We start from the raw sequence: 72,089 nt of genomic DNA, 5'->3' as shown, positions 1-72,089 counted from the left end.
AAAATAGTCAAATTGGAAGCTTATTGGTCCATTGGGCCCAATAAGGAAATCCTAGTCCATAGTGGACTTCAACTGAGATTTATAGGGTTTCCAATTCTTTGTTGACTATATGAAGTGTTTGTATAGAGTGTTTGATGGAAATTTTGTTGGTATTGAATAAGCATCATACATGCTTTCACATTTTTGGTTCACAAATGTTATCATTGTTGTTGTTACATGGTATAGAATTCCTAGTTGTGACATCTTCCACCAAAATAGATTAGTTGTAACATATAAAACTCATCAGTGGTATCAGAGTCATTGCTCTTATTGATCTTGTATAAAGTTAGGAGGTATTTTCGAAAACTCCATAGGGTTTATATAAATCAAAATCAGGGTTTATAGAATCTAAACCTTAAGGAGGTATAAATCAAAATTAAGGTTTATAGAATCATAGTGAGAACGCTCCACTAACGACATATAAATCAAAATTAGGGTTTATAGAATCTAAACCCTAAGGAGGTATTTTCAAAAATTCGATCGGGTTCTTGAAACCCTAGCCTCCACCCTATATTTCTTAATTTTACAGGGGTTTTAGAAACCCTAGCTCTTTTGCCTAATTTTCAAAAGGTTTGCCTTGTTTCCTTATTTGTTATTTTAAGAGCCTTAAAATTTGAACAATTAAAACCTAGTAAACCCTAGCTTTTTTCGAAAATTAGAAGGCTCAAGATTAGGATTAAATTTGAATTATTTTATTAGTTGATTGATTGTAAATAATTATTTAATCCATAATGATTTAATTAATTTAATTAATTGTTTAATTAAAAGATAAATATTAAATCAAAATTGGTTTGTTTTTAAATTAAATAAATTCCTTACTAAATTTGAAAATTTAAACTTAAACCTAGTATTTTTGAAAAATATTAAAATACATCTTATACTATAATTAAAATATTAATGTATCTCTAAATATTACTAAAACAGAACCCTTAATTCACCAATAAAGCAATCAGGACCCTTGATTGCATTTCAATCCTATGTTTTACACCATTAGATTAGATTGATGACATCATCTTCTTCAAATAAAATTCAAACACAATTATATTTAATTATAGAATCTTTAATAATTATAGAATATTTAAATTCAATAATTACATTATCAATTATACCATAGCATTCTATTTATATATGAGATATTAGTTTCTCTAATTAATATTGTTCCTAATTTAACTCTCTTATTTATAACTCTTGGCTTCAAAATTCAAACTCGTTTAAATTTTATTTTTTATTTTTTTTGAAAAAACTTATTAAATAAGCATATCAGTAATTTGGTCATTAACCTATAAAATCTAGTCTAATCCTATTAAATTAGCGAAATATTTAAGATTCAAAAATAAATTCAATATTATTTATAGTTTATCTCCCAGTATATCCCACGTAAAATAAATCAATTTGAGATAATCGTTTTGAATTTAAAACTCATCAATTAAGCAAGTCAATTAATTTGAAATTTTGATTCAATATAAATAATATCATTTTTTTCTAGATGAATAACCGAAAATCTCCAAGATAATATTTTAGGATCCCATTTTTTTTAAAGATAATGATTTCCTTATTGAAAAACAACCTATATATACGATTACATTGAAGTTGTTCTTCTTACGATTTTGAATTGAATTGTATGATTTACAATGCTCTTCTTTAACGGTCTTAATCTATAATTTTTTTATAGGTTCTTTCTTTACTCTTTTCTCCTTCTTCTACAATTTCTTATATTTACTTTGTTCTTATTACTTGTTATTACTATATTTCTGTTGAGAGGTCATGAAAAAATTAATCAATATACTTTTAGTATATTAGTTTCATTCATTTAGTTATAGAAACAAAATTATATCCTTTATATTAATTTTTTTTAATATGCTGACCCATGTTTGTCAAGAGAAAGCCATAAAAGTCGTTTTAACGTATGATGGCAAAACTCGTGGAACGGACCAAAAGCAAGATGAATAAGTTTTTTGTTGTTACACTTCAACTTGCATAAACAAATACATATATCTTGTTCTAAGTTCTTCAATAATTCTTTTATACATATTATTATACTCTTTAGTTAAATTTTCTAATTTTATATTACTGTATTTGTTTATATCAATGGCTTTAGTTTCAAAATCGACATTCAAGTACAAGACGTTACTGGTGTGGTGTCACTTATATTATTTGATCGTGAAACAAAGAAACTTCTAGAAAAACTGCACAAGAGTTGCTTCAAAAGTTTAATGAGGTTATCGATATTAACTTCATTTATATAAAACTAATTTTTTACCTTTTGTCTATCTATTTCTATAACTATTTTTTAGGAGGGTAATATGGAGATTTATCCATTTGCTTTGAATGTACTTTTCGATAAAAAGTTGGTGTTTAAATTCAAATTTCACATTATAATTTGAAGAACAAAGTTGATGATTATACGATCTCAAACTTCATTGTTGATAATACAATCATTGTTGAATTGGAAAAAAAATTAACATCGAACAGGAAACATTATTTTATGAAGAATACTACAAACATTACACTTATTGAATTTTGTTTTTTATACTTCAGTTGACCAACTAACATATTTCTATGTACTACAAATGTAGGCGCCAAAATCCAATTTGTTTAATGTTTTATTGGCAAAAGTCGGATCTCAATACACATTAAATTCGAAGGTTTCAAAATATAATATAACTAAATCTAATATTTTAAAAACCTTAAAATATTATTAACTTTTAGATTGACATATGAATTTATTTTCTACATTTAGGATGTTGTTTCGTTTACTGGTGATAACACCACACCCGCTTCGAATCTTGATAAAAAACACTACAACAAGTCCATTAACTAAGTGGACATCCTTTAAAAAAAATGTATGGACATGAAGAATTAAAACGCAACTGGTAAGATGTTTACGATGTTGATAATCTGACAACCATGTCCTCAAACAAACGACCATCAACATCAATGACAAATCGTACTTCTAGAGAAAGCAAGCCAAAACTGTTAATTCCAAAGCAAGATAAATAATATCTTATTTTCATGATTTTGTTTGAGTAGTTGAGTGATTTGAATATTATTCATTTCATATTTTGTTTACATACTATTTGGTTCTGGGGTTTGATTTTTGATGACTTTATTTCATACTATTCGTTTTTGGGTTAGAATTTTGATCAGTTGAATATATTTTGGGTTTTATGAAATGTTGAATTATTCATCTATTTTCTTTTTAGGTTTAAATTCAGATGAATTGAGAAATTTAATCATATTTTACTCTATTATTTCGTTTGAATGTGAATATTTCAGCATTGTTACAATGTTATTCATTACAACCTTAATATAAATATTAGAAAACTACCACTTTTTAGAAAATTGTAAACTTTTATAAATCTTTTAACCGTTATAAAACAATTATTTATATTTCTTGTGAAATTATTTATAAATTTATTAGTAATATTTACCATTGAAATATAATTATTTTTAGATATTAATGATATCATACAATTTTATAGAATTAAATAATAAAACTCATTACAATGATGCTAGAGAGAGACGAACACTAAGACATTTACATTACTAAATAGAAGATTGACATCTATGTTTAAAAGAGAAATTTTATTCCATCATCTAAAACAATAAAGACTTTTGATTGTGTTTTACTTATACATTTTCCACCCTTAGATCAAATTGCTTATGTCATATTGACCAATGTTTGGTCAAACACGTTGTCTATTATCGTTTCCGCTCAAACCTTCACCAATTTCCTCTATCCCTAAAATAAAATTCAAAATTCAAATCCTCTCCAAATTTAAAGTCGTAATTTATGCACTGACCATCCTATATGTTTGCAAATCAACATGATATATCTTCATAATTATTCTATTTCATTTTCAATGTAGATCTATGGTACCAAAATTTATCAAGGGAAAAACAGTCATTTTGAATTTAAATCTTATTAATATAGTAAATACCTCAAGTTTTGAAAGTAATAATCGGTTTGATATATGTTAAATTACAATTGCTCGATTTCCAACTATCTAACTCAATAATTGTATGTATTTATTCTTAAACTTACCCTTTTTTATAATGTTATAGATTATATTTACTATATTTAAGTTTAAATTGCAGAGAATTTTACTTGAAAATGATGAGCATTAGTTGATGTTTGTATTGAAGCTTGAGGAGGATGCAAAACTCTAAATACCTTAGTGATAATATCCTACATACTTAATAATTGAGTATTTTGAAAAAAATATATTTTCCATTAACTTTGATAACAAATTTGTTGAATTAAGCATATTTTTATGCTTATAAATTTGTTTTCTCTACTCACTTGTACTTATCATCTTGAAGATGAGAAAACATTAACCATGACTATATTGAAAAGTGCCAAAAAGATCATATTGGTCATACCTTTCTGACATGATCTTCAAATGTTCTTTGCTCAATTCTTTGTTTTTTATTTATATCGTTTTTGTGTATTTGATTTGTTTCTTCAAGAAACTCGGTTTTCTACTAATTTTGATAAAAAAAATTGTTGAATTAAGCATACTTTTATGACTATAAATTTGTCAATTTTCTATTAATAAATCAAGTGTAAATGAATTTGAACAATTGTTAAATTTCATATTCTATAATGTAATTAATGCACTAATTAATCAAATAATAATACATGTCCAAGTGGTTGGGTACCTCCAGGACAATAAGCAAACATGCAAATTATAAGCAATTTCACAATATTGTATTTTTCACTAGCTTTAAATTAACAATTACTTCTTTCACTTGCTTAAGATTATTGATTACTCATGTAGGTTTGTAATAAAATAAAATTTTGATAAATTGAAAAAGTTGTTCAACAAAACCTAATTGGTTATATATCAATTTAGGCTTCTTTTTGTGTTGTCATGTTTGTTGATTTGACTATGTATGATTAATTTGAAGTTCTATTTCTCTACAGGAATGTTAATGTTCACATTCAAGTAGAAACAATCACAATTGGTAAGTATTCCAAATGATTTTTCACTTACATTAATCAAATCTGTTACTTTAAATGGTGCGTTCTCATAGAAGTCATACCGGTTGTCACTATATAGATCTTCTAGCGGTCTATAGAAGAATCCTAGCGGCTCTATGAATAATTCTGCTACGTTTTCAATGAATGATCACTCTATCAACATTCGTTCTCTAAAGTTATTTCTCTTATTTTTGATATACATGTGTGTCACAACAATAAGAATATTATATAAAGTATAAATTGTGGATTTGTGATATTTATTTGTATGAAAAATATGTTGTTTGATTGCTAGGTTATATTTCAGTTTTTTTTTTCTTTTGTAATTTGATTTTGACAAGTTTGATCTAAATTTAATAATTGAAGCAGGTATTAAAAATATATGCTAACGATTTTGAATTTGTATTGCCCTCCAGAAACCATTTGTAGCCTCATAGACCATTCCTTCATATCTTGGTAGATCTTAGCATTTCCCCAAATTTGGCTACAAAAAGTCATGGATGCACTTCTTGAATCAATCCTCTAAACTGAATTTCATTTGTTAGTTGGATGCAGTGATCAAAATGCAAAATTTGTGAAAAGTCATTATTATTTATTAGTGTTAACATTTGGTAAATTATGAAATTAATATTATATTTTTGTTCATAACATGTTTTTTTTCTTGTAATAATTTCTTTGATTAGAAGATATGTATATGTGATCGGGTGTAGCCTGAAAAATCATATTTTAATTCTTATAAGGAAAAAGTAGTTTATAAATTTACCAAATTAAAATATCTGAATTTGATGTTTATGGTTATGACAATGCACTTAAACTGTAATCTTTATCGAATTTTTTTGCAGAATTTAATATTGCTGGTACATATAATAACTTATTGTTGCTTTTGGTTTTACAGGGACAATATGAAAAGAGTCATGTAAGCCTCCATGGAGGTTGGTATACCTGACAAAGTCAATTCATAACGCTACTACACAATATGTTTTAATCAAGAAGTCGCATCATGTTGTGATAAAACAAAGATCACATGGATCATTTATGTTAAAAATTATTGTATTAAAAAACTAAATTACTCTAATATAAATATTAAATATTTTTATTTAATAAGTTTGGTTCAAAAAGTTTAAAAATAATCTAACTAACATTTTTTATTAAAATTTCACCTAAGACAATATCACCTATTAATGTAATATGTATTTAATTTATGTTCTCCGCGTTTAACGCGTGTCATAATCTAGTTATATGTATAAGACAAGTCAGTCAAATCGCTAGTATGTCTCATTCACGAAGTCATACTATAAGGTGAGTTTAAGGAAGCGGCCCATAAAATGACCGACATTGGGTATTCACTCTTACCCACCGCTCTCTTGTATAGTGGAGGGCCGTTAGCCGAACGGATTTGATAGGACATAATCTCATTAATAAGTATAATGATATAAAGTAACTAAACTATCTTTATAAAATCTCACTCTAGTTACTTTAGGAAAAATGTGAAAAGTATGGAAATCCATGAAAATGCATATCATGCTTTATATATCGTTAGTGGAGCGTGTGTGGTTAATCGACACACTAATAACGACTATAAAGAGATATGATGAGCATCTCGAAAATTATCATTGTTGATGGAGTGTGTGTGGTTAACCGACACATCAATGTGAGATGATAAATGACATCGAGATTGTCAAGCGGGTTTGCATTGTCATTCATATCTCGTTTGTGATCATCGACATCACAGACACAAAAAGTGAGAGCATAATCTGAGATTAAACATGTGATTGATAAGATTCAATGAATGTCAAAAGATCTAGGAGTTTCATAAAATTGGAATTGGTAAAAGCCTTACCTACCTAAAATATATTTGAATTTGATTACGACATCTCTCTTCAAAGTTCAAATTGAAAATATGGATCCTAGCCTTAATTTAAACTTATGGGTTAATAATTAAGGATTAATATCAACTAATTTGAATTCTCTTTTCTCCTAATTTTAGATGTCTTATGAAGATAGAAATGGTCTTCCTCGTTATTTTGGAAATGGTTTTCCTCTTCGTTCTGAAGATGATTTTCCACATTCTGATCAATGTGAAAATGTTTTCTCTTCTTCGAGAATTGGTGGAACTGGACATCATGCTTCTTCAACTCTTCCACCCCTCTTCATGTGACACTCCCAATGTTACGTTTTCGTCAAGTTGAAAGATGTGAAACAAATCAAGCCCTATTGGCATGTAGACATCAAGATGGAAATTTTTTGTGTGTGCATGTTCTACAAATGAAATCATACAGTGACAAGTTGGATAAAATGTGTGTTATTTTACCAAGGGAGCAAGCCATTGATTTGGTTCTACTCTCACTTCCTAAGTCATATGGTCAGTTTGTTGAAAACTTCCATATGAGGAATATCGATGTGACCCTAATTGATCTAACCCAAATGTTGATATTTGTTGAAGCATAAATGCTTAAGAGCACATCTGAAGTAGAGTTGCTTATAGGGTCTAATTCCAAGGTTTCCATGGACAGTGGTGATGGTGACATTGATGGTTCAGAAAAGATTTATCTTCCCAATAGAAAGGGATCAGCCAAGGTCAAACAATTTAATCATATTGTAAAGAGAAAGGGTCGTTCTGAGATCATCCCATGTTTTAAGCCCAAAGAATCCATTTGTTTTTACTTCCAATTGAGGGGGCATTGGTTGCGAAGCTGTAACACCCAAAGTCAGGAAGGCCAAGAAAGGAAAGAAAACCCTAATTATAAGGAACGACTCGACGAGTCCAAGGAAGAACTCGGCGAGTCCGAGCGGGATCCGGGTCAAGGAGTAAGTGACCGACTCGGCAAGTCGGCCAAGGAGACTCGGCAAGTCTGGTCTGTGCGAGGAAAACCCTAAATTCGGGACTTAGAGCCTATTTAAACGTCTCATTCTCTCCCCTAGGGTTCATTTACTGCCTCTTTCACCCAGAACATCGAACCCTAAGCCCCATTGTTGCTCATTCAAGCTTCCAAGCCATTTTTAAGTGATTTGAAGGAAGAAGAAGAAGGGGAATCATTGAAGCTTCAAGGAATGGCCTTAGATCTGAAGATTGGGGAAACTTTCTGAGTTATTGAAGGTATTAATTCGTTTCCCTCCTTTAGATCTATTTTGGTTGTGAGTTTTGGGGACTTTTTAGCCATGATTAACTACCCTTTTTGAGTTAGAAACCAGATCTGAAGTTGCTACTTCGGATCTAAGCATATTATGGTCTGGAGAAGCATAAAGTATCTGCCCTTGGGTTGATTATGGAGCTTCCTTGCCTTAAACTCTATTTTATGGTGTATTTTGCCTAGATCTCCTTCTCTACACGTAAAGTTTGCAACTTTACGTGAGGAATAGGCTTGGGAAGGGTAGATCTACAGTTTGGAGTCCATGCATGACTCAAAAGTCCTCTGCATGTATGAAGACCTAAATGGACTCGGCGAGTCCTTGGAGTGGACTCGGCGGGTAGCATGGAAGATTTAGAGGAACTCGACGAGTGGGATGAACAGCTCATCGAGTCGGATGAAGTTGGGCATGAACTTGACGAGTTGGAAGAACAACTCGGCGAGTTTGTTGAAGGTTGTCTTGGACTCAACGAGTCTGTTCTGGGACTCGGCGAGTCAGGTCGCCAAACCCCAAACCCTTCGAGTTGAGACTCGAATCAGTGAGTCGAGTGGAGACTCGGTGAGTTGGACAGGTCAGGACTCAGAAATCGGTAGACTCAGCGAGTCATGGACTGACTCGACGAGTCGAGTCACGAATGGAAGGACTCTGAACATATGAACTCGGCGAGTCCGTAGGGTGACTCGGTGAGTAGGGTTGACCTGGAAGGTTGACTTTGACCAGGACTTTGACTTTGACCAGAGTTGACTTGGTTGTCTTTCGGGGGTCAGTTAGACTCAGCGTTGCTTTGATATTGGTAGCTCGGGGAGCGATTGGAGCAGGAGTTCAGAGAGTTGTCGGGCAGCAGCTAGTGGGATCATCATCAAGTTCAGCCAGTGCAGGTAAGTTTTCCTTTGTGTGAATGGGTCTAAGGCCATAATGCCGACCCATGTAGTTATGAGTAGAAGACCCGGGGGTTAGCCCTAGGCACAATATGCTAAATGATATTCAGGACGAGGTCCAGTGGTAGCGGGCGGGTGCCCAAGGAATGTTTTATGTGATAGTTTATACTTTTTGTCAGTGTGATGCTTGTATGTGCCTGGTAGGGAAGTGAGTGTGGGCGAGGTCCCGTAACTCACCAATAGCAGAGTGTGGATGGCGTTCCACATCTCATTAGCAGCAGATCAGGGGCGAGGCCCGAGTTAGGAAAATAGTGAGTGTGGGCTAGGCCCGTATCTCACGATCAGTAGGAGCATGGACGGGTTTCCATGACTCATCAGTAGTAGGACAAGGGCGAGGCCCAGTGACATGCGAGGTCTTAGGACATGATCCGTTAGTATGTGATTAGCTTATGTGATGTGATATGTTTATGTGCTATTATATGTTAGTGGGTGAGGCCCTATGACAGGCGAGGCCTAAGTGAAACAGATCTGTATCCGAGTGGGGCTCGAAGCCAGGCGGGGCCTGGAGCGGCGGGGTCGTTGTATCGGGCGAGGCCCAGGATACCGGGCATGGCCCAGTATGTGCAGTATGTGGTTATGCATGGTATGTGGTAGGGTGGGGAACTCACTAAGCTTCGTGATTACGATTTTCAGTTTTGGTTTCAGGTACTTCCGGTAGCGGAGGAAAGAGCTCGGGGTGATCGCATGGCACATACCATAGATTTGACAGCCTGAGAATGTTTTACTCTGATAACGAACATGTGTTTTGGAAATTAATACTCTGATTGTGTTTGGATTGATGATTTTTCTTTAAGTAATGTTTTATTAAAAGAAATTTTTTAGTCTTGAATTTTGGGATGTTACAGAAGCTGCCCAAAGTACCCGAAAGATCTCAGAGATGGTAAAGTCATTTCGAATGAATCTACTTCAGATACATTATTTTTCCAAGTTCCTATTCATAGACTTTTAATACATTATGTGATGATCACATTTGATGTTATTGCAGGATCTAAGAGAAAGAAAAAAGCTTAAGCATAGTGAGCTAAATCTGATTGTGGGAAATGGACTTCGGTCACATAGTTCGATGATCGGAATTTGGAGCTACTACTAAAGAGTTAGAATAATTTAATAGATTGTTATTACTAGAAACATAGTTTTTCATTCTATGCGTTTGTAAGGACAAGTTCCAAATTTTCATTTATTTTCAATAAAAGTGAAATTATGGTTTATCTAGTTGCCTTATTTATATTTCCTATCTACTTTTATTTTCTCATTTTTTTTCAAACATTGCATCACCTCACACCCACCCTCAAAAACCTAACTTGTTACTGATCGGGAGGGAAAAGATCAAAGAAGCACAAAATAATCACACCTCATTTGTGTGTGTTGGTGCGATATCAAGAGAGAGTGAGAGGGTAAAATGAAATAGTTGGTAAGAAAGCTGCAACAGTCACTAGAAAGCTGCATTTGTTTGCTCCATCGCCACCATCCTTCAACTGTGCTTTTGCCTTCTCCAACAGCGCCTCTTGACAAAAAGATTTGGAACTTCGATAAACACAAACCCGATGAATAGAAAATCTTGAGGAGCCCCGACGAATAGAACATATCTGGTGAAATCCTTGTCTTTGGAGTTGTAGGTTTAGAAAGGGAGAAGAAAACAGTCAGAGTTGCAGGTTTCAATAACATGGAGTCCTTTTACGATGATATGCGACGGGGGTTTTCTGGTGGCGAACGGAGAAAACAAAAGACATGAAGAGATGGAGCGGTGGTGGTTGGAGTTGAATAGATCGTAGATGGTTGGCCTGAAAATGGTTTTCAGGGAGGCAGACGGAAAAGGGGAAATGGAGGGGGAAGGAGGAGGGGTGGGTTGGGGACGTGGGAGTGGACTATGGACGTGTGATTGAGGTTATTTATTTTATTTTCTTTTTATTTATTCTAAAAAATGATAAAAAAATAATAAAAATATAAAAAAGAAATTATTAAAAGCAAAATAGTCATTTGATGTTTTTAGGGACGATCTAAGTGGAAAAAACATAACACATGGTATGTCCGAGTTAACTTTTGAAAATAAAGATGAAACACATAATTTGACACGTGGATCAAGACGAATCGTGTAATTTACTCATACAAATATATACAGCTAACAGTCACCGACACCATATTTCTTCGTTGGCATAGAAAGAGACTATCTTCTTCGGCATGACCACGGCGTAAAGGAGTTACACACAACTTCTCCATTGCATTGATGACCCATACCACAGTATGACTGACCTTCCGAGTTTTGTAGAATCATTAGACATTTCTGGCCATTTTTGTATTCTAATTTTAATCAAAATAAAATAATGTGAGTGATTATTAATTTATTTTGATAACTACTAATGCTTTTAAAGTTTGGATAAAAAGGAAAAGTCAATGGTCGATTCGCACATTCTCGGCGTTCTTTCAACGCTAATATCTATCCAAATCGACGGTTCACCCATTCCCCGTCCCTACACAAACTAAACCCTACATATAACAACCACCACCGCCATACTCACCCCCACTACTATCTCTCCTCTCGCTTTGATTTTGCATCTGCTCTTCCTTTCAATTCGACCTTCTTTCTATCCAATTCAATCCGCAGATATGTCTGACGAAGAGCATCAGTTTGAGTCAAAGGCCGACGCCGGAGCTTCCAAGACCTACCCTCAGCAAGCTGGTACCATCCGCAAGAGCGGTTACATTGTCATCAAAAATCGAGCTTGCAAGGTTCGCATCTCTCTAGATTCTAATCTTATTTATCGCTTTCTGTGTACGCGTTATTGATTTTGACTAATCCTGTTACGATTTCCGATCTTGATTGGTTTCAAACATCTCTTTATTCAGGATTTGATGCCTGTTTCTACAATTAGGTTACTGAAAAGTTGTATTAGATGTGGTAGGAAGGGGATAAATCCTCGGTTATGACCAATTATTAGACGTAAATTTGATAATCCAGGTTTTGTTTATCAGATGCACATCATAGGTTGCTTGTACATATATTATATATACCTGTCAAAATCGTACTATTCATGATTTGAAACAAATTGATGCTGAGTTTGATTGTAGATCACAATCCAATTTGATGATTCTTGAGACAAGTGAAAAACTGTTGTATTGTATTTCTATTATGATAAATTGATTTACATGGTGTAGGTTGTGGAAGTTTCTACCTCCAAGACAGGCAAGCATGGTCATGCGAAGTGTCACTTTGTTGCAATCGACATCTTCAATGGAAAAAAGCTTGAAGATATCGTCCCATCTTCCCATAACTGTGATGTAAATTGTCAAATCACCATTTTCATCAACTAAACACCCATCATTTCTTCTTTTTTAAAACCTTTTTTGCATCAATTTTTCAGGTCCCTCATGTCAACCGCACTGACTACCAGCTAATTGACATCTCTGAAGATGGATTTGTACGCTTCTTTCTAATCTTTTATATCATCGATTTGATTTCATTGTTTTAACAAATGATGAAATGATCTCAGGTGAGTTTGTTGACTGAAAATGGCAACACCAAGGATGACCTGAAACTGCCAACCGATGATGCTCTTTTGACTCAGATCAAGGAGGGATTTGGAGAGGGGAAGGATTTGGTTGTGAGTGTGATGTCTGCCATGGGAGAGGAGCAGATATGTGCTGTTAAGGACATTTCTGGTCCAAAGTAGACTGATGTTTTTATATCAGCAGAAAGGTATGCTGTTGTTGTTGTTGTTATTGTAATAGTAGCAGCATTTTACTTTGTGCACTACTATGACTAGCTCATTTGGGCTACGAACAGTGTATTTTACTGGTTTTGTGTACTTTGAAATTTGAATTTCTCCATGTTGTCAAGTGTCAGATTATAATTTTCTTTTGGATTGGTTACATTTTCATCATGAAAGTTGATATTTCATTCATACTGTTGTTTTTAATTTTACTATGCAAAATTAATTGAAATGTAGAACATGCTATTTGATCGTTTAAAATCCTTTCTAAGATTCAAGTCTGATTTTTCTGAAAGATAAAACTGCAAACAGTTTTTTGATGTTGGGGTTTCTCAAAAGAACATACAATTTTGAAAATCAAATCCCAGTGACATTATCAAATATAGCTATTTTTCACACATTTAGGAAGTCGGGACATTATTATCAAATATAACTATTTACCAAGCACGTTTAGGAAGTCGTGTTTATGTTTGACAAAATTATAGAAATGGTCCTTGTATAAAGTTATGTTTTTGTCTATTGGTCCCTATGTTTGAGATATTTTCAAAATTGTCTTTTTAATCTTATGGTGCTTATGCTTAGAAAAATTATTGAAATGGTACTTGCAAAATTTTATTTTGTTTGGCAAAGTTACAGAATGGACATGTATGAAGTTATGTTTTGTATTGGTTTTGATGTTTGAGAAAGTAACGGAAATGATCCATCGAGATTTATCCAGTGGTCCTATGTTTGAGAATATTTGATGGTCCTTATGTTTGACAAAAATTGAAAAATGGTTTCTGTGTAAAAAAGATGTTTTATCTAGTGGTCCTTATGTTTGAAAAAAAAACTCAAAAATTGGTTCCTCTGTGAGAAAAGATATTTTATCTAGTGGTCTTTATATTTAAGAAAATTACATACATGTCTTGCTATATTTAAACCCAAAACCAATGAAATCATGGGTTGAACCCAGAAATCGAGAAACCGAACCTGGTCTGAACTGAGTGCGTTGGGTTCTAAAATCCAAAAACCGAAATACACGGGTTTGGGTTCGGTTTTAACTCAAATCCGACCCGGTTATGTTCACTCCTACTTTGTTACAACAAATTTAAATAATTGGTCCCATGTATGAACCCTAAGGTAAATGTTCTTATGTAAGGCAAAGTTACATAAATGGTCAATGTGTAATAGTGATATTGAATAAACGTTCCTTGTAATAGCGGAAGCACTTAAATAGTGCTCATCTAACACCAAATTTATAGAAATGGTTATCATATAATTGCGAAATTATAGAAGTTGTCTTTGTTTAAGAGTAGGGATGTGCGAAATTAACCAAAGAACCCAATAGGAACCGGGGTGTTTGGTTCGATTCTCTGTTCCTTAAATGTTCATTTTGCAGTTTTGGTTTTTCGGTTCCGGATTTGTTTGGTTCGGTTCTAGAATTAATCTCATTCCAATGCAAAGGAAATTAAAAATATAACCTAACCTGAAGCGGATTATGCTAATCGGTTTGGTACTGGGTTCATTGAATTTTTATTATTCGGTTTCGTTCTTTTTGCTTCTGAGTCAATTTGGTATGGTTTCAGATGCGATCTCACCTTTATATACGAGAACATTACATAAATTGTGTGAAAAATATAAGATTAATAAACTCGCTGCAATGTGAATGCCTGTTCACTAGTTTATATTACCGGAGGCTTATTATTAGGGGTGAAAGTCAGGTTCGGTTTATGGTTTTTTTTGGTTTCCTTGGATTGAGATTTTTTTTTTGTCCAAACCGAATTCAAGGTTGCGTAGATCAGACCAAAAACCGAATTACAAATGGTTTGAAAATCAAGAAAACCAAATTTGAAGATTAAAAATAAAACCCAAATTTACAATTTTTTCAAAAATAAAATGCGAAGTTCCAAACATAGAAATAAAAAATTTCAACATAAAATATAAAGTTCCCAACAAAAAATTAAACTCTCAAACATTAAATGCATAGTTCCAAACTTGTTTGCCTTGCCAAAATTTCCTCTATTTTAACATTAATATTTGTTATTTCCATCATTGATTGTCGGATATCTACAACAGAAAATTTAACAGTCCATACATAAAATAAAAGTGCATCAAACACAAGTAAACAAACAATGTATAAAAACATTTATAGAACTACTAAATTCATCAAGTACCATTCTCTTTAAATTTCTCAAAATATTCCACGTTTTCTTCCATATTTGTCGCATGACTTGAGGCGATTCAATCTTTACAACATATTAATGCTTGCATAATTTTAGGAGTTGAAGAACTCCTAAATTGATCAAGTACCCTTCCTCCATTACTAAAGGTAGATTTAGATGCCACAAGATATATGAATAACTAACACATCACAAGCAACAATCAATAGGATGGGAAACAAATCACTTCTCTTCTTCCACCATCCTATTAACCCAAAACAATGAAATCGTCACTTACAGTTAGAAAATATACATTAGCTTCTGTGATATCCTCAGTCAATTATGTATCTAACTTTGACTTAGAATCGTTCACTACAACATAGTGCATTGTATAAGTCAAAATACAAAGCATGAAGCATAGATCAAAGCTAAAAACATTTTGCAGATCAAGAACCATAACAAAATTAAGTGTACTCTTTATTAGTTCTATAATCACAAAACATGTTCGTTGAGTAAAGAAAACTTGATCAACTAAAAAGTACACTTAGAGTGGTTCCCTAGACATTTACGTATGATACATGTTTTACTTGAGAGTTATAGTAGAAATTATAGTTAAATCTCTTACGCACTAATTACCTAAAGCGAAAACAAAAAGTTTAACAGAGTGAAGACTTTTGATATGTGGGTCGTGGGAGAAGGGATAACAACAAACCCCCGTTGTAGTTGGCAACTGAACTTCAGTTCCTTAGACTTTTGCTTGATTGAAACTTCAGAAGACGAAATGAGAACGAAAGAAAATAGCAAAACATATGGAAAATTTGTTTTTTTGGGATTTCTTTTGTCTTTGGCCTTTGGGATTTTCAAATTGGAGATATATTTTAATATTTTAACATCTTAATTCAGTCTTTAAAATGCATATATATATATATATATATATATATATATATATATATATATATATATATATATATATATATATATATATATATATTAGTTTGGTTTGGTTTGGTCTAAACATCATTAGATTAAAACCCAAACCATAAACAAAATTCGCAATTCGGTTTGGTCTGAAAAGAAACAAGAAACAGAGTTTGAAATTTGGTTTGGTCTAAAATCGCTTTCAATATGGTTTGTTTTTTTGGTTTATTGGTTCCGAACCAACCCAAACCTACTTATTATATATAAAAATATATTTCTTTAAGTAAATTATTGAATTGGGTAAGAGTATATTAATGATATTCCAAAGATGATGCTTGATCCATATATTAAAAGTATTAGGGATTATGAAACAAAATATAAAGATTTTTTGTTGCATGATATCGTTTGATATAAAAAATATTTGAGAACATATATATTTGTAATCACCACATGTATGAACATACACATGCATTTCACCTGTGTAAGAATGATTAAAACATATGTAACATCCAAAATTCTAGGTATAATATATTATAAGTTTATTATAATTTTTTTAAAGATTTTATTGGCCACGACGTGGGAAAGGTGTCCCCACGACGTGGCATGGCCAAGAACGTTCGTGGATCAATCTTTGTGCCCCACGACATGGAAAGTATGAGGCCATGACATGGCAACCATATGAAAACAAAACCCTAATTTTTTTGGGCTTTGGGCCTATTTAAAGGAAGTGATGGCTAAGGTTTCCTCCGCCCTCAGCCTCTATCACCTCCAAACGACCCTTTGGCTAAACCCTAGCCCTTTTGGAGATTTTGAGCTCATTTTTCCAAGTTTTTTTGTGGTTTTAAAGGAAGACGAATAAGTTTTGGTGGTTAGCTTCTCCAAGAAATCCCTCATCATCCTTGTGTGCAACTTTTGGACTTCTTGTAAGTCCTCAAACTCTTACCTTTTTGTTGTATGCTTCTTGAATCTAGATTGTATGCCATATTTTGCCTCATTTGTGAAGACATAATGAGTCCCAAGAACATTATATCTCATAGATCTGGGATGTGGTTGTGGTTTGGGGACATTGTGACTCTTGCATTGGTATGTTGGTCTGGGCCCATTTGTACGTTGGGTTGGATCCATTTGTATATTGGTTGGGCCCGTTGGTATGTTGCTTTAGGCCCGTTTGTATGTTGGGATGGGCCCGTTGTATGTTGGGCTGAGCCCATTTATATGCTGGGATCGACCCATTGTATGGTATATAGTATTTTGTGGAACTCACTAAGCTTTGTGTGCTTACAGTTTTATGGTTCAACATTTTCAGGAGTTCTAAAAGGGAAGGATCCTGCTTGACTGCACAACATTCCCCTATGATTTTTCCGCATTGATGACCATTGTTGTACTGTGATGTTGAGATGCATTTTTCTCATGATTGGTTTTTGGAACACTTGATGTATGAATTGGATGATTTATAAATGAAAAATTTTATCCGTATTTTTGGGATGTTACAATACATGTCTCATGTTTAATGATATAATTACAAACAAAGATCAAGCCAAAAAGTTAATGGAGGTGTTGTGAAAATAAACACTCATATATACGATTGTTGGTAGTGACGTGTTGGTAGACGTTTATCCATGTATTTATATTATAGTTATTTTTTTTCCTTTGAACAAATGAAAGTCTGTTGGATATAATGTGTAAAATACAAACAACTTTCTATATTGCTGTTCACATCAAGAGCTAAAGAAAAGATGTGGAAACATATAATATATTTATTCGATAAATTATTATTTACCAACTAAATAAATAAATATACAAATTGGTTATTTACTATTTATTAAATCAAATCAAATTAAATAAGAGAGTATTAAATAATTAAATAAATGGTTTTATTTAATACAAGAGTTCCTTGCCTAAGTGGTTGTCTGTAAGATCTAGTGTTCAAGAAACAAGGAATTTGGAATTTTCCAATGTGCTTGATTCTTAAACTGGTTTTGGATCATCTAATTCCCATCAATCTTACCTTAAAATGGACCTTCATACGAGTAGAAAATCTCTATATGAACATACGAAAGACTTTCCAAGTCACCCAAAAAAAACTCTCGACAAGGTCATGCATAAATCAACATTCCCTATTATATAGGTTTCGTACGGCTTGACAAAACATGCATGTAAAAGGGTTGTAAAACTTTCAAGAAGCTTTTCGGTATCATATTAAATACTAATATAGTTACATATCCTTCCCTAAAGTAATCTACCTCAAGGATAATAAGGATAATAGGTATTTCACTCGTTGTTTGATTGTCAATGATATCCATGTATCTTCTCAAACACATCCTAGGTGGACATGTTCTAAATATAGCCCTCATATTTTTTATTAAAAAACTTATAAAAAGTATCACCAACTCCTCATTTCGATGATGAATCTAGTTCCCTTAAGACTCTTTCGTATCCATGAAAGTTTAATTTTCTTAACCACTCCCAAAGGTGTGCTAGAAACACTATATTCCTTAATGTCCATACCTATTTAGGAACCATAACAACCTAAATATACCAATTGAAACGACCTTTATATGAACTAGTATAAAATAGTCTTAAAAATAGTTTGACAACCATTTAAAAGTAAAATTTTAACGAAAATTATCCGAAATCATCAAAGTATTTCAGTAACAAAAAATGTGTGCCAAAAGAATATATGACGGTAAAACAATCAATACAAGAGACAATATGATAATGTAAAACTATTTTAAACATAACATCTAATAATCTATTAAATATCCTCAAACCTCCTTGATCTTCAGTAAACCACTAAACAACCGCTACTAACATGAGCACGTAGTGTTTTAGGCTTAAGAAAACTAGTGACTAAATCTCAAGATTAGACAAAAATGGAAGTATATTAAACAACACAAGTTATATATAGTAAGTCTTAATCCCCTTTTTCTTCAAAATAGTTCAATGAAGTTCAAACCTTTCCACCTGGGGAAAGTATTGTACGTTGTAAAGTATATTGTTACTAACTTCAAAATTCATATTCAACGAGAAAGATAAATATTTAATATAATATGCAATGCATGAATTAGAATAAACTCTCAAAATAGAATTCTTCTATAGCTCACAAAGCATATCCCTCACTCTTAAGAGACCTACATGGATCATCAAAGGATGATGCTTATGAAACACCCATCGCTAGACTAGTTTAAAATAACCTTTTAAAAAATATTTGTTTTTTAAATAACAAACTTTTAGAGTTTTAATTGCTAAAAAACATATGTCTCATAGTTCAAAACAAGTTTAAAAGTTCACACATGATGATTTTGTGACAATACAATATTATAACATAATTCAAGATAACAACACAAGCTGTGGAATTCAAACTTTCATTGTTATCTTGTATTCTTACCTCTAGAGCCTTCGATATGAGTATATGTCATAATAAGTTGGGTAGTTGAATGCTTAGTGAGAATACTTATTGTTGAATCATTTTCAAAAAGCAATGATGACAATCATTACACTCGACTCAAACCCCTAAAATTAATGAAACAATACCAATGATTATTAATCTCAATTAAACGTTCAAAGAACCAAAAATAAAGTCAACATCAAAATCAAGTCAAAGTAAAAAGAGTTTAGTAACCCATAAATTCAAGTCAATGGTTTAATAACTCATAATCCAAATCCAATGTTCATCATAATCAAATAAGTTAATAGATTCGAATTAAGCTAACAATGGTTAGCTAACATTACAAACGAGCCTTTATAGATTCAACAAAATCAAATAGAATAAATTAATCAAGATATTAATAATAATGCACGATGGGTCTATCATAATCCCAAGTTAATCTCATCAATTCCAATCTCTCAATGATTGTTCGGCATGGGTTTAGTGTAGAGTACTCTTATACATCATGTAGCCTCCTCATAAGTAGGGATCTTGTGAACCATCCCACGAGAGTCGCACATGGGTAGTATTAAGCACGTATTTACGCTTAAAAAAGTAAAAATCACTGCTTGAATGCACTAAATGATAGTATAGGGAAGCAGGTCGATCCATATAGACACAATCTAAAATTCAATGACTCTTTGCGCTAGACACTTACTAGTCAAGTACATAAAATATATAAAAAAGAGGATTTTTGTTTAATATTAAAAACTAAAATTTGTAGTGAAGCAAACTTTAAAAAAAGAATTAATAATAGAACGTATTTCAGTTCTAATGTGACTCTTCTAATTATGCAATTAATCTAGAACCTTTATTTAAAATGCATTTAAGCTGGTAATAAAACTACTAAAAAGTTCGAACAAGTTCCCTTTTACCGAATTAATTAAAAAAACAAACTCTTCAATTAATCCTAACTTTTTACTAACTTAAGTCAATAAGCTCTTAATTAAGTCATAAAAACAACATTATGATATGTGTGAAAATTCTAGCAATATTCAATACTACTCACAAGTTTGGAAGTGTAAATTTTTTCCAATGTATATTAGAATTAAATCCCAACATGGAACTAATCTAATACTTGTTATTTAATACTAGTTGATTAAAAAGGTTACAAATTTTAACAACCAATTAACTAAATTGACTTAATAATAAATTAGGTGATCAGTCTAAAAAGAATTATAAATCAAACATTTATGAGCCATAAAACTGAAACCACTAGATAGAAACACAAACTAGAAACTAAATATGATGATTAATCACATAAAATTATGAGTCTTTACAAAATAAAAAATTAGGGATTTTAGCTAGATATGGTTAAAAGTAGTCTAAAACGCTAAAAATAAGTCTAAAAAATAAAATATTACTAAACTAATTGAAGCAGTCGATCTACAATCTTTAAATCTTCGTAAATCACCATAAAAGGGCATACATAAAAAAAATTGTTTGAAAAGGTCCTCTGCAAGTCTCTAGTTAATCTAGAAGTGATGGGCATATTTATAAGCAAGATAATAGCATCTGATAAGGATTTTGGGAAAATACATGCTTCATGCGCCACATCAAGGTTTGGCACGCGTCCCTCACAAAAATTTCACATGGCTTAGTTTAATGAAGTACAAATCTATTTTCTGCATTTTTCAGAACACGGGAACCAAACATGGGCCGTGTTTGGTGGACGAAGTATGAAAATCCCCCCCAAAAAGTTCGAATATCAGAAAACACACCTTAAGACCGAAACATGGGTAGGTAACATGGGACGACCCCTAACACATGTCGTGTTTGGTGGATGTAGATTTTAGGCATCTGAGAACAATTTAGGAATCCTTTAGATGTGGAACACGGTCCGCGTTTGGTCTTTACAACGTTTTGGCTCCCGTTAAGCTCCATATATGCTCAAAGGTGTTCAAAATACCGATCCACTTTAAATTACTTGAAATAGACATCAAAACATGAGCAATATGATATTTTGGTGAAATACATGAGCTGACCATTATTCAAAACTAATATAGGCACATATACATAAAATATGATGCAAACCAATACTAAAAATTAATATAATATATGCATAAAATGACAACTAACGGGTAGCAAACCTTGACATGTCTATAGTGATGATTATCTGGAAATATACTCATTTCAACATTGTTAAATCATGCATGGCTATCATGTGTGACAACCACGATCTCTCACGCTAAATGCACACACAAATAGGATGCAAAATAGTTTTTAAATCAACAAGTTTCTCAAATGAGTAACATGCTTTCCAAAACAAGTTTTCATACTAACACAAATAATATATAATATCACACATTTCACACAAGGTGTATCATATTTGTTATTATATCAAGTCAAAACACATATGGACACATACTCTCGATAAACTTACCTTAAAAGGTTTAGGAATGACACCTTATATTCTTCAAAAGGAATAAAAATCAATAGCCACCTAATGAATTCAAACAAATGTTAATAAAATATCAAAATACCCCTACAAGGTCACACCATATCCTAGGTTAAATACATCATTTTCTAGCTAGTATTCATCATATAAGGATGAATGGAGGTGACGGGAAGCAAATCTGACCTCAAACACAAATGTTATGAAAATGTGGCATTGAGTAGATAAAATAACGAATGACCTATGTGTTTTTGTGAAGAAATTTTCCCACAGGCCGTAAGTCCGCTGCACACACCCAAAATATGCAAAAAAATTACTATCAAGCCATTGTACTTTGCCTACTTGCATTAGGTCTTTTGTATATAAACTTGTACTAACTTTAAAGGACTACTCGCTTGTCTAACATGTAATAAGGACTTTATCATACTCATGAACTGATACATTGAGTCCTTTAAAACACCCCCAAAGCCTATAAAATGCTCAAAATCTCACTAAGAGGGGTTATAACATCAATTTCAGTAATGTCCATCATAAACCAATATGAGCAATCCAATATTTAAATAAAAGTCATATAACTTATTAGGAAACTCAATCAATGATTTTACATCATTCCAACTAAGTGTATTTCTTTATTTTCATTACTGGAATGACCCATTCCCATTCCTTAATTCAGAGTACACTCAAATTTCAACTATGCTCCTTAGAATCACCTTGGATTTATGGAGTCCCATATTTTATAGACCAAAACCATAATTCAAATAGATTTATATGAGTTCCATAGGATCAACTTACTCCATCATAGTTACTTGAACTCAAATCCATAACCATCCACTTTGGAATGTCCAATTCCAAATAATAACCCTAATTCACCATAGATCATGATTTTGAGTTCCACATTGGGATATGAGCATAAAATTTCCATATAATATATTAAATATGATCAAAATCATGTCTAGAACACAAGGTACACATCATAAATTCAATGGTACTACGTTTTCATGACGTTAGGGCATGAATGAACCCAAATCCATCATTGGAGGAGAGATTCAACCATCTATTGAGCAAATGATAACCTCATGGTGTTATAGATCATGCATTAAGCACTTGAATCAACTAAAAAAACATCCATGTGTTAGGAAAATCAAATTTGGTGAAAACACCAATCCCTGATTCAAAATTTGAGTAAGAAATGAAAAGTTTAAACATGAATGGGCATAGTAAAGAACTCTATCTTCAATCTTCTTATCAATCTTCAAACCTCATCTCTAGATTGCTCCTAAATTGCTTGAGATCACCATTTCCTCCTCCCCGAGCCCTTAAGATTGATTGTTAGAGAATGCGGTGAGGGGGGAGATAAGAGCTAGTGGGATTTACCCAAGTTTTTTTTATCTAAATTGTTTTAATTTGGCAAAATAAACACCATGTGCCAAGTATTTTGTTGAAAGTTCCATATTTAAGAATTTTTCCCCACTTCATCAATATTATAACATTTAAGTTGAGGCTAAGTCAACAAGTTATTACAAGATTCTCATAGTTTTCACTTCTAGTCCTTTTATAATTTCTATTTACTTTTATTCTAGATGAATTTTCAAACTTAAATATTCGATATGGTTATTATTTTAACTCATATTTTTTAGTTTATCTTTATTTTGTATTATTTTATTCATTTACTGATTTCTTTAATTATTATTCGATGGAAATTTTATTTTAACCCAAATCAAGATATTACAAGTTAACTGAAGCATGCATATGAAATAGAAAATAACACATTCACAAATAAAGGCTTCCACTTCAAGACTTACATAAAAAATGCGAAGTTACATCCGTTGACCCATCACAACCGGTGAGGATACCCGAGAGTTTTCCCCCTTTGGGGTTTCTTCCAGGATTGTTGAGGGTTGGAGTCTCTCTCGAACCAAAGTTGGCGAATAAGAGGAAAGACGAGGTGTGTGGGTTTGCCCAATCCACATCACTAAAGCTCGGTACGCTTGAGGAGTTACCTTGCCGGACAAAAAAAGTTGAAGCAAACCTTGTTGCCCAACACATCTTAAGGACTACCATTCACAATTACGGCTGGCATTCTATAATGTCATTCATTCGTAATTACGGTCTATTTTTGGGCTTGCAACACAGTTACAAACAAAAACTTAAAAAAAATCTAATTAGTTTAACCAACTTCAATTTAAGCTCTCTAATTAGAATTATAATGACTAATATATATATATATATATATATATATATATATATATATATATATATATATATATATATATATATATATATATAAGAGTGTATGATCATCTAATTCCATACTAGTTAGCATCATTAAGAAGAATGCCCCATCAATTAGAAAGATAAACATCATCTTCAAAATCATAAACTTTAAAAATCAAAAAATTACCATAGTAATGGGTTTCAGACTTTCATCAATGAATTCGACATAAAACACTTAGCAATAACAAATCCATATGAAACCAATCATTACACCATCAGTTTCAATTTTATATGGATCAAAGTGCGATCCACCATTGTAGAAACTCAAAACTTCATTAAAAGCTCATAACTTCATAATTAACCAAATTCTATGGATTTACTTTAATTGAATGGATATGAAACAATATAATACATACCCAAACCACATGAATTGCTAATTACTTCTACAAAATTAAATTAGATGGAACAGTTACATGATCCACCATAGCTAGAACACAAATCAAATATTTAAGGAGCAAATAGATTACATTAAGTGTTTCACGAAATGAATAAATGAATTGGAAGCTGGAACTTGAATGAAATCATCATAAATATTTTAATATGGATTTGTCCATTTAAATTGAAGTGCTCTCCTATTTTCTATCATCTAGATCGCCCAAATGAATAAGAGCATAAATATGAGCATAAATATATAAGTCTTCGAAAGTTTCATTTGTAAAAGACTAATCTCTAACCTAAGTCTATTTCCAAATTGTACCCTAGATATGATTTTCTTAACATTTGTGGTCCATAATAGAATAGGTTAATGAACCTTTATATCTCAAATCACCCATTTGACCTAATCAAACAAGTTAGCCCAAAACTCAAGATAACCCATGAAACCAACTTATTTGCTATTGGAATTACACTACATACCAACACATCATAATCAATATGTACTAAAGGATATTTAACTATCCTAATTAATACAAATCCTTAAATTTTATCACCAGATACATCTTTTATCTATTTTTTTTTGGAAGTTTATTCTTTGATATCTCATTTATTAATTTAATATCTAATTCAATCTTATTTGCTGAAATTTTCACATATAAAGGTAAAACAACTTAGCTCCAAATTGCAGATGTTACACCTTCTAAAATAGTTCAAGATTCGGTTTATAACCTAGTTATTTTAAGTTCGAGGGCTTATCCAAGACAAATCATTTGGGGAGGTTAAAGTAGTCCCTTTTTTAAAAGTAGATGTTATTGATTTGTAAACATTATTGATAAAGTATAGCATCATGATTTATAAAAAATGAAAAATTACATTACTAATTCATAAAAATTGTCCCTTACAAAAAAAATAAAGTAATGCCCTGTTTAAGTTTATTACTATAAATTTACAACGAAATACCTAAAAACTATAAACAAACAAACAAAATAGATAGTTATATATAAAAAATCTGTTATATGCTATCTATAATAAATTAGTAGTTACAATGAAAATAGAGTTAGAGAAAAAAAAATACTCAAAACACAATACAAATAGAATAAAAAGAAATATGCAAATAAAAACGAGATTAAACAAAGACAAATGGGTCTGTCCGCTTCTAAAACATTTGACAGGTCATTACGGACCAAACCACTTATGTCAAGGCCTGATCCAAGCCTCCCTCGGCCCAGTCCAAAAAAGCCTGAAACAACCGGATCTCGTTGGATGCAAGGATAACGACATTTGCATCATAAAAGACAAAAAACTTTTGCATAATAGTACATATTTGTTTACTTATGACAGAATGGAGGTTTCTATGTATCCCATAAAAGAAAACCCATTAAACCAATAAATACAAAAATAACCCAATATATATAATATTTGTTTTTTTTGCCATTCGTGTTATGATACCCTAGGTATGGTGGTACCTCTATTTATGGTTACTTATGAGAGAATGGAGAAGAAAGTAAGTACAAGTCCTTATGGTAGAACTTGTTTTAGATGTTTGTTTTAAAAAAAAAAACACTTCTGATCATTTATTGATGCACCGCATAGCACAAGCGCAGTACTTGTCATTCGTAGCTGTTTGTTTTTCAGAAGACTTTTAACTTAAAAACTGTTGCGCGTGTACTGTGTGGCGTAACATTAGACCATCTGTTTTAAACATTTTCACATATTACTTTAACTTATTGTAACAGTATGCAGATGTTAAAAAAACAAATTTTTTTATTACATGTTGCAGTCGTTTGGTCCACCTCTTCTGCTATAGAGGGTTGCAGAGATGGTCTGCAGACTTCAGATATTTTCGTTTCGAAAAAACAAACAACACCTTAGTGTTTTACAGTACAAGTCCAATTAAAACTCATTTCAAGGAATGGAGAATTAAGTTACTATCCTTGATTTTTATGATGAGTAAGTTTGACCTTTTTTTGGAGGAAGTGAATGCATTGAACTATTTAATTAAGTTGTTTGTATTTATTAATATTTAAAAACCACAATAGTTTGCACTTACACATTAGTATTATTATTTTTATCAAACATGCCGGTTAAAGAACATATATAAGTTTATGGATTTGCTTTCTATAAAAAACAATCAAGAAAAAAAAAATTATTGGTGAGGTGATAGAAGGTGGTACCGCCGGAATGTAAGGATATGTTGAACGGGCATGTGAAATCCAAGAACTACCAATGATTGTAGTGGAGTAGGGTTCGAATGGGCCACTCTTCTATCTCTATGCAACCTAAAAGTTTTACCTTTATATCAATTTTGTTTTTAGAAGGAAAAAAGTAATTATAATAGGTGACATCTTATGATTACAATTTTTTCATAGATATATTGAATGTGAAAATTGTTATAGAGATAAACTGTTAAATGAGATATTTGATATGAGTAGTGTTTGTTACAAGAAGGAAAGACAAGAAGGACATGAAAAAAAGCTCCATCATGCTTATAGTGAAACAATTAATTAGGTGAATTGAATGATCTCTTTATGGTTTGCATGTTCTTAATTAATATCACGACACATGGTTAATTGCTTATTATATTCATATATCAAGCGTAGAACATAACAATACAAACAAACATAATAGGAAAGCTTGGGAAGATTTGCCCATACATGAAACATAATGATGCAATATCACCATATCTAGGTTTGTGGTTGGCCCAAGAGTTCACATGAATACATATGATGTGAAGAAGCACATGTCAATCGTTTTGAGACCAATGGAGCCATCAAATTGACCATAAACGATACATCAATACTTTAATAAAACCATAAAGTAATCTTTTATGCATGTTAGTTATATCAAATTGACCATATACAGTACACATGTATTATATACGCTAGCGCTTGTCGCAGCTAATACTATTAGTAGGGACGCGTTGTTGCTAAAAGTCCGCAGCTAATGCTTTGTCGCCAATACTCCAAATGTCACCACTAATGCGAGCTCTCGCCGCTAAAGATCTGTCACCACTAATAACCATTTGTCGCCATTAAAGGCGTCGCCGGTATTGAGGTTTTTTTTTTCACATTAAAATTGAAAAAAACTGTATAAAAAGTATTAAAACTGCTATGATATTAATTAATCTAATCCTACATCATTCTATTCCAAAATATTAATCCAACATCCGTTCAAAATAATCATCCAATTTAGCATAATGCAAATATCCAAAATACTAGTCTAAAATACTTACACAAACAAAACATAACAAAAATCTTACAATTAGCTACTCGTCGTCATCACTCTCATCGTTTCCTCCGGTTTCATTTCGCTGTGGCAACGAACAAAACCAATCTTCAAGTGCGGCACTACATACTAAATCTTTTAACATTGTTTGAAGCATGTCCAACTACAAAGAAAACAACATAGTCTTATAAGTTAAACCAACATTATTACATTCTATATGCAAAATATACATTCCACATACAAGCAAAGTACAAAATATAACATTGTACTATAACTAACAATTATCAAATTACAAAATATCAATATAGCATTATACTTTCATAAACTAACAATTACCAAATTACACATATTGCATATAACACATTATATTAGTATACTATAACTAGCAATTACCAAACTACAAAATACCATTATAGCATTGTACTTTCATACACTAACAATTACTAACTACACATATTGCATATAACACATTATAACATTGTACTATAACTAACAATTACCAAACTACACATATTGCATATAACACATTATAGCATTGTAAATTTTTTTTTTTCCATTTTTCCATTATAGCATTTTACTTTCATAAACTAACAATTACCAAACTATAAAATACCAATATATCAAACTATAACCAAACTAACAATTACGAACATATAAACTATTACCAAACTAGCAATTATAAGCATTTGAAACTATTACTAAACTAACAATTACCAACATTTGAAACAATTACCAAAATTAAATAGCCTTGTTACCTGCGATTGTGGCGGTGGTTATGTCAGTGGTTGTTCCTGATCGTACATCGACACAACCATAAAAGGTTTGCATCTGATCTCTCTGATATGGCATCATCGAACACCCAATATTCTTTCAAAACAATTTTGTGTATCCTTTGGTGTTAAACCGTTGGCTTTAGAAGAAGTTTAAGTTTGTTGACTGAATTCATGGAGTAAAGCATTGCATATAACACATTATAGCATTGTAATTTTTTTTTCCATTTTTCCATTATAGCATTTTACTTTCATAAACTAACAATTACCAAACTACAAAATACAAATATATCAAACTATAACCAAACTAACAATTACGAACATATAAACTATTACCAAACTAGCAATTACAAACATTTGAAACTATTACTAAACTAACAATTATCAATATTTGAAACAATTACCAAAATTAAATAGCCTTGTTACCTGCGATTGTGGCGGTGGTTATGTCAGTGGTTGTTCCTGATCGTACATCGACACAACCATAGAAGGTTTGCATCTAATCTCTCTGATATGGCATCATCGAACACCCAATATTCTTTCAAAACAATTTTGTGTATCCTTTGGTGTTAAACCGTTGGCTTTAGAAGAAGTTTAAGTTTGTTGACTGAATTCATGGAGTAAAGCATTCTGTATTTTCAAAAAATGATAAACATCATAAAAATTAGGTTACTAAATACCCCTTGACGATATAAACACTTATATGAAAATACAAATTAAGCATTTACGTATTGTTGCTCGACTGCAAGACTACTAAATACTCCTTGACGATCAGTATTAGCCTTACGAAATGCTTCGATTCGAGTGATGTCCTATTTAACATTAAAAATTAGATTAATCATAATTTAAATAAATAGTTAAATATATCATAACTTACTTCTTTGAAACAAACATTGCTATACAAGCACGATCCCCTTATATTTACAACTTGTTGTTGTGCACATACTCATTTGTTTGATGCAGAACGTTTTAAAAATTCGGGTATTTGAAAATGTTCAACTACTTGCGCCTAATATTCACGTGGCATACCCTTCAGGGGGAGGGGGGTTGGCTAGTGCCCTTGGGATATTTGTAAGCCCCCGACATTCTAAAAATAAGTATGTGTTTTATTTTTCCGGCATTTATAAATTCTTTGTAAAGCCGCATCAATGTTCTGCAACAACTGAGCACGCTCGGGATCTAGGTTAACCTTATCCAAATCAAACTTGCTCTACAAATACAAAAAAACTTAGTTAATTAAATACCTATCACAACTAAAATTAAAATATTATCCAACTTACCTTTAGATGCACGATTAGGGGTGAGCATAAACGGGTACCCCTTATTTGTCTGGACCCGGAACCGGAACCGAAACCGGAACTGGCGGTTCTTGGAATGTAGGAACCGAAATTGGAACCGGTTACACCAGTTTTTCATATTTTAGAACCAGTCCCGGTTCCGATTCCAGTACCGGATACTCGGTTGTTTTTTTTACTTTTTATAAATTGACGATTACGAAGTAAATAAGTAAACTATTAAATGTTATAAACGTTGACGATGAAAACTTTAATTTACAAAGAAAGTTAAGCAAAAGTTTGAGGTAATTTAAGCAAACAGAGAAAACAACAATGATTTGAATTTGATAGCAAATAAAACATTTAAAAGTTTTGTGATTCAATCTTCAAATTTAAAGGACAGGATATTAAATATCCGAATTTCCATTCCAATTGGTTCGTAACTTATCATATGTTATAAAGGCTTAACATGCTAATGGGTTTTATGCAATTTCGATTTTAGCTAATTGTAGTCAAGAATGAACAATTCATCCTTTATATATATATATATATATATATATATATATATATATATATATATATATATAGACACACACACACACACACTAGGTTTAAACCCGTAAAACTCCACGGTTTAAAAATTGAAATATAATTATACTTTTGATCGTGTAAATAAAAAGATACCAAATTTTAGAAATAATGAAGAATTATGATGTTGTAATGTAATTAACATGAATAAATCAAATACAATAAAATATTATAAATTAATTAATTAATATGATGGATGAAGTGTGATACACGAAAACAAAATAAAAGATGGTAGAAAAACGGTTCTTATAAATTCTCAAAAACTTCCTTATAAACGATATTAGAAGTTTTATTTGTGAGACTACCATCTTTATCTAAAATTAACAATTTTAATCATTCCTTGCTTTGAACTCTAGATAAGACAACATACAATTGGGCATGCAAAAAGATATGATGTTTGAGAAACAAACCAATCTTCGATAACGACTGTCCCTGACTCTTATTAATGGTCATTGCAAAACATACAACCAATGGAAACTGTCTTCTTCGAAATTTGAAGAGAATTTTCTTTTCTGATGGAGTTAATGATATTCTTGGAATAAAAATTTGGTTTCCAACATTAGTTCCAGATATGATACGTGCCTCAATAATACGTTTTCCCAATGATATCACCTGGAGTCTTGTCCCATTACACAATCCATTTTTCTGATCAATATTTCTCAACAAGATAACGGGAACACTAGTTTTTAAAACTAACTTATGGTTTGGTAAACCTGATACTTTCACACCATTTAAAACATCAGGTGAATATAAATTTGCATCAAACTGATCATGGAAAAATTCAGATTGGCATATACTATCTGAACTTAAATATTCAACCTCATCTCCTGGAAAGTTCGATAGCAAACGATCGTTTATTTCCTGAACCACTTAATTTTTTGAAGCAAGTATTAGTCTTTCTTGAAAATAGCTTGTATTGTTGTACTTTTCCAAAATTGATGGATATACGAAGTCGATTAATGAACCTATGGGATCATGTGGATCATTAATAAGAATATCATCGGGAATATCAATAACCGTTTCTCCATCATTGATACCACCAAGTTTGCCTTCTCCTATATCCAACATCCATTTTGCAAAATCTTTGATTTTTTCTATATCAGATTGATCCTTTCAAACAGTTAGTCTCATGTTTTTAGTTAATTTATGGATCTTTATGTGTTGCCATAAATATGAAGAACTTAAAGAAGCATTAACAATGTTTTGTCTACTTCCACCTGGAATAACAGGTAGCATCTGTCTGAAATCTCCTCCAAAAACAATAACTTTCCCTCCAAACGGAATATCTGAGTTGGTAGAATTTTCAGATCTGAATACATCTTTCAAACTTCGATCTAAAGCTTCAAATGCATGCTTATGCACCATAGGAGCTTCATCCCAAATTATCAATGAGGTTTTTCTCAATAATGTAGCAAGGTCACTATCTCAATTTATTCTACAAACAGAATCCTCTGTTAGTTCAAATGGAATTATAAATCAAGAGTGTGATGTTCTGCCTTCGGGCAATAATAATGAATTTAAAACAATATGACCATCTTTTCTAATAGCTGCTGATATTGTCTTCCATAAGAAAGTTCTACCAGTTTCACCATAACCATAAACAAAGAAAACACCTCATTTATTTTGTTTAACTGTAGTCATGATATCAAGGAAAATGTGATGTTGCTCATTTGTCAATGCAAGAAACATACGATCAAACTCAATCATCATAACGGGAATGTCATAATCTAGCTCCTCGGTGATAAGTCGATTGTTTGAAGAAGAAACATTATCAACATCCGGGATAGGCATGTTTTTATAACTTTTTAGAATCAAGTTGTTCCGAAGTAAAACTTGTTCTATCTCGAACAAAGTTAAGTTCTTAAGTTGATCTTCATTGAGTGATAAGTCTGTAGGAGAAAGAGCAAATTAATTTGAAATATTATTAACAATATTTGTATTATATTTAAAATATTAATTAATGTATGTTTAAAAATAAATAATTCACAATTTAATAAATAATAATAATAATAAACTTTAATACCTGGAGATTTGAATCTCTGTCGTTGGTTATAAAGAATTCCATCTGCCAAATATTCCCAAGTGTTTTCCCAAACAACCTCCGGTTTAGACATACTGTTACACATCAACAATGTAGCAAATAAGAATCGTAGGTAAAAACCAGATCCATAATTACTCGCTTCTTTGATTTCATCGATGTATTCTTTGTCATCATCCAATAGACCAAGAGCATAACAAGCATCTCTAAAAGAAGAATATTCTTCACCATTTACTGTGCGAATTTCTTCAAATGATTTGGGAGCTTTCACCTTATTTAATAGTATCCTTAAAAAATAAGCTTCACCTAGATTAGGTGAAACCGAATGAATTCTACCAATGCACTTTCCTACTTTTCGTGGCTTCCAAATCTTATCACCACGTTGCCAAACAAACTTTGTAGGAAATTCAACATACGTAAGTTTCCGTGCATCAACATTAACTGCATTACACTCCATCCAAGCTGTGAACATTGAAGAAGCAACAGAAGGTTTGTCCCGAACATCGTCTTCCCCATATATAATTTGTTGTTGACCAGGAATATGAAAAGGCAGTCTAACAACAGAAGGATATCTGTAATGAATATCATATTTAAAAATTCGCCATGATGCTTCACATGCAAATAAATATCTACAGTCGTAGTACTCATTTATTTCATCAACCGCATCAATAGTATCACAATCGTTATTGCTTCGTACAATGCCAACTGTAGCTCTATCAGGTCCCTTGTTTATGTATTTAAATAAATACTTTATAGAAGAACCCTGATTGTACCATTCAACATTAATATGTGCTTGATATCTTTTCAATAGATATTTGTTGTAAGGGACAACATTTCTATTATCCAACTTCACACCTGATTTTTCAACAAAATGACCATCATTTCTTCTCCTATATAATGGAAAACCATTCTGATCAACAGACGTATGATTACAGAATTGCTTTGGAAAGTTTTTCGAGCACTTTTTGTCGACCATACAAGGACAATTGATATTTCCAGCACCATATGTACCATGAATCATGAATTCACTCACAAGAGAATACAGTTCTGGATCTTCATCTATGTTTGGTATCTTAGCTGAAATTATCGAATCGATAAATTCAACAGTGGGTAGGTTGTAGTCAGAATGCATAAATATACATATATGACTATGAGGCAAACTTCTTTTTTGAAATTCAAACGATTGCAAAATATTTTGCACAAAAATTAAATATAATTATACCGCAATTAAAAATATAATAAAAATATAATAAATAGAATAAATTTTTATCAGTTATGAAGAAACATAATTTCAAATACTTGCTTGAACTATGCCAAAAATGTGATTCTCCCTTAAGTCTTTAATAAATGCATCAAGCTTGATCTTGAACAACCTGAATAGTATATCAGGTCTGTCTTCTGGCTGAAGTGAAGTATCTTTACGAAACCTTTTAACCTCTGGCCATTTGGTATTACACATAAAGGTTATGAAGAAATAAGGATATACAAACTATTTACATAATGACACGGTATCCAAATAGTTCTGTAACATATAACGCGCACCACCAGTAAAAGATGAAGGTAATATCACATGCTGACCGATGTTGGAGATATCTGTAGTTCCTTGAGCTTTTTGGTTACGTAAATTCTCATAAGACTCGCATCTAAGAACATTTTGTTGCCTACGTATGTAATGCAATCTCTCAGTTTCAATCATGGTATAAGCATCTACCAAAAAAAATTTGAAACAACCTTTTTGAATTAAGAATAAGTGAGAACGAATGATCCCTGTTTTGAATTCTAAAAGCGAAAAATTCTCTCATTGTACATTTTGCGCGCTTGCTGGTTGTTGTAGATGTAACACCTCTATGATGAATATCAACGATGTAACCATCATCTCCATATGGAAATAGTAGTGTATATTGGAGAGGAAGGTAAGAAGGATGCAATTCACTGATACGTTGTAGAAATCCCGACTTAGTTTCAACAACGATATCTCTATTTTCAAGTGAATAAAAATGTCACCTACAATTAAAGCGGAAACCTCAGAAGCAGTTGGTAGGTTATATGGCCTTCCATCTCGATCTCTTATGCCGATGATTTTTAACTTCATATCAACTTGAGGATATTTTTTAAAAGTATCTCTTACCATCCTATAACACCCAACCAAGACATTATTTGAATCTAACATCAACTTCAAATCTTCAATAATATCATTATCGATCGATGTAGATTGATGTTTTTCCCCACTACAAAATTGAAAATATACTTAATATTAGTATAAAAAAGATCGAAATTAAATATGAATAAGAAGGTTGAAGATATACCCAAAACATCTCTATTTATTTGAATTTTCGTTGTCCATATCATAAATGTATAACTGAGAGAATTTTGGTTGCGATCCATCTGGTGGTAAAAGACTTCCAATATTATGATAATTTTAACCACCAAGTCTGAAAATGTATGGAGCATTTCCTCTATTGATTGAAGAATCAATTTTACCACCCATCGACGTAAAAGAAAACATTGAATTGTAACGTCGAATGTTTTTCATAAAGTATTTGCTTTTAGAATCCGTTCCTCGAAAGATTCCTTCTTAATTTGGTGGTGCGCTCTTTAAATATGGAAGTTGAACCTTGCCATAGCTACAACATAATGAATAATCTGTGTTTCCTCTAATGGATTCATTTTTCCATAATTTTGCATGACATGTTTGACATACCACAATTTGATCACTATGATCCAAATATTCTGTAATAAAATAAAGATGTATAAGTAAAATATTGAATTTCATAAACAATTATAATACATTATTTGAGTTGTAAAAGAAATAGAAAATGGGTATATATATGGATTACCTTTGGAAATACCAATTATTTGGTTTTCAGTAATGACTTCATGCATATTTTCTACATCTGCTGTCAAGTCAATAAATGGAATAAGAGATAAATTTTCCAACTTTCTTTTTAATTTATGACATCATGGATTTAACTTGATTGACGATGAAGAAACAGTTATTGTAGATGCGTTTCTCGAGGTCATACCATTACAAAGTCCAGAGTAATGTGTATTAGTTTGTAACGTTGAAGTTGTGTAGTTATTGAAACTACTATTGCCCGGAAAAAATAGTAAGATTATTACCATTTGAAATGTTTGAAAGTGGTTGAAAGATATTTTTGAAAAGGAAAATTATTATCATTTGAAATGTTAGATAACAGAATTGTAACATTTATATATGAAGAAGATGATTGTAGGGGTGTATTTTGGTTTACACGGGATTTATACGAAGGACCATTTTCTTTTTCATGAACAACTTTTTTTGATTGATCTGTAAAAAAACAAATTGTTAAAAAAATGAAGACATTTATTATACTTTTAAATTATCATGTAACTTTTATATTAGTACTTTGAAATAATAAAAAATGATGATAATGTATGTAATTTTTATATAGATATATGAATGGTGAAAATTAAAAAATAGAATAACAAAATTACAAACATCTGTGTGTGTTAAGACATGTGTTCCACATCGATTTTGAACACTGGATTTTGTATTCTTTTTCTTGGATCTCTTGTTATCCAAATATAATTTTCTCTGTATTCTTTTCACTTTTGCTTGCAAGTAGTACATAAAATTATTTCTTCCTATATAACGAATAAAAAACATATGATATAAAAAGTACATGAGTGTAAATAATTGTGTTTGAAATCAAACTGAATATAATAAATGATTGAAATTTGGTTAAAATTAAATTTTTCATATTAATATGTAATAAATAATAATAACAGTGAAGAAATAAATTTACCTTTGTAACTGTTGTTAAGAAATATTGCATATGATGAATCTTCCGTGATCGATGAAGTAGACAATTTTTTTTCTTATTATGTTAATAAAGATTATTATTAGAATAATACATGTTATTGTTTGCTTATGAAATTGTTTCAGGAAGATAATATATTTATTTAAATATGGATTTAACAATATATTTTGAAAATATATAGAAATTATAAAACTTTGTAATTTTATAATATGAAAATAATTTATGTGATATTTTTGTGTTATTAAAAAATATATTTAGAGCTTAAAAAATGTGTAACAAAAATATAAAAGAAAATGTTAAAGAACAAACATATTGTTGTAAGATGTATCAAGTGTATTTGTAGCTGTTGAAGTTTGTCGGCCTGATGTAGTAGACAAATTAATGTTATTTTTATTATTTAAATAAAAACTATTTAATTTTATACTATTTTTAGAATTAAACGACTTCACGATATATCTGAAGAAATAACAACAATTAATTTATAAGATAGGTTTATAAACAGTAAAGAGTATGATTAAATTAAAGCAAAATAAAGTATAAACTAATGTGATGAAAATATTTGACATAGAATTGCAATTTGTTTTATCATATTCTTTAAGTGGATCAATTTTTTTAAATATGATTGCATTTATATATTTTATATTTTTTTTATGTACCTTAATATAATAAGTATATGAGTAAATTACACGAATGGTCCCTATGGTTTAGGGTAATTTGCACGTTTAGTCCCTAATTTATTTTTTAACTCGGAAGGTCCCTACTATTTGTTATTGCTACATGCTTGGTCCCTATTGTTTGTTTTTATTATGCGTTTGGTCCCTATCTTAAATAAAAAGACAATTATTTAAATAGAAAAAATGGTAGGGTAGGTAAGGTAAGGAGAGGGGGTGGGGTTGGGGTGTGTTTATTTAAATAAATTAAAAAATCAAGAGAAAAATAGACTTTTTATGTAAGATATGGACCAAGCGTGTAACAAAAACAAACAGTAGGGACCTTCCGAGTTAGAAAAATAAGTTAGAGACTAAACGCACAAGTTACCCTAAACCGTAGGGACCATTCGTGTAATGTACCCTAAGTATATTTATTGTATATTTGTATAACATTTATAAAATAAAATGTGAACAAAGACTATTTATATTAAAAAACATACGACTAAACAAAATGTACATAAATTTTTGTTAATGATTGACAAGTTAATATACAAGTTAGTTGTCATTTATTATTAAACAGGGACCATTTGCGCATATTTACTTAAACATGGAGCATAAACAGGAACTTTCTTTAGTAAAAAGATGAAACAAATGTTTATGTTAGTGTAAAACTTGTTCTACACATTACAATCAGAGTTGTATGTATAGATAGAAACGAAGAACGAAAACAAATAGTTGAGTTAAGGCTTATTCGTTTGTTGTGTCGATCTTTTAAACCTAGAAGGTCAAAGTTGTGTTAAGGTAAAAGTTAACCAAATCCTTCTAACTTCTACATAGACTTGAGGGCATTAAAGCCCAAAATTTCCTTTTTCCTTCAAAATTCTCGGCCCAAGGCCCAAATCCAAGAAGAAATGAAGAAGAGTTGACTTAATGCATGCCACCTCACTTATATCCAACATATCTCCATGCAACATCTCATACTTCTAGGAACACATCACCTCAAAGTTCATTTCTTCTCTCCCTCTCTCACTCTCGGCCGAAACACACACACACACAAATCTCTCACAAACTCTCTCTATATTACTCAAGAAACCATCCTCCCTCTTCATCTAAAATCTCGAAATTTGGCTTGTGTTTCAAGAGGATTTTACAAGATAATCATCATCCTTTGGTAATTTTTTCCATGTCTAAGCTACAAAACTCTCCTCTCATATGAGATCACTTATTCTAAACAAGTTTCTTTGGTGATCATACTCCTAGAAAACTCCATAATCTCGAGATCTTCATCAAGGGGTGCTAGGGCCAAAAATCACCAAACTTTCTTCCATCTTTTCTTCAAGAACCGAAACTACACCCTAAGGTGAGCTTCATACTCCCTATTTTCTGTTTTATAAGTTTTATGGGGGGGGGGGGGGGGGGATACAAGTGAAAGTGTAGATCTATATGTGTTTTGTATGCCTTATATGATTTCTATGCTTATATGTGTGTTTTTGTGTGATTATGATGTTGGATCTAGCCATATACTCCTAAAAATCGAGATGTAATTTATGTTAAATGATACTAGCATAAATTATATCACAACATACAAAGTATACCAAGAAAAATAGCTAAGTGGCTTATTAACATCTTCTTTGGGCTAAAAACTCATTTTTTGGACACAAAATGCTAAAAAAAATAAAGTTAAAGGGCCTAAATTGACATATTGCGAATTCTGATGGATGAGAGTAGTCAAAACAGTTTCAATAAAGTGTTTTCTGGAAATATATGCTTTTGGAGGATTAAAAATATAAATTTCAATCTTAATGGGCTAAAATTGACATTTTTGGCCCAATAGGGCCCATTATGCGAAATTTTCTGTTCTGAGGGGCTAAAACTGCATTTTTCTGTTAACCAATGGACTATTAGTGTTCCAGATCCTTTCCAAAGGTTAAAAATGCTTTCCATAATTTAAAAGGACCAAAGTAGCAAAAATTTTCCAATTTGGGCCAAAAATGTAAAAATTGCGAAAAAGAGGGGTTACAACCGATAAAACTGTATTTTCAGGGATTAAAACTGTTTTCAACTAAGTATATGCTAAAAAATGTCAAATGTAATAAGTTTTGGTGTTAAATGACAAGAAAAATTTGTTTAAGGACTAAACCGGAAACTTATTTATTCCAAGGGTTGAAAAAGTAAATTTACCAAACAAAGAGGGGCTGATAACATAAAATTTTCAATGTTAATTCAATACATCCATTGCGATTAAATAATGGTACTATGGCTACCGACAAATTTCAATACACAACAATACCAAAAATCATTGTTAAACGAATTGATTCGGTCTCGAATCAATAACAACCCGAAACTACTAACACGACGATAACTCGATTCATACAAGTAACATTTGGGAATTCAATATACACGTGAGAGTGCACAGACATCGACGCACCATCTTTGGGCCCCAAAGTGTAAAATCTTGTTTGTTGGGCCTAGCTAGCCCAATGACCTGATCTTTAGGCCCGAAGACTTCAACCTTACGAGTTGTTGGGTCTTACATGATCCAACACAACGTAAAAGGACTTTCAATGGCTTTTTACTATTGGTCCCCAAGGGTCCTTTGGTACTGTTAGTAAAGTCGGTTATTCACATGCGAGTTGGGCCAAGGGCCCTTCGCACTCATTTTATCCCCAACGACTAATGGAGTTATCGAGGTCTTCGTGCCCTCTTTCTCTTCGGATGCGAGACTACAAGAAGTCAGGGCGGTTGGATTACGTGAATAGTACAGACGACGCCTACGGGATCGTTTGTATAATTGTAAACTGGTCATTTGCGTAACGTGTGTTTATAATAATTCACAATGCGCAATAATCCGACGTCGCTTGGAATCAATGACTTCACTTGCCGCGATGGTACACAACTACATGGAATTCAAAGTGTTAGGAAAACATCGGGTTTTCCTAGGGTTTCTCAATACATACAGTTTCGAAATGTACACAAGTTTTATGAACACTTTTTACGACTATAGAAACAAACAAGCATACTTATGGATCTTCACAACCTTTTTCAGAAACTCTTTTAAGAAAATATCGGATTTTCTGGTGGTTTTCAAAATGATACAAAACGTGCTTTTCAATTACCGCTTATGAACTCACCAACATTTCATATGTTGACGTTTTTCAAAATACTTGTATTCTCAGGTAACAAGTAAACCGAAGAAAATTGTATTCAGTGATGGCTTGTAGTTTGTTATCTACGACTGAACAATTTATTTTTGGGAATGTAATGTTAAACAATGTACTCAGTGTAAACTTTATCGGTTGTACTATATTAATGCATGGTGATGAACGATGTTATGTTTCATATATATTCAATGTTGTGGTATTCAATTAAGTCACGACAGCCCTCGGACGTTTCCGCCGTCTGGTTCGGGGGTGTGACAGGTTGGTATCAGAACTTTGTTTATAGTGAACTAGCATATCTAGCCACACATTGATATGCAACTATAAACCAAAAAGAGGAACTAACATAACTCTGAACAAAACATGTAAATAAAACACCCTTGTTTGCTTTAGGAAATAGAACATAACGCCGAACCAAACATGATAATACTAGTATCCCGGTTGAATCCGGACTTTTCTTAGTGGCATCAAGGGGTGAATGTAGCCTGATCAACTACATTCCCTCCAAGGTATAACTAATGCATGTCCCGATGAAATCGTGAGATCTAGGGAACCTAAAACTATACCCCTATAGCACCAAAAAGAGAACGCCTGTTTAGCTTATGCAATAGTCGTGGCACCCTAGGAATAATGTCAGCGTATTTACACACTCTCGCAGACAGCATGGCTGGTTTTCATCATCCCGGGGATCCCTACTTCCCTAACCAGGGAAACAATGGATGGCTAGAGGAGGAGGAGCCTGAGGAAGAGCCTGAGGAGGAGCCTGAGGAAGACCCCGAAGAGGAATACGACGGGGAACCGGAGGCAGAAGTCGAGGGCGAGCCTGCCGAATCAGAGGAAGATAAAGGACGCCTCGAGGAGGATACTGATGACAGTGAAGGGGGTGATTCGGACGCGGAGTCCGAAGTCATCGACCCCCTTACCCGGTCAGGGTGCCTGCCTATCGTGTAGGCCCCACTGGTCCTACACCTCCCTGGGGTATTGATCTTTGGAGGTGGAGCAGACAGCAAGGACAACGACCCCGTACGACATGTCACGCGATTTCTTTGACCTAAGAGACGGAGGACCGGCTGATCGAGCCCTTCCAGTTATGGTGAGACGGTTACGGAACACGGGCGACCTTGCCCAGGACACTGCTGATCATGTACGTCAGTTGAGGACTAGGGTCGAGCGTGCGGAGCAGGAGACGCGTGATGTCCTTCGGGAGTTTCACATGAGGCAGGTTCGGTGGGAGTCTCGACTTCAGGACGCAGAGCTCTTAGTGGCTCGCCTTCAGGGAGCATCCACATCCTCGGCACCACCTCCGGACGCAGATCATCGCAGTTAGGGATAGACTTATCTTAGTAGATCTCTAGGAACTATGCTATGTACCCCGACTCTATGTTTAAGTGACTACACTACTCATAGAGCCTTTATGCTGTCGAATTAAGTATCACTCATGTATGCTCTTACGAGTAAAATTTTCTTGTATCAAACACGGATAATATTAATAAACTTTTACGTGCTTTGTTATGATATTACAAATTGCTATGTGTTGAGAAATTATGATTGAATGTCTAGTGGTAGTAATGTTTAAGTTCGTACCATGCACCTAGTCAGTAGGATCACAAGCTCACAGAAACCACATACCCTCAACATCTTTCCATTTCGTGACAGAAAGATGCCTCTCCGATCTACTCGCGGAAACCCTGGACCAACTCCACCCGAAGTTGACTCAGCCGCGTTCCAGGCAGCTGTATCTACTGCGGTCACTGCAGCGATTACGCAAATTCATCAAGGGAACAATGGAGGAGTCAATGGGCAAGGAGCCGGAAGTTCGAACAACGGAATGAATCAAGGACCCACCAAGACATGTACCTACAAGGACTTCACAAACGCCAAACCACGAACTTTTAACAGCACTGGAGGGGTGATCACTCTGAAGCGATGGATCGAAAAGGTGGAGTCGGTATTCGAGATATGCGATTGCCCTGAGCAGATGAAAGTGAAGTTCGCAGCCTGCACTTTTGCGGATCAAGCACTCACCTGGTGGAACGGGCATGTAGAAGCCATGACGCTCCCTGTCGCCAACTCTATGCCGTGGGCAGAGATGAAGGAAATGTTAATGGCTGAGTACTGCCCACGAGTCGAAATACAGAAGTTGGAGCAAGAGCTATGGAAACCTCACTGTGCAGAATGCGAATATCGATGCGTACACATCGAGATTTAGTGAACTATCTCTGCTGTGCCCGGGTATGATCACCTCAGAAGGAAAGAAGATTAAGCGATTCATCTGGGGACTAACATCACCAATTCAAGGGAATGTGATAGCTGCGAACCCTGAAACATTTGACAGTGCAAAAAGATTGGCAAAGAAGCTGTATGACCATAACAATAGGAAGGGCGAGAAGCCAATGGAGGCTGAGAAAAAGAAAGAAGGTGATGGCAAGAAGGGAAAGAAAAATAAGAGGAAGGGGCGCTAGGGCCCCGAGACATCTAAAAAGTAGCAGAAAGTGGCAGTTAACGCTATCACCACACTGGTTCCAGCCGCACCACATGCTCCAGCCTCAGCTGCTTCAAATGCTTGAAGTCCTTATTCCGGTAATCTTCCCAAGTGCAATAAGTGCGCTCTCCATCATAATGGAGATTGCAAGGATTTTCAGTGCACCAGTTGCAACCGAAGGGGACACACTGCAAGGTACTGCAGGACTTACCCTCCCCAGAACCAAAATCAGGGGAACAACAATAACAACCATCGCAACAACAACAACGTCATCACTGGCAGCAGCGGTGCAGGGCCTAGCTACACCTGCTATGGGTGTGGAAGGACGGTCATCTCCGCCGAGACTGCCCTAACAACAACAATTCAAGAAACGTAGGAACAGGAAGGATGCTGACCATGGGTCAGGGTGAGGCTATTCAGGTCCCCTCTGTTGTTACCGGTACGTTTCCCCTAAACCACACTTATGCATGCATCTTATTTGACACCGGAGCAGAGCGAAGTTTCGTAAGCAATAAGTTTAAGCATTTATTAAAACAACTGCCCCAAAGGCTAAATGAAACCTATACGGTGGAAATGGCCAATGGTAAAACCGAATCCACTAGGGAAATCTACACCGGATGTACCCTAACCCTTAATCAACACGTCTTTCGAATAGATCTAATGCCAGTATCAATTAGGAGTTTCGATGTGATCATCGGCATGGACTGGTTAAGCCCCCACCATGCTAAAATTATGTGCCACGAGAAGGCCGTTCGTCTTCGTCTCCCAAATCACGAAACCCTAGTAATTTACGGAGACAAACCTAGCATGAACCTTCGCCTCATCTCGTGCATCAAGGCACAAAAGTACCTACGAAAGAAGAATTTGGCATTTCTGGCTCACATAGTGGATAAAACCAAGGAAGAGACTAACATTCAAGATATTCCAGTAGCGTGTGAATTTCCAGACATGTTTCCTAAAGATCTTCCGAGAGTACCCCCAGAGAGACAGGTTGAGTTTCGAATCGACCTCGTACCAGGAGCAACTCCTCTCGCTAAATCACCCTATCGACTGGCCCCTGCTGAAATGCAGGAATTGTCCAGCCAACTCAGTGAACTTCTGGACAAGGGATTTATCTGACCTAGTTACTCGCCATGGGGAGCTCCAGTACTCTTTGTCAAAAAGAAGGACAAATCCTTTAGGATGTGCATCGATTTCAGGGAGTTAAATAAACTCACAGTCAAGAACCGCTACCCACTCCCACGAATCGACGATCTATTCGACCAGCTCCAAGGAGCTAGTTATTTTTCAAAAATAAATCTTCGGTCCGGATACCACCAACTCAAAGTCCGGGAAGAGGACATTCCAAAAACCGCTTTCCGAACCCGCTATGGACATTATGAATTTGTTGTAATGCCCTTCGGTCTAACAAATTCACCTGCTGCCTTTATGGATCTGATGAACCGGATCTGTCGACCATTCCTAGACAACTTTGTCATTGTTTTCATTGATGACATTGTCGTTTATTACCGAAGCGAAGAAGAGCATGGCCAACATCTCCGACAAATCCTAGAAACGCTGCGATCAGAGAAGCTATACGCAAAACTCTCCAAGTGTGAGTTTTGGCTCTGGAGTGTGAACTTCCTAGGTCACGTAATTAGCCAAGAAGGAATTCATGTGGATCCCTCTAAGGTCAAAGCTGTGGAAGGGTGGGCAATCCCGACAACGCCCACAGAAATTCGTCAATTCTTGGGCCTAGCAGGCTACTATAGGAGATTCATTCAAAACTTCTCTAAGATCGTCAAGCCACTTACCTCGCTTACGCAAAAAGGCGTACCATTCAAATGGACAGACAAACAAGAGATTGTGTTTCGGACATTAAAGCAAGCTCTCTGTAGCGCCCCTGTACTATCCCTACCGGAAGGAACGGAAGATTTTGTAGTCTACTGCGACGCGTCAAATCAGGGCTTAGGTTGCGTTCTCATGCAACGTGGGAGAGTGATAGCCTACGCATCCCGCCAACTAAAGACGCATGAAGTAAACTATACGACCCATGACCTAGAGTTGGGAGCTGTAGTCTTTGCCCTAAAGATTTGGAGGCATTACTTTTACGGTACGAAGTGCACCGTCTTCACGGATCACAAGAGTCTCCAACACATCTTGAACCAGAAGGAGCTGAACATGAGGCAACGAAGATGGGTTGAATTGCTAAACGATTATGAGTGTGAGATCAAGTACCACCCAGGCAAGGCCAACGTGGTAGCTGACGCATTAAGTCGAAAGGAGTACTCTAATCGTTGTGCGAAAACTCTCTCAATAACCATTCAATCTCACCTGGCCACTCAAATTGCAGTGGTCCAGTCGGAGGCCATGAAGACGGAAAATAAAGCAAGTGAAGCACTGCACGGAATGGAAAAGAACCTGGAGGCAAAGGAGAATGGGGGATACTATTTCATGAACCGTATTTGGGTCCCTAAACTTGGAGGGTTTAGAGATGTTGTTATGAAGGAAGCCCACAAGACACGATACTCCATTCATCCCGGTTCAGACAAGATGTACTTGGATATTAAACAACACTATTGGTGGCCTAACATGAAGGCGGAAATTGCGACCTATGTTAATAAGTGCCTTACGTGCGCCAAGGTGAAGGTGGAGTACCAGAAACCCTCAAGATTATTACAGCAACCTGTAATCCCCGAGTAGAAATGGGAGGGGATTTCTATGGACTTCGTGACCAAACTACCCAAGACGTCGGACGGACTGGACACCATATGGGTAATAGTCGACCGACTAACAAAGTCTGCCTATTTCCTGCCTATAAAAGAATCCTACAAGATGGAAAGATTGACATGTCTGTACATTCGAGAGATCGTGAGACTCCACGATTTACCAGCGTCTATTATTTCGGATAGGGACAGTAGATTCACTTCACGTTTTTGGCAATCTCTCCATAAGGCACTAGGAACTCCCATCGACATGAGCACCGCGTATCATCCGCAAACGGACGGTCAAAGCGAACGAACCATTCAAACGCTTGAAGACATGCTTCGCGCATGTGTGATAGACTTTGGGAAGTCATGGGATACCCATTTGCCTTTAGTCGAGTTCTCGTATAACAACAGTTATCATTCAAGCATTAAGGTCGCTCCTTTCGAAGCATTGTACGAGCGTAAGTGTAGATCACCGTTATGTTGGGCTGAAGTAGGTGACCCCCAGCTAGCAAAAGTACTCGAGTCGGATCAGGCGCTTACGGGGCCGGAGATCATTCGTGAAACCACGGAAAAGATCATTCAAATCAGAGCTCGATTGCAAGCGTCGCGCAACCGACAAAAGAGACATGCCGATAAATGGCGAAAGCCCTTTGAATTTCAAGTCGGAGATCGAGTACTGTTAAAAGTCTCGCCCTGGAAAGGAGTTATTCGTTTTGGGAAGCAGGGAAAACTGAACCCACGATACATTGGACCTTTCGAAATCGTCGCCCGAATAGGTCCGGTAGCATACAGACTGCAACTACCCGCAGAGCTGAACAGTGTACACCTAGTGTTCCATGTCTCTAATCTAAAGAAGTGTCTATCAGATGAAACACTCATCATTCCCCTTGATGAGATCGAAATCAACGAGAATTCCCTGTTCGTTGAAGAACCAATTGAAATCATGGACAGGGAGGTGAAGCGTACTAAGCAAAGTCGCATCCCGATCGTGAAAGTACGGTGGAACGCAAAGCGTGGGCCAGAATTCACGTGGGAACGCGAAGACCAAATGAAGCAAAACTACCCTCACCTATTCAAGCATTCTCGAATCTAGCTTTCAAACAGAATTTCAGGACGAAATTCCCTCTAACGGGGGGATGATGTCACAACTAGAAATTTTGTGTCTTGTAATCACTATACTTAAGTAAAAATGTTGAACCAAAAACTTAAAAACATGTGTGATGCTTATTATATGACATCAAAAACTTCAATCAAATACATCATACAAGTACTACAAATAGTCAACGAACAATTGGAAACCCTAGAAGTTCTTGTTTAGGTCCATTTTGGACTAGGATTTCCTTATTGGACCCAAAGGGACCAATAAGCTTCCAATTCGACTATCATGGGCTTAGAACCCTTAATTGGGCTCTAATTGGACCCACATTCATTTATTTCAAAATTTTGGGTCATATTGGGCCTAGAATGAAATAAATTAAAAGTTTTGAACCATGATTAACTTAAACTAGCCCAACAAAGTATGAAAATCATATTATATTTCTTTTAGATTAAAACTCATCCAACCTAACTTCTACATGGACTTGAGGGCATTAAAGCCCAAATTTTCCTTTTTCCTTCAAAATTCTCGGCCCAAGGCCCAAATCCAAGAAGAAATGAAGAAGAGTTGACTTAATGCATGCCACCTCACTTATATCCAACATATCTCCATGCAACATCTCATACTTCTAGGAACACATCACCTCAAAGTTCATTTCTTCTCTCCCTCTCTCACTCTCGGCCGAAACACACACACACACAAATCTCTCACAAACTCTCTCTATATTACTCAAGAAACCATCCTCCCTCTTCATCTAAAATCTCGAAATTTGGCTTGTGTTTCAAGAGGATTTTACAAGATAATCACATCCTTTGGTAAGTTTTTCCATGTCTAAGCTACAAAACTCCCCTCTCATATGAGATCACTTATTCTAAACAAGTTTCTTTGGTGATCATACTCCTAGAAAACTCCATAATCTCGAGATCTTCATCAAGGGGTGCTAGGGCCAAAAATCACCAAACTTTCTTCCATCTTTTCTTCAAGAACCGAAACTACACCCTAAGGTGAGCTTCATACTCCCTATTTTCTGTTTTATAAGTTTTATGGGGGGGGGGGGATACAAGTGAAAGTGTAGATCTATATGTGTTTTGTATGCCTTATATGATTTCTATGCTTATATGTGTGTTTTTGTGTGATTATGATGTTGGATCTAGCCATATACTCCTAAAAATCGAGATGTAATTTATGTTAAATGATACTAGCATAAATTATATCACAACATACAAAGTATACCAAGAAAAATAGCTAAGTGGCTTATTAACATCTTCTTTGGGCTAAAAACTCATTTTTTGGACACAAAATGCTAAAAAAAATAAAGTTAAAGGGCCTAAATTGACATATTGCGAATTCTGATGGATGAGAGTAGTCAAAACAGTTTCAATAAAGTGTTTTCTGGAAATATATGCTTTTGGAGGATTAAAAATATAAATTTCAATCTTAATGGGCTAAAATTGACATTTTTGGCCCAATAGGGCCCATTATGCGAAATTTTCTGTTCTGAGGGGCTAAAACTGCATTTTTCTGTTAACCAATGGACTATTAGTGTTCCAGATCCTTTCCAAAGGTTAAAAATGCTTTCCATAATTTAAAAGGACCAAAGTAGCAAAAATTTTCCAATTTGGGCCAAAAATGTAAAAATTGCGAAAAAGAGGGGTTACAACCGATAAAACTGTATTTTCAGGGATTAAAACTGTTTTCAACTAAGTATATGCTGAAAAATGTCAAATGTAATAAGTTTTGGTGTTAAATGACAAGAAAAATTTGTTTAAGGACTAAACCGGAAACTTATTTATTCCAAGGGTTGAAAAAGTAAATTTACCAAACAAAGAGGGGCTGATAACATAAAATTTTCAATGTTAATTCAATACATCCATTGCGATTAAATAATGGTACTATGGCTACCGACAAATTTCAATACACAACAATACCAAAAATCATTGTTAAACGAATTGATTCGGTCTCGAATCAATAACAACCCGAAACTACTAACACGACGATAACTCGATTCATACAAGTAACATTTGGGAATTCAATATACACGTGAGAGTGCACAGACATCGACGCACCATCTTTGGGCCCCAAAGTGTAAAATCTTGTTTGTTGGGCCTAGCTAGCCCAATGACCTGATCTTTAGGCCCGAAGACTTCAACCTTACGAGTTGTTGGGTCTTACATGATCCAACACAACGTAAAAGGACTTTCAATGGCTTTTTACTATTGGTCCCCAAGGGTCCTTTGGTACTGTTAGTAAAGTCGGTTATTCACATGCGAGTTGGGCCAAGGGCCCTTCGCACTCATTTTATCCCCAACGACTAATGGAGTTATCGAGGTCTTCGTGCCCTCTTTCTCTTCGGATGCGGGACTACAAGAAGTCAGGGCGGTTGGATTACGTGAATAGTACGGATGACGCCTACGGGATCGTTTGTATAATTGTAAACTGGTCGTTTGCGTAACGTGTGTTTATAATAATTCACAATGCGCAATAATCCGACGTCGCCTGGAATCAATGACTTCACTTGCCGCGATGGTACACAACTACATGGAATTCAAAGTGTTAGGAAAACATCGGGTTTTCCTAGGGTTTCTCAATACATACAGTTTCGAAATGTACACAAGTTTTATGAACACTTTTTACGACTATAGAAACAAACAAGCATACTTATGGATCTTCACAACCTTTTTCAGAAACTCTTTTAAGAAAATATCGGATTTTCTGGTGGTTTTCAAAATGATACAAAACGTGCTTTTCAATTACCGCTTATGAACTCACCAACATTTCATATGTTGACGTTTTTCAAAATACTTGTATTCTCAGGTAACAAGTAAACCGAAGAAAATTGTATTCAGTGATGGCTTGTAGTTTGTTATCTACGACTGAACAATTTATTAACATCTTCTTTGGGCTAAAAACTCATTTTTTGGACACAAAATGCTAAAAAAAATAAAGTTAAAGGGCCTAAATTGACATATTGCGAATTCTGATGGATGAGAGTAGTCAAAACAGTTTCAATAAAGTGTTTTCTGGAAATATATGCTTTTGGAGGATTAAAAATATAAATTTCAATCTTAATGGGCTAAAATTGACATTTTTGGCCCAATAGGGCCCATTATGCGAAATTTTCTGTTCTGAGGGGCTAAAACTGCATTTTTCTGTTAACCAATGGACTATTAGTGTTCCAGATCCTTTCCAAAGGTTAAAAATGCTTTTCATAATTTAAAAGGACCAAAGTAGCAAAAATTTTCCAATTTGGGCCAAAAATGTAAAAATTGCGAAAAAGAGGGGTTACAACCGATAAAACTGTATTTTCAGGGATTAAAACTGTTTTCAACTAAGTATATGCTGAAAAATGTCAAATGTAATAAGTTTTGGTGTTAAATGACAAGAAAAATTTGTTTAAGGACTAAACCGGAAACTTATTTATTCCAAGGGTTGAAAAAGTAAATTTACCAAACAAAGAGGGGCTGATAACATAAAATTTTCAATGTTAATTCAATACATCCATTGCGATTAAATAATGGTACTATGGCTACCGACAAATTTCAATACACAACAATACCAAAAATCATTGTTAAACGAATTGATTCGGTCTCGAATCAATAACAACCCGAAACTACTAACACGACGATAACTCGATTCATACAAGTAACATTTGGGAATTCAATATACACGTGAGAGTGCACAGACATCGACGCACCATCTTTGGGCCCCAAAGTGTAAAATCTTGTTTGTTGGGCCTAGCTAGCCCAATGACCTGATCTTTAGGCCCGAAGACTTCAACCTTACGAGTTGTTGGGTCTTACATGATCCAACACAACGTAAAAGGACTTTCAATGGCTTTTTACTATTGGTCCCCAAGGGTCCTTTGGTACTGTTAGTAAAGTCGGTTATTCACATGCGAGTTGGGCCAAGGGCCCTTCGCACTCATTTTATCCCCAACGACTAATGGAGTTATCGAGGTCTTCGTGCCCTCTTTCTCTTCGGATGCGGGACTACAAGAAGTCAGGGCGGTTGGATTACGTGAATAGTACGGATGACGCCTACGGGATCGTTTGTATAATTGTAAACTGGTCGTTTGCGTAACGTGTGTTTATAATAATTCACAATGCGCAATAATCCGACGTCGCCTGGAATCAATGACTTCACTTGCCGCGATGGTACACAACTACATGGAATTCAAAGTGTTAGGAAAACATCGGGTTTTCCTAGGGTTTCTCAATACATACAGTTTCGAAATGTACACAAGTTTTATGAACACTTTTTACGACTATAGAAACAAACAAGCATACTTATGGATCTTCACAACCTTTTTCAGAAACTCTTTTAAGAAAATATCGGATTTTCTGGTGGTTTTCAAAATGATACAAAACGTGCTTTTCAATTACCACTTATGAACTCACCAACATTTCATATGTTGACGTTTTTCAAAATACTTGTATTCTCAGGTAACAAGTAAACCGAAGAAAATTGTATTCAGTGATGGCTTGCAGTTTGTTATCTACGATCGAACAATTTATTTTTGGGAATGTAATGTTAAACAATGTACTCAGTGTAAACTTTATCGGTTGTACTATATTAATGCATGGTGATGAACGATGTTATGTTTCATATATATTCAATGTTGTGGTATTCAATTAAGTCACGACAGCCCTCGGACGTTTCCGCCGTCTGGTTCGGGGGTGTGACAGGTTGGTATCAGAGCTTTGTTTATAGTGAATTAGCATATCTAGCCACACATTGATATGCAACTATAAACCAAAAAGATGGACTAACATAACTCTGAACAAAACAAGTAAATAAAATACCCTTGTTTGCTTTAGGAAATAGAACATAACGCCGAACCAAACATGATAATACTAGTATCCCGGTTGAATCCGGACTTTTCTTAGTGGCATCAAGGGGTGAATGTAGCCTGATCAACTACATTCCCTCCAAGGTATAACTAATGCATGTTCCAATGAAATCGTGAGATCTAGGGAACCTAAAACTATACCCCTATAGCACCAAAAAGAGAATGCCTGTTTAGCTTATGCAATAGTCATGGCACCCTAGGAATAATGTCAGCGTATTTACACACTCTCGCAGACAGCATGGCTGGTTTTCATCATCCCGGGGATCCCTACTTCCCTAACCAGGGAAACAACAGATGGCTAGAGGAGGAGGAGCCTGAGGAAGAGCCTGAGGAAGACCCCGAAGAGGAATCTGACGGGGAACCGGAGGCAGAAGTCGAGGGCGAGCCTGCCGAATCAGAGGAAGACGAAGGAAGCCTCGAGGAGGATACTGATGACAGTGAAGGGGGTGATTCGGACGCGGAGTCCGAAGTCATCGACCCCCCTTACCCGGTCAGGGTGCCTGCCTATCGTGTAGGCCCCACTGGTCCTACACCTCCCTGGGGTATTGATCTTTGGAGGTGGAGCAGACAGCAGGGACAGCGACCCCGTACGACATGTCACGCGATTTCTTTGACCTAAGAGACGGAGGACCGGCTGATCGAGCCCTTCCAGTTATGGTAAGACGGTTACGGAACACGGGCGACGTTTCCCAGGACACTGCTGATCATGTACGTCAGTTGAGGACTAGGGTCGAGCGTGCGGAGCAGGAGACGCGTGACATCCTTCGGGAGTTTCACATGAGGCAGGTTCGGTGGGAGTTTCGACTTCAGGACGCAGAGTGCTTAGTGGCTCACCTTCAGGGAGCATCCACATCCTCGGCACCACCTCCGGACGCAGCTCATCGCATTTAGGGATAGACTTATCTTAGTAGATCGCTAGGAACTATGCTATGTACCCCGACTCTATGTTTAAGTGACTACACTACTCATAGAGCTGTTATGCTGTCGAATTAAGCATCACTCATGTATGCTCTTACGAGTAAAATTTTCTTGTATCAAACACGGATAATATTAATAAACTTTTACGTGCTTTGTTATGATATTACAAATTGCTATGTGTTGAGAAATTATGATTGAATGTCCAGTGGTAGTAATGTTTAAGTTCGTACCATGCACCTAGTCAGTAGGATCACAAGCTCACAGAAACCACATACCCTTAACATCTTTCCATTTCGTGACAGAAAGATGCCTCTCCGATCTACTCGCGGAAATCCAGGACCAACTCCACCCGAAGTTGACTCAGCCGCGTTCCAGGCAGCTGTATCTGCTGCGGTCACTGCAGCGATTGCGCAAATTCATCAAGGGAACAATGGAGGAGTCAATGGGCAAGGAGCCGGAAGTTCGAACAGCGGAATGAATCAAGGACCCACCAAGACATGTACCTACAAGGACTTCACAAACGCCAAACCACGAACTTTTAACGGCACTGGAGGGGTGATCACTCTGAAGCGATGGATCGAAAAGGTGGAGTCGGTATTCGAGATATGCGATTGCCCTGAGCAGATGAAAGTGAAGTTCGCGGCCTGCACTTTTGCGGATCAAGCACTCACCTGGTGGAACGGACATGTAGAAGCCATGACGCTCCCTGTCGCCAACTCTATGCCGTGGGCAGAGATGAAGGAAATGTTAATGGCTGAGTACTGCCCACGAGTCGAAATACAGAAGTTGGAGCAAGAGCTATGGAAACCTCACTGTGCAGAATGCGAATATCGATGCGTACACATCGAGATTTAGTGAACTATCTCTGCTGTGCCCGGGTATGATCACCTCAGAAGGAAAGAAGATTAAGCGATTCATCTGGGGACTAACATCACCAATTCAAGGGAATGTGATAGCTGCGAACCCTGAAACATTTGACAGTGCAAAAAGATTGGCAAAGAAGCTGTATGACCATAACAACACGAAGGGTGAGAAGCCAGTGGAGGCTGAGAAAAAGAAGGAAGGTGATGGCAAGAAGGGAAAGAACAATAAGAGGAAGGGGCGCCAGGGCCCCGAGACATCTAAAAAGTAGCAGACAGTGGCGGTTAATGCTATCACCACACCGGTTCCAGCCGCACCACATGCTCCAGCCTCAGCTGCTTCAAATGCTTGAAGTCCTTATTCCGGTAATCTTCCCAAGTGCAATAAGTGCGGTCTCCATCATAATGGAGATTGCAAGGATTTTCAGTGCACCAGTTGCAACCGAAGGGGACACACTGCAAGGTACTGCAGGACTTACCCTCCCCAGAACCAAAATCAGGGGAACAACAATAACAACCATCGCAACAACAACAACGTCATCACTGGCGGCAGCGGTGCAGGGCCTAGCCACACCTGCTATGGGTGTGGAAGGACGGTCATCTCCGCCGAGACTGCCCTAACAACAACAATTCAAGAAACGTAGGAACAGGAAGGATGCTGACCATGGGTCAGGGTGAGGCTATTCAGGACCCCTCTGTTGTTACCGGTACGTTTCCCCTAAACCACACTTATGCATGCATCTTATTTGACACCGGAGCGGAGCGAAGTTTCGTAAGCAATAAGTTTAAGCATTTATTAAAACAACTGCCCCAAAGGCTAAATGAAACCTATACGGTGGAAATGGCCAATGGGAAAACCGAATCCACTAGGGAAATCTACACCGGATGTACCTTAACCCTTAATCAACACGTCTTTCGAATAGATCTAATGCCAGTATCAATTAGGAGTTTCGATGTGATCATCGGCATGGACTGGTTAAGCCCCCACCATGCTGAAATTATATACCACGAGAAGGCCGTTCGTCTTCGTCTCCCAAATCACGAAACCCTAGTAATTTACGGAGACAAACCTAGCATGAACCTTCGCCTCATCTCGTGCATCAAGGCACAAAAGTACCTACGAAAGAAGAATTTGGCATTTCTGGCTCACATAGTGGATAAAACCAAGGAAGAGACTAACATTCAAGATATTCCAGTAGCGTGTGAATTTCCAGACGTGTTTCCTACAGATCTTCCGGGAGTACCCCCAGAGAGACAGGTTGAGTTTCGAATCGACCTTGTACCAGGAGCAACTCCTCTCGCTAAATCACCCTATCGACTGGCCCCTGCTGAAATGCAGGAATTGTCCAGCCAACTCAGTGAACTTCTGGACAAGGGATTTATCCGACATAGTTACTCACTATGGGGAGCTCCAGTACTCTTTGTCAAAAAGAAGGACGGATCCTTTAGGATGTGCATCGATTACAAGGAGTTAAATAAACTCACAGTCAAGAACCGCTACCCACTCCCACGAATTGACGATCTATTCGACCAGCTCCAAGGAGCTAGTTATTTTTCAAAAATAGATCTACGGTCCGGATACCACCAACTCAAAGTCCGGGAAGTGGACATTCCAAAAACTGCTTTCCGAACCCGCTACGGACATTATGAATTTGTCGTAATGCCCTTCGGTCTAACAAATGCACCTGCTGCATTTATGGATCTGATGAACCGGATCTATCGACCATTCCTAGACAACTTTGTCATTGTTTTCATTGATGACATTCTCGTTTATTCCCGAAGTGAAGAAGAGCATGGCCAACATCTCCGACAAATCCTAGAAACGCTGCGATCAGAGAAGCTATACGCAAAACTCTCCAAGTGTGAGTTTTGGCTCCGGAGTGTGAACTTCCTAGGTCATGTAATTAGCCAAGAAGGAATTCATGTGGATCCCTCTTAGGTCAAAGCTGTGGAAGGGTGGGCAATCCCGATAACGCCCACAGAAATTCGTCAATTCTTGGGCCTAGCAGGCTACTATAGGAGATTCATTCAAAACTTCTCTAAGATCGCCAAGCCACTTACCTCGCTTACGCAAAAGGGCGTACCATTCAAATGGACAGACAAACAAGAGATGGCGTTTCGGACATTAAAGCAAGCTCTCTGTAGCGCCCCTGTACTATCCCTACCGGAAGGAACGGAAGATTTTGTAGTCTACTGCGACGCGTCAAATCAGGGCTTAGGTTGCGTTCTCATGCAACGTGGGAGAGTGATAGCCTACGCATCCCGCCAACTAAGGACGCATGAAGTAAACTATACGAACCATGACCTAGAGTTGGGAGCTGTAGTCTTTGCCCTAAAGATTTGGAGGCATTACCTTTACGGTATGAAGTGCACCGTCTTCACGGATCACAAGAGTCTCCAACACATCTTGAACCAGAAGGAGCTGAACATGAGGCAACGAAGATGGGTTGAATTGCTAAACGATTATGAGTGTGAGATCAAGTACCACCCAGGCAAGGCCAACGTGGTAGCTGACGCATTAAGTCGAAAGGAGTACTCTAATCGTTGTGCGAAAACTCTCTCAATAACCATTCAATCTCACCTGGCCACTCAAATTGCAGTGGTCCAGTCGGAGGCCATGAAGACGGAAAATAAAGCAAGTGAAGCACTGCACGGAATGGAAAAGAACCTGGAGGCAAAGGAGAATGGAGGATACTATTTAATGAACCGTATTTGGGTCCCTAAACTTGGAGGGTTTAGAGATGTTGTTATGAAGGAAGCCCACAAGACACGATACTCCATTCATCCCGGTTCAGACAAGATGTACTTGGATATTAAACAACACTATTGGTGGCCTAACATGAAGGCGGAAATTGCGACCTATGTTAGTAAGTGCCTTACGTGCACCAAGATGAAGGTGGAGTACCAGAAACCCTCAAGATTATTACAGCAACCTGTAATCCCCGAGTGGAAATGGGAGGGGATTTCTATGGACTTCGTGACCAAACTACCCAAGACGTCGGACGGACTGGACACCATATGGGTAATAGTCGACCAACTGACAAAGTCTGCCCATTTCCTGCCTATAAAAGAATCCTACAAGATGGAAAGATTGACACGTCTGTACATTCGAGAGATCGTGAGACTCCACAGAGTACCAACGTCTATTATCTCGGATAGGGATAGTAGATTCACTTCACGTTTTTGGCAATCTCTCCATAAGGCACTAGGAACTCCCCTCGACATGAGCACCGCGTATCATCCGCAAACGGATGGTGAAAGTGAACGAACCATTCAAACGCTTGAAGACATGCTTCGCGCATGTGTGATAGACTTTGGGAAGTCATGGGATACCCATTTGCCTTTAGTCGAGTTCTCGTATAACAACAGTTATCATTCAAGCATTAAGGTCGCTCCTTTCGAAGCATTGTACGGGCGTAAGTGTAGATCACCGTTATGTTGGGCTGAAGTAGGTGACACCCAGCTAGCAAAAGCACTCACGTCGGATTAGGCGCTTACGGGGCCGGAGATCATTCGTGAAACCACGGAAAAGATCATTCAAATCAGAGCTCGATTGCAAGCGTCGCGCGACCGACAAAAGAGCCATGCCGATAAATGGCGAAAGCCCTTAGAATTTCAAGTAGGAGATCGAGTACTGTTAACAGTCTCGCCCTGGAAAGGAGTTATTCGTTTTGGGAAGCGGGGAAACTGAACCCACGATATATTGGACCTTTCGAAATCGTCGCCCGAATAGGTCCGGTAGCATACAGACTGCAACTACTCGCAGAGCTGAACAGTGTACACCTAGTGTTCCATGTCTCTAATCTAAAGAAGTGTCTATCAGATGAAACACTCGTCATTCCCCTTGATGAGATCGAAATCAACGAGAATCTCCTGTTCATTGAAGAACCAATTGAAATCATGGACAGGGAGGTGAAGCGTACTAAGCAAAGTCGCATCCCGATCGTGAAAGTACGGTGGAACGCAAAGCGTGGGCCAGAATTCACGTGGGAACGCGAAGACCAAATGAAGCAAAAGTACCCTCACCTATTCGAGCATTCTCGAATCTAGCTTTCAAACAGAATTTCAGGACGAAATTCCCTCTAACGGGGGGATGATGTCACAACTAGAAATTTTGTATCTTGTAATCACTATACTTAAGTAAAAATGTTGAACCAAAAACTTAAAAACATGTGTGATGCTTATTATATGACATCAAAAACTTCAATCAAATACATCATACAAGTACTACAAATAGTCAACAAACAATTGGATACCCTAGAAGTTCTTGTTTAGGTCGATTTTGGACTAGGACTTCCTTATTGGACCCAAATGGACCAATAAGCTTCCAATTTGACTATCATGGGCTTAGAACCCTTAATTGGGCTCTAATTGGACCCACATTCATTTATTTCAAAATTTTGGGTCATATTGGGCCTAGAATGAAATAAATTAAAAGTTTTGAACCATGATTAACTTAAACTAGCCCAACAAAGTATGAAAATCATATTATATTGCTTTTAGATTAAAACTCATCCAACCTAACTTCTACATGGACTTGAGGGCATTAAAGCCCAAAATTTCCTTTTTCCTTCAAAATTCTCGGCCCAAGGCCCAAATCCAAGAAGAAATGAAGAAGAGTTGACTTAATGCATGCCACCTCACTTATATCCAACATATCTCCATGCAACATCTCATACTTCTAGGAACACATCACCTCAAAGTTCATTTCTTCTCTCCCTCTCTCACTCTCGGCCGAAACACACACACACACACAAATCTCTCACAAACTCTCTCTAGATTACTCAAGAAACCATCCTCCCTCTCCATCTAAAATCTCGAAATTTGGCTTGTGTTTCAAGAGGATTTTACAAGATAATCATCATCCTTTGGTAAGTTTTTCAATGTCTAAGCTACAAAACTCCCCTCTCATATGAGATCACTTATTCTAAACAAGTTTATTTGGTGATCATACTCCTAGAAAACTCCGTAATCTCGAGATCTTCATCAAGGGGTGCTAGGGCCAAAAATCACCAAACTTTCTTCCATCTTTTCTTCAAGAACCGATACTACACCCTAAGGTGAGCTTCATACTCCCTATTTTCTGTTTTATAAGTTTTATGGGGTGGGGGGAATCAAGTGAAAGTGTAGATCTATATGTGTTTTGTATGCCTTGTATGATTTCTATGCTTATATGTGTCTTTTTGTGTGATTATGATGTTGGATCTAGCCATATACTCCTAAAAATTGAGATGTAATTTATGTTAAATGATACTAGCATAAATTATATCACAACATACAAAGTATACCAAGAAAAATAGCTAAGTGGCTTATTAACATCTTCTTTGGGCTAAAAACTCATTTTTTAGACACAAAATGCTAAAAAAAATAAAGTGAAAGGGCCTAAATTGACATATTGCGATTTCTGATGGATGAGAGTAGTCAAAACAGTTTCAATAAAGTGTTTTCTGGAAATATATGCTTTTGGAGGATTAAAAATATAAATTTCAATCTTAATGGGCTAAAATTGACATTTTTGGCCCAATAGGGCCCATTATGCGAAATTTTCTGTTCTGAGGGGCTAAAAATGTATTTTTCTGTAAAACAGTGGACTATTAGTGTTCCAGATCCTTTCCAAAGGTTAAAAATGCTTTCCATAATTTAAAAGGACCAAAGTAGCAAAATTTTTCCAATTTGGGCCAAAAATGTAAAAATTGCGAAAAAGAGGGGTTACAACCGAGAAAACTATATTTTCTGGGATTAAAACTGTTTTCAACTAAGTATATGCTGAAAAATGTCAAATGTAATAAGTTTTGGTGTTAAATGACAAGAAAATTTTGTTTAAGGACTAAACCGGAAACTTATTTATTCCAAGGGTTGAAAAAGTAAATTTACCAAACAAAGAGGGGCTGATAACAGAAAATTTTCAATGTTAATTCAATACATCCATTGCGATTAAATAATGGTACTATGGCTACCAAAAAATTTCAATACACAACAATACCAAAAATCGTTGTTAAACGAATTGATTCGGTCTCGAATCAATAACAACCCGAAACTACTAACACGACGATAACTCGATTCATACAAGTAACATTTGGGAATTCAATATACACGTGAGAGTGCACAGACATCGACGCACCATCTTTGGGCCCCAAAGTGTAAAATCTTGTTTGTTGGGCCTAGCTAGCCCAATGACCTGATCTTTAAGCCCGAAGACTTCAACCTTATGAGTTGTTGGGTCTTACATGATCCAACACAGCGTAAAAGGACTTTCAATGGCTTTTTACTATTGGTCCCCAAGGGTCCTTTGGTACTGCTAGTAAAGTCGGTTATTCACATGCGAGTTGGGCCAAGGGCCCTTCACACTCATTTTATCCCCAACCGACTAATGGAGTTATCGAGGTCTTCGTGCCCTCTTTCTCTTTGGATGCGCGACTACAAGAAGTCAGGGCGGTTGGATTATGTGAATAGTACGGACGACGCCTACGGGATCGTTTGTATAATTGTAAACTGGTCATTTGCGTAACGCGTGTTTATAATAATTCACAATGCGCAATAATCCGACGTCGCCTGGAATCAATGACTTCACTTGCCGCGATGGTACACAACTACATGGAATTCAAAGTGTTAGGAAAACATCGGGTTTTCCTGGGGTTTCTCAATACATACAGTTTCGAAATGTACACAAGTTTTATGAACACTTTTTACGACTATAGAAACAAACAAGCATACTTATGGATCTTCACAACCTTTTTCAGAAACTCTTTTCAGAAAATATCGGATTTTCTGGTGGTTTTCAAAATGATACAAAACGTGCTTTTCAATTACCGCTTATGAACTCACCAACATTTCATATGTTGACGTTTTTCAAAATACTTGTATTCTCAGGTAACAAGTAAACCGAAGAAAATTGTATTCAGTGATGGGTTGCAGTTTGTTATCTACGATCGAACAATTTATTTTTGGGAATGTAATGTTAAACAATGTACTCAGTTTAAACTTTATCGGTTGTACTATATTAATGCATGGTGATGAACGATGTTATGTTTCATATATATATTCAATGTTGTGGTATTCAATTAAGTCACGACAGCCCTCAGACGTTTCCGCTGTCTGGTTCGGGGGTGTGACAATAAGCTTATCAACTCTTTTGGTTGGTGAGTTCATCATGAAGTGGGGGAAATTGGTTGGCACATATACTGGCTTGTGTTCCACATACAAATGTTCAATCTCATGGAATTGATGTGCCCTAACCATTGCTTTGAAAATTACCAAAGCATCATCATCCAAAATTGGGCTCATTGACAAACCAGAATGTTGTTCAGTTGACATATGATACCAGTATCCCATAGTTGTATAACCCAAACTTTTAGAAAAACTACCAAGCAAATCCATGTCAAACAAATCGATGTTGACAAAAGTAATAAAGTGAACTTTTGTTTTTTCATAAGCTTTACCTGGATAATCAGTAAAAAATCTGCCATGGACAACTATAATGGTGAATCTATTGTCGTTTCCTTTGCCATACTCTACAATCACTGTGTTTTTTTGGTTGCTCACTACTTACAGTCCATAGTTGATACCTCGGCTTTGCCCATGGATCCACATTCATGTTTGTAGCCATTGTTGGCCGTATTTTTTTTTCACAGAGGATGAGAAATTTGAAGTTATTTATTGATGGTGATGAAAATGCAAGAATGAGAATTTACATATACGGGGAAGGTTTAAATGGATTATCAATCAGAGATGAAGAGACATCGACGCACGTGGTAAACACATCAGTCCCATTTACGTCCAGTGTACAGGGGAGGTTCAAGTTGAACGACGGTGGGTTTAATGATTAATTAATATTAATTTACTAGGAGGTTCAAGTTAAACGACGACGGGTTTAATGATTAATTAATATTAATTTACTATATTTAGTTTTTATCCTCTTGTGCAAGTCTGTTAAATTTTAAGATATTATTTCATTTAAATAATTTTTTTATGTAGCCTAAAATAAAAAGTATATTTATTGTATAATTATATAAAATTAATAAGTCAAAATACAAACAAATACTATTTATATCAAATACAAAAGTCTTAAATTAAAATGCTGTAAAACATCATTGATCGTAGAGAATATTAAATTACAAAAAATCAAGAACAACATAGAGTGCATCCATAGTCAAATTCAAAAATTAATTGATTAAAGACAAAGTGGGAGAGACATTTTAGGCATTTTATAAGATTAAAAATAAATGTCTTTTGGCAGAAATTACATTGCTACAATCAGAAAGGAATAAAAGTACATATAGGATCTTGAATTGGAGACATGAATTTATCAAATATAATAACCTTATAAATAAATTAGGAACTTGAAGAACATTTTTAGAATCGTTATGTACAAATTCAGAATCAAACTTTAAGGGCAATTTGGGTGAGTTGTTATTAATTAAAACTATCTTAATAATGGGAGAGGCATTTTAGGCATTTTAAAAGATTTAAAAACAAAAAATATAGTTATTTTAATTACACAAATCGTGATACAGGTAAATTGCTATTTAACTGATTTTGATTTACAGAATTGACAATGTTAACATTTGTTTAAGTGAGTTTTTTGTAAATAAGCTTTTTAAATACACCGACAATGTAAATTCTCCATTTGATTGATTAAATACTATCTTGATAGTGGAGGGGCAATTTAGGCATTGTATAATATTTATGTTTCAAATTGAAAAATCCATGATATAAGTGTAAAAATAAAGTTCTTTTGGCAACAATTACATTGTTATAATCAGGAACGAATAAAAGTACATATAGGATCTTGAATTGGAGACATGAATTTATCAAGTATAATAACCTTAAAACTAAATCAGAAACTTGAAGAACATTTTTAGAAAAGTAATGTACAAATTCAAAATCAAACTTTAAGGGTAATTTGGGTGAGTTATTAGTAAATTCTTATTATAAGATTAGGAGGGGCATTTTAGGCATTTTAAAAGATTTAAAAACAAATAGTATAGTGGATGAGCAATTTAGACATTGTATAATATTACATTTTTGATTGGTACATCTAAATTGCTTTTTAACTGAATTTGATTGATAGAACAGACAATATTAACATTTGTTTAAGTGAGTTATTAGTAAATAAGTTTGTTAAATACATAGATAATGTGAATTCTACAATTGACTGATTAAACACTATCTTGATAGTGGATGGGCAATTTAGACATTGTATAATATTTACGTTTCAATATAAGTTTTAATCCATGAAATAGTAAAAAAGAAAATACATTTCTATTTAACTGATTTTGATCGATAGAAATACAAAATCTTATCATTTGTTTAAGTGATTTATGGGTAAATAACTTAGTTAAATACAGTTAGGAATACAAAATATTATCATCAACAAATTTTATTGGTGATGTTCAATAACAAATACCTAATATTACTTAATGTTTATATTTGATGTTTAATATCATGATACTTTTTTTTTTCTTTTAACAAATAAATGATAGTACATTGCTATTTATTGTATTAATACCTAGATTAATGTTTACTCCTTAATGAATACTTTCGAATGAAGAATAAAGTCATAATAAGTTGTTATATTATCAAATATTGAATAAATAATAGTCATTTGGGAGATAAAAGCAATGTTGTATCAAATCAGTTCTACCAAAATCAAAATAACATAGTGAAGAACATTATAGGAATGACAAAAATAACACAATGTATACTCAAGAAATAAATATAAAAACCATCAAATCCCAAACAAAAACCATTCAAAACCATGAAGTAAGATTGTTTGTAAAAGTAAAATACATTTACTTTTCTTTCTTCGGGACCAATAGAGGCATTGGTTATTCATCCGGTGGTGACAATCGAGCAGACTTAGATGTTGACTAATTCTCCATTTCATCAATATATATATATATATATATATATATATATATATATATATATATATATATATATATATATATATATATATATATATATATATATGCATGTAGCAAGGTTTCTTTTCAACTCAGTTGGTGTAAAAATCAACTTTGTAGGACTTGTTGCAGTTGAGTTGTCCCTAGCACAAGGTGTTAAATTGTCACCTATTTATGAAAAAGAATCCTATAAAAAGATTTAGTTAGTTGTTATACATTAAAACATAATACTTCAGAATTATAATTTAAATACTACAACCTTGACAACTTTGGTCTCTTGGGAACCAATATCTGAAGAACCAATCATGAATGAATCCGAATTAGTAGGCTGCATCATGAGATCAAAAATAAATTGCTATTGAGTTAGATATTGTTGGGTCAAAGTGGTAAAAAAACAAAATATAATTTTTGAAAAAAAACCTAAGGAATAATATTCTTTTTTTCCAGTTCATCAATTATGTCTGCATTATCGGTTAATCTTGATATCCCATAAATATTACTTTTATTAGTCACATTGTAGCTTAAGATATTAATATTAATTGCCAACTTTTTCTCCACCACAACTTTCAACTCCATTGGATACAAATCTAAATTGATGCCAAGCTAAAATATAAAAAATAATTGTTAGAAAATTTATGTATAAATATATAATTGTATAACATAAAGAAGTAATTTAGAACTATAAAATAATACCTTGTTTTTTTTATCATTCAACTCTTTAGCTGTATATTTAAACAACTTCTTTGCTTCTTGATCAAATAAGGTTAAAGTCAAGGTCCATGTGTTGTCTTGAACCCGAAGTGAAATTTTAAATCTAAATAAAGTATAAAATCATATTATATAAGACAATTACGATAAACATATATTGTTTTTATATAAAATAAATATGTAATACCTTGGAATAACCGAAATTTTGATATTTTTGCATTTAGGATTAGCACATTCATAAGTAACGAATTCGACCACTTCATGAGAACCATCAACCTTATCAGTAGAACACACTTTTTGTTTTGCTGACTTTTTGCAGTTTCTACAAGCAAGATAATACCAACGTATGTTTTGACGTATTCCCTTAACAGTACTAACAATAACGACCCTTTTTTCCTAGAAAATTAAATAATGTTTAATGTTAAGAAAATGTTAGTTTATGCCAATGTATGATACTTTCGTTATAACAATATATTATGTTTGTTTCTTAAACTTTTAAAAATTTATAAATAAAATTGCATTAAAGTAAAAACTATAAAAATAACGGAAAGTACCTCCAAAGGTTCAAACAAATCATCAATGTTAGAAAACACATTACTTTTCAGAAAGTCATCCTGTTCTGTGATTTGTTTTGATGCCATCATTTTGATTCCACTTGATGAAAATTGTTGTCCATTTTCAGAAACCAATCCGTTCATTTATAACAAAGAAAGGAATTAAATTTATTATAATATGAAAAAATTGAATGTGAAAATACAAAGGAAATTATAAATGAAAATACGCGTTCTTGTAGTTTGTAATTTCATCCATATCATTGTTTATGAACAACCTACTAACATCAAAGTAGGTGGATGAAAAAAGAGAACCTACAAAAAATATAATTTATTATTTAACTATATATAAAATTTTATTAAATGGTTGTGAATACTAAGTACAAACCATTAATAAATTTCACTTTCGCAAACTGAACAATAACAACTACCAGAGCAAGACTGTTATTGTTAGCAGGAAAATCTTGCATGTAGTATGCATTATGACCCCACAAAGTTACCTTAAGCTTAGTACCCTTGAAAAAATAAACAAATATTGTAGATAATATATTTGAAAGTATATTATTTGTTTGTAATAATGGTGAATACTCTATATCTTGAAGATGCAAGAGCATCTTGTGTTTTGATTTATCTTGTTCCGAGGAATCCATATGCCCATATTCAAAAACGTGTCCAATAATATCTAAAAAATCAACAAAATATAAGATTAACTTAATAAGAATTATCAATTTGTAATAAAATGAAAGAAAATAAGGTGTTATATGATAAGAAGAAAATACTCTTTGATCGATTAGATCTTACACAGGTCTATCAGAATCATGCAAACAAAATAACACACAAAAGAATGAACCAACAATGAGCTGAATGATTCAATATATTCACGCCTCAGCATAGTTCGATGAAGAACTTCCGCTGTATAGGCTTTTAGGGTTACAATCGATAGAAACAAAAACATTATGAATGATCGACTAAACAGATACATACCAAGATGCATGCAAGCATCTATAAATACTAAAACCCTAAATATTAAATCACGGATTGACAAGCCCAATCCGGATACAAAACTAGGCTAAGAAACGAGCCCAAGACGCAACACATATTGAACCCAACAATCTCCCCCTTTGCGTCAATTGGGGTGAGACCTTACTTCGGCTTACTTGCACCTGTGGCACCAACTTTCTTCACAGTCCTGAACAAGGATGGAATAATGGCCAGAAGTGTTTGTCAGAAATGAATATACCAGTTGATCATGTCGTTGAAGTATTTCTTATCACTTTCAGAATTCTGCTTGCATCGATTGATGATTCCCAGAACATGCTCCAAGCAGGAAGTGGTGTAAAGATGTTTGTGTTGGATAAGGTGTCTAAGTCCATAACTTATTTGGTACATACTTGACCCGATCCGGCATGGTCCATTTGGGTTACATTTCATCCAAACTATTTATGGATAATTTTATGAGAGTTATACACATATGATTATTAATATATTATAAGTTATAATATATTAATATGAAGTCATGTTATTTAATTAGTCTTAGTCTTAAATTAATTATGAATTAATTAGATTGTGGGCTATTGGTTTTATATGGTGTGGGATAACACTCATTTGTTAATGGGCTAGGCTTGTATGGAAGTCCATGGATGATCCATGGAGCTTTTAACCCATGGATCCTTGGAAAAGGAAAGGTCATGGGTTATTAGGGTTTCACCCTAATCATGTACACTATATAAGCATGCTTATGTTGCATGAAATAGCCACTAGTGTAACTAGAGTATGTGTGTTTGTGTGCGGCCGACTTTATAAGTGTGTATACACTCTCTCAAAGTTTTCCAAGTGTTTGTGGTGATTTGTGATTCCATTTGAGGCATTCACACTATTGGTGCTTGGCCCTCAAACTCCTTAGGAATCAAACTCATCATCAAAAGGTATGTAATCTCATCTAATTCTTTTATGTTTAATAGTACCCCATGCCATGTTAGATAGGTTATGAACCTTGGAAAAATTATTATTTTGCATGTATTTAGATAAACATAGATCCAAGGTTTATTAGGGTTGCATGCACACTTAGGAAGTGTTAGATTGCTCAAAACCCAACAGTTTGTCAGTCAAAGCGAATAAGCATTTCTGACCTTTTGCCTTGGTGAACATGACTGAGTTTCGCTTTGGGTCAATCTTCCCCATTTGCATTCTATTCAAATTGCTTGCAGAACCAACTGGAGTGATAGTAGGCTTCTTTCTGAGGACACTTGCAACTTCTTGATCCAACTTGGCAACCTCGAAAATGTAGCACACCAACATCCTCTTGAAATGATCTATGATCGGCCCATATTCCATTTCATTGATGAGGAGGATGTTGTGCAGGATTATCCAGTCATGAGGATTTAGATTGGGAAGATCAGCGAGAGAGATGGCATGTTCGGTTTTGTCGGACCCCCTTAAGGCCTTGAATCTGACATTGGTGAAGTTACCCTCCCGAACGGGTTTGAGAACCCGAACGTTGATAATCTTCTGTGCACTCCACGTCTGATACTGAGGTTGAGCAATCCTTAGATAGAAATCGATAAGTTCCCTATCAACCTTCGGATGAGGATGAGGGACTCTAGCTATGTGGGAGAATGCATGAAAGATGAAAGCCTTTCGGGTCAAGGGCATGTCAAACTGAGAATAAACCAAATTGACCCGGTCCAAGGAGATCACGGGTTCAAGCCAAAGGATGCTGGGGGACTCGATAGCTTCTTTGACAAGCTCTTCAATAGTCCAAGGAGGAAATAAGGTTTTTCGGCTTTCAAGGAGATCATGAGCCTCCTTTATCTTCCTTTCATTAGCTTCGGCCTCCCTAGCAATCCGAGCATTTGTATCAAGCTCCTTCTCCCTGGCCTGTTTCTTCAGAATGTTAGAAATAGTTTCTTTATCTTCACTTCCATCACTGTCATTGAGAACCTATTTGCCTTTGTCTTGAGCACCCGAACCTGATGCAAGAACAGTTGGTGGTTCGGTTGCTTTAGATGGAACTGATGAAGAGACTGGAAGTGGCTGAGATTGATCTTTGGAAATAGGAGGAGGTTGAGATTGAGCTGTGCCCTTTGAAGTCTTTTCTCCGCCTTGTTTCGGATGTTCCACCTGCTCACGAAGCCCCTCAATTCGGCTAAGCAAGGCAATGGCAGGAGCAAGCTTCTCAGCAAGAGTTCGCCTCACCGAGTAGTTGAGAATCGGATCATGGGCTTCAATGATATTGGAGAGGGATCCGTCGACATCCGAAACACAACTTTTGATCACAGCTTTCTCCGACCGAAGAGAGTCGACCTCCTTTTCTGCTTGAGAGAGTTGATGACTTGTAAGTTGGAGCTCAGATGTTTTGCGGGAAATTTCATCCTTTGAAGAAGATTCCGTTGCAAGGGTTTGTTGGAATTTGAGCAGACGATCTTGAACGGATGACTAAAAAGATTGGTTGTCTTCTTTGAGGGTTTGACGAAGCGTGGCGAAGTGCTGTTTTTCTGTTTCTAGGGAAGTGGCCAGCTTCTCCATAACCGAACGAACCTTTTTGGCATTAGTTTCGGCTGCCCCCTGCGAAGACTCTAGAAAGATGTTAGCATCTTGAAATAGTTTTTCAACTTTTTCGGTCGCAGCAGCACAATCCTTTGTGGATTTATCGATGGCAGCAGTAGTGGAGTTGATTGAGGTTTCGTGTGACTTAGTGAAAGTGTCCACCATCCCCTTAATGGCAGCTTCTGAGATATGGGACTTTGAAGAAGAGGAAGAAGCGACGAGATTATCAATCTTCTCGTGGAGTTCCTTGATGTGCTTTTTGGTGACAGGAGCATCATCATCATCATCGCTTTGAACCTGGTAAGGGCTATAGTGAATGGAATCGAAGGTCATATCTTCCCCTCCTAGAAATGTCTCGGTTTCAGCTGAGTGAGTGGGAGATAAAGGTGATGTGGATGGGCCAATTGTGGGAGTAGGTTCGGGTGCTGAAGTTGGTTCGGGTGTAGGTGTTGGTTCGGGTGCTGAAGTACGATCCCCCGTATCAGATACGTTGGTACGAACTCCAGTAGTTGTTGTTTTGGTGGCTTCAGAGAAAATGGGTGGTGGTATACGAATAGAAGTGGGTGGAATGTGAGTAGAGGTAGTTATGGGGGGAATAGGAATAGAGGAGGTTATGATGGGAATGGAAACAAATATGGTGATAGGTGGAGAAGAAATAGGTTCGGTTACAACAGGTACCTCATGTATAGGAGAACGGGGAGGAGAGTCGCCTATAATCGACTCTTCAGATTCTGAACCTTCATCATCTGAATCGCTTGAGGAAGAAGCAAGAACAAGTTTACGCTTAGGTTGTGTTTTCTTCTTCTTCTTCGGTGGAGGTGATTGGGCGGCTTTTGTCAACTTTCGCTTCTTAGGAGTAGGGCCTTTCGCTCCTTTTGCAGCTTTCTTGATTTTCCCCTTCTCTAGTTTCTTGCCCCGGTGGCAGGTTTTTCTGCTTCATTAATAAACTGAAGCATCTCGGGTGTCAACTCTCTTGGACCCGAAGGAGGAAACTCCTTGTAGGTTTTGAAGATTCTACTCTCCTTGGATACACCAGCATACATGGACTCTGGAATTGATCCAACAAAAATGAATTTGGATGGATCAGTCACAATAATCTTGGTGGTATGAAACACACCAATCGAGGAAAGAGGAGAATTGGCCACAGTGGGGACATGATATTTGTCCATAGCCCATTTGGTGACGATCGTCCAAAACCTGGCATAAGAGATTTCAGCGTGCTGAGAGGTAGAGCCGAGGCTTTGAATCAACTGTTGCCACTGGACCGAGCCGTAATCAAGGTTGATCCCATTGTACATACCATAAAGGATGGTCATAAATAATCGGCTGGCCTCGTCAGAACCTACACTCCGCTAAGATAAACCCTTGAATAGGATCGTGAAAAATCCGTTCCATTGAGGAGGAAGGCAGGACTTCTTGAATTTCATCACCGTCGTAAGGATTTCTTTGTAACCCATGTTGTAAAACATGGAGAAGAGTTGACCCACAGAGATTGAATCAGGGTTAACCCTCGATTCGTCAGGTTCAAACCCTAGAAGTCAGCAAAATCGCTGCTTGGAGATGGAGGATTTGTTGTCAAGAATGACAAAGTAGATACGATCAACAGACTTGTCGTCGTGAGCGGTGGAGAAAACCTGCAAGAGAAATTCCATAGGCACGATTTCAACCTTGGAGAGTGCGAGAATTATTGGAGAGTATTTGAGACACTCCACTATGGGATATATAAATGCATCATAGGATATTGGGTTGAGATCGATGACCAGGCTTTGATGTGGTCGGACTGGAAGAATGGTAGATTGGGAAGAGGTTTCATGGACTGAGGAGGAATCCACTATTGTTGAACGCTTCAAAGAAGAAGATGAACAGTGGGAGAAAAAACTTTGTTTGCTTTGTGGGTTGTGATGAAGAGGGAAAACATCTGGGGTTGAACCCTTTATATCGGTTATGGAGGAGAGAGAAAAATTCACCCCCAAATCTTCTCGGAACTCGGAACGGCGCTTGATATGATTGAAAATTGACAGTTAGCGTCCCCGATGATTACGCATGAGAGAGAATACTATTTCCTTTTAGCAAGCGTGCCCGTCAAATCACTGTTGAAGCCGTTAATCTTCCGGCTGAGTCAGCACCTTATCTTTTAAATAGCTGCCATCAGTAAAGAGAAGCAAGGACTTATAAGAACCACAGTGTTTCCTTGTTGAGTATATTATTAATAACCAAAGCTTCATAAGGGAAAGTAGCTGGTAGAGAACCGAACCAGACTTTTGGAAAATCAAAGATTTTCGTGCATAGAGTGTCAAAGATAAAGAAATAAAGCTATATCTACGTGGGAATTTGTGATGTCAATATAGACATGAAACAATGGATCCTGGGCACGAATCTCTTCCTTCAAAGTTAAGAGAAACTTTAAAGTGTCTGTGAGGTTTCCCATGAATTACGATCAAGCACTTGTTAAGAAGTGTTGAAAGGCATCTTTTGATATGGCTTTCGCTTCGGTTCAGAATTCTGGTTCTTGACATAAGACCAAAACCGAACGAAGTACTTGTGAGACCGATGTGATCTATTGAACAAGTAGCTTTGGAATATATTTAGTGACTTGTTGGAAAGTTGTTTGGTATGAAATCCAAAAAAAAAAAAAAAAAAAACTGGATTCTAGAGGAAGAAATGTTATGGTATCTAACAATTTCATAAGAATCACACAAATTTTTTTTTGAGATTTCATGGTACGACCACTTGGGTGGATTCATTAATTCATGGGTGAAAGCTAGAGCAATTTTAATTGTTCACCGTCAATGCATTGTGGGTATTGAATTGTGGGTTTCACTTAGCACGTAGTGACACGAAGCTAAGATCATAAACACAGAGATTGTGTAACCATAAACCTCAGTGATTATATCTGAGAGTCTCAAGGGTTACATAAATGAACCGAAATATAATGGAGAAAAATATTTGAGGTGTTGTAAAGAAACCAAAGTACCTCTGCTATAAAAAGTGACCAAGCAGAAAACTCTTAACTCATATGAGAAAAGAGTAAGGTAGCTCATGATTAGAATAAATTTAACAGCCTAATTGGGAAGACAAGGTTTGTGTATACCCAGTCAGTAAGGCTTTATTCAAAATTAAACAAGGCTTTGGACAACATGCAGCAGAATGCTTCTAGGGACACTTAGCTAGTATAAAGTGTGAGAATGATACCTTCCCCATCAATATTCCAGAAACCGCTAATGTGAACAGAAGTGAAGACAAAAGAGAAAATATTTTTGGAGTTTTGATATCTTAGAAAAGAGAGGAACAAAACAAAAGTGTACAACCATAAACATCACCTTTTTTAGATAAGCAAAAACAAGTTTAGTGGGACCGAACCCGAAATAGACCGAGCGTTCGGTTCATTTCGGTTCCCGTGTGAACCACGCCCAAATAGATCGAGCGTTCGGTTCATTTCGCTTTCAACTTTTAGTTTTGAGAAGGTGTTTTTGGTACTGACTCCGATTCTATCATACCTAGGCCTTGTAGGATTTTATTGAAACTTGCTTCAGGAAGGGCTTTGGTGAAGATGTCTGCCAGTTGATCAGTGGTTCGAACAAAGTGAATTTCGACGTTTCCATCTTCCACATGATCCTTAATGAAGTGATACCTTAGTGCTATATGCTTGGTCTTGGAATGTTGCACTGGGTTATGACAGATCCTAATTGCACTTTCTGAGTCACAGTATAGTGGGATCTTTTCATATTGAGTCCATAATCCCGGAGTTGGCTTTGGATCCAAATCACTTGTGATGTGCAGGAGGCGGCTGCAATATACTTTGCTTCGGCTGTAGATAGAGAAACACATGTTTGTTTCTTCGATTGCCAGCTAACTAACTTTTCGTCTAGGAATTGGCAGCCTCCTGTGGTGTTTTTTTGATCTAGACCGCATCCGCCTAAGTCTGCATCTGAGTAGGCTTGAACAAAGAAGTTTGAGTTTGAGGGACACCAGAGACCGAGAGAGGTGGTTCGCTTCAAGTATCGGAAAATATTTTTCACTGCCAGTATGTGTGGTTCACGAGGATTTGCTTGAAACCTGGCATAATAGCATACTAAAAACATTATATCGGGCCTGCTAGCTGTAAGGTACATTAGGGAACCAATCATTAGGCGATATAGCGTGATGTCGACTGCCGGTTTTTCCAAAGATGGTGTGAGCTTGGTGCCAAACGCCATAGGGACTTTGACCTTTGAGTCTCCCATCATGCCGAATTTGGCAAGGAGAGTCTTCGTGTATGCTTCCTGGTTAATAAAGATGCCTTCGGGTCCTTGTCTAATGTTTAAACCAAGGAAAAAGTTAATCGGACCCATTGAGCTCATTTCAAATTTAGTCTTAATCAACTTCCTGAATTCAGCTGTTAGGCTGGGATTTGTGGAGCCGAAGATGATATCGTTGACATAGATTTGGACAATCATAAGGTGGTTACCTTCCTTTTTACGAAAGAAGGTTGGGTCAACCGAACCTTGTTTAAATTTAGACATCTTTAAAAACTTAGTTAAAGTTTCATACCATGCCCTAAGAGCTTGTTTCAGACCATAAACTGCCTTATCCAAGATGTAGCAGTGATTTGGATGCTTTTCAATAACAAAACCAGGAGGTTGCTCCACGTACACGGTTTCTTCAAGTTTACCATTCAGAA

The 72,089-nt window shown here is 35.4% G+C and overlaps 3 protein-coding genes across 3 annotated transcripts; 1 reads left to right on the top strand and 2 right to left on the bottom strand.

Annotated features, from left to right (window-relative positions):
* The first annotated feature begins 11,584 nt into the window (after nt 1–11,584).
* On the top strand, nt 11,585–12,986 carry LOC145043083 (eukaryotic translation initiation factor 5A-like). The gene is made up of 4 exons (XM_078991633.1): nt 11,585–11,814; nt 12,241–12,363; nt 12,447–12,503; nt 12,576–12,986. Exons 1-4 carry the CDS (start codon nt 11,692–11,694, stop codon nt 12,753–12,755), a joined length of 483 nt encoding a protein of 160 aa, XP_078847759.1. The 5' UTR covers nt 11,585–11,691; the 3' UTR covers nt 12,756–12,986.
* A 15,924-nt stretch (nt 12,987–28,910) lies between these two features.
* On the bottom strand, nt 28,911–60,325 carry LOC145040343 (uncharacterized). Its single transcript, XM_078988284.1, has 15 exons — nt 60,241–60,325; nt 59,974–60,158; nt 34,831–34,946; nt 34,385–34,444; nt 34,024–34,193; nt 33,753–33,923; nt 33,516–33,653; nt 32,202–33,293; nt 31,870–32,067; nt 31,376–31,548; nt 31,127–31,288; nt 30,791–31,039; nt 29,506–29,526; nt 29,045–29,128; nt 28,911–28,946 (listed from the first exon to the last, which is right to left on the bottom strand). The coding sequence occupies exons 1-15, from the start codon at nt 60,323–60,325 to the stop codon at nt 28,911–28,913; spliced, it is 2,940 nt and encodes a 979-aa protein (XP_078844410.1).
* Nucleotides 60,326–63,044: 2,719 nt separating this feature from the next.
* LOC145040342 (uncharacterized) lies at nt 63,045–64,030 on the bottom strand. Its single transcript, XM_078988282.1, has 4 exons — nt 63,887–64,030; nt 63,643–63,728; nt 63,318–63,438; nt 63,045–63,227 (listed from the first exon to the last, which is right to left on the bottom strand). The coding sequence occupies exons 1-4, from the start codon at nt 64,028–64,030 to the stop codon at nt 63,045–63,047; spliced, it is 534 nt and encodes a 177-aa protein (XP_078844408.1).
* Nucleotides 64,031–72,089: the final 8,059 nt, after the last annotated feature.

This window comes from Lactuca saligna, chromosome 4, assembly GCF_052625555.1.
Source record: "Lactuca saligna cultivar CGN05327 chromosome 4, ASM5262555v1, whole genome shotgun sequence".
NCBI classification, from domain to species: domain Eukaryota; kingdom Viridiplantae; phylum Streptophyta; class Magnoliopsida; order Asterales; family Asteraceae; genus Lactuca; species Lactuca saligna.
Note: the sequence above shows the minus strand (reverse complement) of the source record. Positions and strands in the feature narration are given on the sequence as shown.

What these genes read in the sequence shown, in the direction of transcription:
- LOC145043083 (XM_078991633.1), top strand. Translation starts at nt 11,692, where the DNA reads ATGTCTGACGAAGAGCATCAGTTTGAGTCAAAGGCCGACGCCGGAGCT. An exon ending in TCAAAAATCGAGCTTGCAAG is followed by an intron (nt 11,815 to 12,240) that starts GTTCGCATCTCT and finishes TACATGGTGTAG; the next exon opens with GTTGTGGAAGTTTCTACCTC. An exon ending in CATCTTCCCATAACTGTGAT is followed by an intron (nt 12,364 to 12,446) that starts GTAAATTGTCAA and finishes TCAATTTTTCAG; the next exon opens with GTCCCTCATGTCAACCGCAC.
- LOC145040343 (XM_078988284.1), bottom strand. Translation starts at nt 60,325, where the DNA reads ATGGCTACAAACATGAATGTGGATCCATGGGCAAAGCCGAGGTATCAA. An exon ending in TTTTGGATGATGATGCTTTG is followed by an intron (nt 34,947 to 59,973) that starts GTAATTTTCAAA and finishes ATTTTATTACAG; the next exon opens with AATATTTGGATCATAGTGAT. An exon ending in GCAAGTTTGATTTGGATAAG is followed by an intron (nt 29,129 to 29,505) that starts GTTAACCTAGAT and finishes AATGTTAAATAG; the next exon opens with GACATCACTCGAATCGAAGC.
- LOC145040342 (XM_078988282.1), bottom strand. Translation starts at nt 64,030, where the DNA reads ATGAACGGATTGGTTTCTGAAAATGGACAACAATTTTCATCAAGTGGA. An exon ending in ATTTGTTTGAACCTTTGGAG is followed by an intron (nt 63,729 to 63,886) that starts GTACTTTCCGTT and finishes TTAATTTTCTAG; the next exon opens with GAAAAAAGGGTCGTTATTGT. An exon ending in GCTTGTAGAAACTGCAAAAA is followed by an intron (nt 63,439 to 63,642) that starts GTCAGCAAAACA and finishes TACTTTATTTAG; the next exon opens with ATTTAAAATTTCACTTCGGG.